The 72,089-nt window shown below is 31.0% G+C and overlaps 1 protein-coding gene across 1 annotated transcript; it reads left to right on the top strand.

Annotated features, from left to right (window-relative positions):
• The first annotated feature begins 34,405 nt into the window (after nucleotides 1-34,405).
• Slc45-1 (Solute carrier family 45 member 1) lies at nucleotides 34,406-70,588 on the top strand. Its single transcript, XM_065512478.1, has 6 exons — nucleotides 34,406-35,233; nucleotides 60,480-61,328; nucleotides 61,397-61,599; nucleotides 69,170-69,508; nucleotides 69,571-69,876; nucleotides 69,956-70,588. Exons 2-6 carry the CDS (start codon nucleotides 60,563-60,565, stop codon nucleotides 70,175-70,177), a joined length of 1,836 nt encoding a protein of 611 aa, XP_065368550.1. The 5' UTR covers nucleotides 34,406-35,233; nucleotides 60,480-60,562; the 3' UTR covers nucleotides 70,178-70,588.
• Nucleotides 70,589-72,089: the final 1,501 nt, after the last annotated feature.

Below are 72,089 nucleotides of genomic sequence, written 5' to 3'. Positions count from 1 at the left end.
CTGATGTGGCCTTTTGGGACAAATTAGAATTGTTCGTTAGTTTTGTTTTCAAGACCTCAGCGACAATTAAACTGATTTTTGATTTTATTTTCAGGTCTAGAAGATTTTATTTAAGCGAAAAATATTCGAAGAAATATATTCCGGTCAATATTTATAAAAATTATCTGAGATTTTGAAATAATAATCTGACTTTTGAAAGTTTGAATTAAAACACCGAAATCAAGGTATTTTTATAACCTTCATGTTGTTATCTATGCCCTTCACCTTCGTGAGAAGGGTATATATAAGTTTGTCATTCCGTTTGTAATTTCCACAATATAATTTTCGACCCTATAAAGTATATATATTCTGGATTCATATAGATAGCAGAGTCGATTAATCTATCTGTCTGTCGAAATCAACTTGCCGAAGTCCCCAAATAACATACATACACGATTCATACATCAATATCTCCGGAATTCTTTCGGCTCGGTTTCTATTTAAAATCGAGAAAATCGGTGTACAAATAACTGAGATATAAGGAACAAACGAGGACAACCTATATCTGCATTACTAAGTCATTAATATAGACAATATGGATATCTAGTGATAGATATTTCAAAGACCTTTGCAACGACGTATATAAGACCATAGTAAGTTGGACCTACAATGGGTCAAAATCGGAAAAAAATTTTAACCCGAATTTTTTTTCACCAAAAGTTTTTTTCGCTAAATATTAAAAAAAAACAATTCAAAAACATTTGTTTTCCAAATTAAATCTACTTTAAGTATGTAGTTTAATAATTTTTTATTAATATTTTTTCAAAAGCTTCAAGTTTTAATACATTCAATTCTGAACATCTCTGGAATAGTTTATGTCCAACAAAGTATGATGAGGGCATGAGTGAATTAAATTGAAAATATGAATCCATTAAACTGAACATCAACATTTTTTTAGAGATCTCACATAATGAGATCTAGGAATAAAGGACACAAGTTGCTGCCCATATAAACTAACCTAGCTTTTTATGTTCTAACGTAAAGTGCAAAACATTATGAGTAACATAATGAAGTCCTTTTTCAAAAATAATTATTATTTTTGAAGTTACAAGCTTTTCAAATAATTTTTATTTTTATGATTGATCCTTTTCTTTTAGAAATCATTATTGAAAACTTTTTTTAAGTTTTATTTTCTAGAGTATATGAATTATCAACCATTTACTTGGTATAATAAAATTTGTATTTGTGGGATGCTAATAAAGAGTTTAGAGATAATAAGTCTGCTTGTGTTTAAACTGCAAATAAGTCCAATGATACTTTTACTTTTTCTCTAGTTTATCGCTATTAAAAGATTAAACTTGTTAGAACCGGTCCCTATATTTTCTGAACTAGTCACGTGACAAGTTTTGGTTAGTTACCATACACACAGCCTCCAAAGTTAGTAAACACCAGTGAATTTTATTTTTATATTTTCAGAACCGAACGTAATATTCGGTCTAATCTGGACAGATTTTTTGATTTTCATTATCTTAAAAAATCAATTCATTCACTGGTGTTTACATACTTTTAAGGCTATGTGGATATGTCGTGATTGACCGATTCTATTTTATTACTGTTAAATAAACTGGGTCAATAAACTAAATTAACAGCATGCTTTTGTAAAACAAAAGATCACAAAAATATTAAATCTTTTGTTTGCAACTAACTAATTATACAAAAAGTTTGTTAAATTAATTAATGATTTTTCCTGAAAAGTTAAAAATTTGTAGCATACTGTTTGGCGCATATAATTAATGAAGCTTTTTTTCAAAAGCTTACTCTTCTTATTGATCGCACAATGAGATGAGTTTATAAAAAAAACTATTAAAATAATAATATATAAAACATTAAGCCGATCATAATTTTTTTTAAATTTTTTGAACGTATTGATTTTGTGTCTCAAAACAAAATATATAATATCGGGCAACTTTTGAAAGGGTTCTTCCAACCGCACACAACTCTATATTTGTCTTGTTCAAACTAACGCTTAATATAGAGATATACCATAATTTATATTGGGTGTATGACTTAAAAATGCGGGATTTACAATAGATGACGTAACTTTTGAACTCGGTTTTTATACGGAAGTCAAAGATCGCGCAGGACAGCCAAAAAAGTTTTAAGACCATGAATTGAAGGCATTACTCCATGAAGATTGTTGTAAAACTCAACAAGAGCTTGCAAAATCATCCAAAAGCTGTGAAATTGGGTACCATAAGAATTGAAGACGAGAGACCTTGAAAGACAATTTTGCATGTCCGATGTTTGAACGTTATAAAAGAAAATAATTTTGGCACCGAATTATTACTTGTGAGGGATCCATTACAATAACCCGAAGCTTAAGAGATCGTATTTGAAGCTTGGCCAACCAGCCGAATCGACACCCATGTAACCATACCCACGACAGCCGGTTCTACGCACCGAAATGACCCGAGTTCACTCGGTCAAGGGCCGTCAACTCAGCAACACCCATGTAATTTATTACCTATTGTTTTTATCAAAATGTGTCCCAAATAGATATTTTAGATATCTATCTCTTAAAAAAGGTTTTTGAAATATTTTTTCCAAAATCAAAAACTTTTTCGACTTTTTCGCCTAGTGGGATGCGAGTTGGATATCTATCAAAATAAATGTTTGGTAACTCAAGACATACAATTTTTGACTTTTGTTTTGCAAAATCTAAACCTTTTTTTCGAAATGAACCCGAAAAGGAAACTGTAATGGCTTAAAATCAAATGGCATTTCCGTAGTTATCATTGGAATACGTGCAGCAATACATCTGTCCCTTTATACTTCCCAGTTGCCTCTATTAGATTGTTCGTTAATTTTTTACTGTAAGTCGAGTGCCAAGTTGATTCGTATAAAGTTTGATGAGTGTCACATTTATAGTTCGAAAATAGGTTAGGTTACGTGAGTTGCTCGCAAATTAGCGACTTCTCTCGGAGGCCTTGTGGCACTTAAAAACACTACAGCTCTTATGCTGAGAACTCATACATGAAATAAGAATAGTTTCCCAACCGAATTTCGTTTGCTATGTGTTTCCTGTGGTCCCCGTGAGAACCAACCGGTACTTCTAATAAATCTGATCATATTTACTAGTGACACATCTCTGAGATAGTCCAGATCATGAAAAACAGATTTACCAAGATGTAGTTGTCCTCGCTCTTGTAAGGCCGGGCACTCACATAGAAGGTGCTGTACCGATTCTTCCTCCTCTTCATCTAAACAACTTCTACAATAGCTATAACGTGGGTAACCCATACGCTTCGACATGTGTTCAATCATACAGTGTCCAGTAATTATACCCGTAAGAAGCCTAATCGAATTCTTACTAAGATACAAAAGAGTGCTGGTCGTATCCTTTGTCAGAGTGAAGCAGAGCATTTTGGATATTTGAACACCTGAATTCCGTCTTTCTCAAAGCCCATTCATCTATCAGTTACGTCCAGGGACGACCCGTTGGTTGAACATTCATCAGATACTTCATTTTCCCGGATGCTCTCATGTCCTGGAATCCATATCAACTCAACGTGATGTTGTGTCAGTGGGTGGATACACTTGAGAAGACATTTCGACATAATAATTCCACGAAGATTTACGGGTTTCACAATTATAGCTCACCAGCTATTCCATAATAACCATTTACTTTGTATGGGAGGTGCCACGCCCACTTGAAATCATTGTTCCTTCCAGATACACAGTAAAAATTTCAAGAGGATCGGTTTAGTGATTTTCGCTCCTATAAGGAATTTATGGAATTTTTCTTTGAATTAGTTCTTAATCAATTATGCGTGAATCAATTAATCGAAAATACTGTAATTCATTTAGTTCGATATATGAATCCAATTAAAGAAAACTAACCTAATTCTATATGATATCTTACCACTGTGCTGCAATAATTATCTTGCCTATTTTGAGGCACTTGAAGATTAGTCAATGGAAAAGAACAAATGCACACACACGCGCTTTTTTATTTTCTACTCACGAGTACAATCATTTCTTTCTATTCATTTTCAAATAGACATCTATCAACGTCATATAAATAGTAAACACACAACTAAACAGCAATAAATTTAATCAAAACTTATTAACGCTTTAATTGTTTAACAATAAAACTGTTGAAAATTTGATTTGTTGTTTTATGGATTAATAAATACGAGTAGTTCGAGTAGTAGGAAGCCATGAAGTAGTCAATCAATAATTTAGTTCTTAAGAAATTCTTTAATCTAAAAAATTACCTTCGTTTATGATGCATGGAAAGTATTTGAAGATTCCATTCCATTCAAAATTTCAAAAATGTTTACAGAGATAAGAAAGATAATCACCCACTTTTTTGTTTGTTAAATAAATGATCCCTGGGATGATTAGAATAAAAAAACATTAATACATAGAATTGGTGCTTCTTATCAAGGGAGAGATTACATTTGTTTTAATTTATAAAAGTTTTTGTGTTTTTTTTTCTTATAAATAACAAGAAATTTAACACGTTTTATTATTATTTCAAGTATTCAAATTAATTCCAGACAGAAAACTAAAAACATTTTAGTAGTGTTAATTAGCTAATGTTTACTATTAGTAAAATTTGTGTGTTTTAATAATTTAAAGCAAATTAAGTATAAAATTGTAACACTTGGAGACATCATTCTGATGCAATGATGCCAAGTGATGTCTCTCGGTTTTAGAATAAACGCCAGTATAATGGGAAGTATACAGAATCTTCCAGATAATATGGATTATTGCAATCCCAGGCCCTTCCTATCGAGAAACTTTGATTTCTCAATACCACACAACATGGAATTAATGGATGGACCTCCACTTAACACAACGAGTCTCTCTGTCTATACGGAAGGCTCTAGAAAAGGAGATCGAGTTGGTGGAAGTGTCTACATTTAGGAATATGGAATTAGGTTATCTTTTAGAATTCCAAATGAATGTAGTATTATTCAAACTGAAATATCGGTTAGCTAACTGCCTCAGTTATAACAAGATATCAGGCAGGGATATTCATATATATACATATAGTCAAGCTGCAATAAAATCTCTGACAGGTGTGAACACAACATAGGATATAGTCCAGGAATGCCGGGCATCCTTAAATAGGATGGCGAGACAACAGTTGTATGTGGACATGGAGCTATTTTAGACAACTGTGTTGCAGATGATCTGGCAAAATGTGGGATTCCGTTATCCAAATGTAAACAGGGAATTAGTAATTTTTTCATCTATAAAATTTGTGTCCTCTATATGTCATCTTTTTTCATAATTTGCCATCTTTTGTCATCTTAATTTTTAAAATCAAAACAAATTTTGTAAATACTAGACTTTATGCAACAATTTTCTAAAGTTTCATTAAAATCGTCCTAAAAATATATAACGTTTCGCTATCTTTCAATTAGAAATTACAAATATTGAAATATATGACTTTCACGATTTAAGCGTTAACGTTTTCCGATTTTAGTAAAACTTTCAGAGTATGTTTAAAATTATGTGTACTATAATATTCTGAATGGGTTTATTTAAAATTCATAACAGTAAGGAAATTGGGCTCATTCGCCAAAATATGGCCAAATAATTAGTTTTTCCCGAAAATCGCAAAATTTAAATCGCAGGTTCTGATAAAATAGATGAGATATTGACATAACATTTTCATATTTTTATTCCCTATTATATTCTCTATAAACCCCATTAAGATGATCAAAAAATTCTGAAATTTGTTACACAATTTTTTTTTTTAAATTTGAAATGGAGTTTTGGAACTGCCGTTAATTAAATTAAATTTGTTTGATCATACCTGCGAATAGGTTACCGGTACTCTCTATTTCTGTATTTTCAGGTAACACAAAGGGACCTATTGAATGGACCCAAGTGAGCTGCCATTTCTTGCTTCGATTAGACGCCTGCCTGTTAACCAAACCCAGCATCATTATTTAGTGAATTCTTCTGATTAATAAATATGAATATAATAAAATAAATAAATAAATATGAAAAAATAAATAATACGCTACACTAAGTAGAAGAGCAAAATATTTTTTTGAGTGATTTTCGGAAGTGGGCCTTATATGGGAGCTATGACCAATTATGGACCGATCACCATGAAATTAGGTCGTGTGATTTATGTCTATATTAAAGTTAACTATGTTGAATTTTGTGTGTATGCCAACATTTTTAAGAAATTTATGGACGTTAAAATGATTTTCGGAATCGGGTCTATATGGAAGCTATGACTAATTATCGACCGATCGTAACAAAATTTGGTGACATGAATTTCTTATATATAAAACTTATTTGGAGCGGAATTTGTAGAGATACATATATAAATTAAACATTTATGACCGATAAAGTCCAATTTCGGGAGGATATTTGTATGGGGGCTAGGTGAAATAATGGACCGATTTCAGCCAGTTTCAATAGGCTTTGTCCTTGGATCAAAAAAATAATATGTACCAAATTTGATCGAAATATCTTCAAAATTCCGACCTGTACTTTGCGCACAAGATTTACATGGACAGACAACCAGCCAGCCAGCTAGACGGACGGACGGACATCGTTTAATAGACTTAGATTACAAGTCTATCGGTATACATTCTCATCACTTAGGTTTCTGACAACTGAGTTAGGTCTTTGACAGGAGTGTTTCCGCTCTATGTATGTTCTCTATGGCCATAACATTAAAGTGCACAGTGGGGCTGAATCAAAATATTTTGGAGATTAACTTTTAACTGACTGATCCAATTGACATGTGATGCCATTTAGTTACATTTGGTTTGTAACATGCCGAAACTTATTTTCATAACTGATCAGCCCTTCTGCTAAATATAGTACTATGTAAAGTACTTTAAATGCAGATCATGTCACGGATGTGTACTAGAAAATCATAGATTCTTTTTAGATAGACTCTAAATGCGAAAGATCGAAGTATGTAATGAGCTTAAACATCTGCATAACAAAATAAATAAGAAATTATAGTCGGTCAAGCCCATCCATATGATCCCTACCCCGAGTATAAAAAGTTTTCTTTTACAATTTATATGAAGGCTGTAACTAATCGAAGTAGTTATATTTTAGAAAATTGTAGCATTTGACAACATTTAGTAAAAGATATAAAATAATTCCATAAAGAATTCAAAAATGCTAAATTTCTATTAAATAAAAATTTAATATAAACCGGTTAACCGGTTTTTTTTAAGACAAGAAAAAACTATAATGGAATTTGATCTTGACCTACCTTCTTTATACTCAGCCTTTACATAACTTAAGATGATCTAAAATTTATATTTAGCAGTTTAATTACCACATTGATTGATTGATTAAGTTGTAAATATAATATAAAATTTGGGTACTTTACCGCATTATTTGTTATACAAAATAATTTAATATTTTAACATTAGCACTGTAATTAATAGTTGTCGTTAAAGTCCACTAAACACAATCTGCTAATAAATTCTGTAAATAATTATTAAAACCATTTGAGTTCTATTTGTTAAAATACTAAACAATTAAAAATTAATAAAAGTAATGAAAATCAATAGTTTATTTATGCATCTAAATCTATGGTTCACTGAATATAATTTAAAATGTTGTTAGAAAATTTGTTTAAATTACATTTTGTTTGTTTGACAAGCTGTTGATACATGGCGTTTTCTATTCAGCAAACAGAATATTAAAATTGTAATTTACATTTTATTGTAAAATGTAATAAATTTAAACAGAATTTAATATGTATAACCTGTAACTAAATAGATATTGCATCACCGACGCATTTTATATTACGGTAGAATAGAATGGTCATAGGATGACACGTCGCAAACTGACAATTAAACTTCAACTTGAGTTAAACCTGACAAACGGCGGCAGATTTGTTAGAATTGCCGATATTTAAATCAAAATTAGAATAGAACCGATAAAATGTATATTTTTGGTGTTTGGCTGTAAAGGAAGTAGGATTTGTATCTATTTCGCGAAGAGACCTTTTGAGAATTTCATAAAGCAACCCTCTTTTAAAAACCTTAGAAATGCAATCTAAACACAACTAAGTTGTTGCTTGAAAACCAAATATATAAAACCGTATATTATGGAACTGGAACATCCATGATTCATTCCCAATCACAACCTGAATATAGATTCTTAAAATTTGTAGTTTATTAAGAGGCGTTGTTTATATTTAACATTTATTAATTGCTTTCATTTGAATAGTCTGTAATTTAATAACATTAATTTATGATGATTACAAGTCATTAATTTATACCAAATGTTTTAACAAACGTGATGTAAATGCTTAAAATTTATTGATGAATATAGTATAATATCTGAGGAAGGAAGCATTATGTACACAAAAAAGTTAAAGATTTCGGGTGTGCCGATTCTTATATACCATAACACAAAACATATCACATGACTAGTTCCAAAGTCATAGTTCTTTAACATTACGATTTTCTAGGAAATAGTTTTTTTTTAGCGAAAACGCTTTTAAGTGAAAACCAGACAGTGTGCAGACGAGAAGATTCTATATATATGTAATTTTTTGAAATCGGAACACAAACGAAGAAATATTATTATTTTTAAAATTGAACATACCCGAGGTCTCCTAGCAAAAAAAATCTTGAGCTCCAAATCTTCTCGTAAAAAACCGGAAGCTCGATTTTGATTTTAGAACCATGGTTTCTTCTGGAAAAATTCTTAGAATTTTCCGTAGATTAGGAATTTGCTATACGCTTAGTAGTCAAAAAAATTGACCCACCCTACTGCGAAGTCTCTGTACATGTACGGAATTAAGAAGTGTGTTGTAAATAAAACAATCCGTATTTAGACTATTCCCAAACTAGAATTAATGGCCCAGCTCTTCGGCTTATCCAGTTCGCTATTTTGGTCTGTTCCTACGTCATTTATGACATTTAAATATATGCCATAGCACAACTTGACAGAATATAGTATGTTTGTTGGCAGAACATAGTATGGCAAAATCAAAATTTTTTGGAAATAAATCTGGCATTTCTAAACGGCTATTCCGATCGGCATAATATTTTTGAATAACGGAGTTTTAAAGTGGCATATTTTTGAATCTAATTGAGATATTGACTTGAAATATTTTGTAAGACCGAAAATTAACTTATCTAAACAAATAAAAACAAGTAAGAAAGTATGGTCGGTCAAGTCCGACCATATAATATCCTAAGTAAAAGAGCAAAAACATTTTTCTTTTAAAATTTCAATAATTTATATTTTTGAGTGATTTTCGGAAGTGGGCCTTATATGGGAGCTATGACCAATTATGGACCGATCACCATGAAATTCGGTCGTGTGATTTACGTCTATATTAAAGTTAACTATGTTGAATATTGTGTGTATACCAACATTTTTAAGCGACATATTCAAAAAATAGGACATGCTTTTTATACCAAAATCTTCTCCGTCAAGATAAACTATTATACGTTCTTAAAGAAAGTTTTTTTTTAATAAAAAAAGAGTTAAGTCAACTTTTCGCCCAAAAAGCAGCAAAAATCTTCTATTTTTTGAATTTTTAAATTGAAAATCGTTTATTTTTGGATCCATAATTGATATTGCTCTGAAATCTTTTGTATATTATTGGTAATTTAGTTGTCTAATTAAATAAAATTCGAGTCCATTCAGTCCCAAAGTACGCCCTATGTTTTCAAAAGAGCGGACCAAGGTATGGCAAAATTTTCAAATTTCAAGACCTAGCCGAGCGCTTTCCAAAAATATAAAAATCTTTGAAATCAGATAGATGGGAAACAAAAAAATGGCACGTCGAAAGTACCCTCCTTTGAGCCTCCATAGCGCAGCCCTTGGAGCATTTGTAGGGCCCATTTTAACAACTTAAACTCGAATACTTGGCTACGTCAAATTTTATCCCAATTGAACCAGCCAAAAAATTTTGATTCTGCCCCACTGTGCAACGTCATAAAAGGCTGTATTGTATCTTTAATTATCCATCAGTTCCATGAGACTCTCCCGAACTCTTGATTTTTCCTATGACTTAGGGTGACAACTAGTTACGTGACTAGTTATTATAATACGTGTATGTCCTAAGCAGGGGTTTAATTGACCCTTTTGAATTACAATGAGACTGTCTGATAGCTGGCATTTGATTCGCATACCGGTTGCATAGGGTAAGTTACCATACTACCTACCAAACGTGTTACTTCATCAGCTAATTAATTTCAAATAGTCCTTTAAAAAAAACATCATCTAGACAGTCCAATAACCGATTACTTATAATCAAACCACCGACAACTCTCCAATAGATAACTTCTGGTGGGACAAATAACTACATTCTAAAGTGCGGTACAAAATAAACCTTTAAAGTGACTACACTCTAGGTTACTTAGATACACTAAAGATAAAATTGACTTCACGCTAGTTTACCTGGGATGTATAAAGTAACTACAAATGGCACATAACAGTCAAATGACCCAAAATATAAAATTTTAAGTCCGAAAATTGATAAAACATTAGGGACAATTCTTGTCTATATGGATATATTGACTACTTGCTTAACTGCTGCGCATTGGGGCAGAATATAATTTTTTTGGAAATAAGTCTGGGCGTTTAGGATAGTCTGATTGGAAGAAAATGACGTGGGCATCGACAAGGAGTATTCGATTTTAAGTTATTAAAATGGACCCTACAAATGATCCAGGGGCGGCGCTATTTAGCTATCAAAGTAGGGTACTTTCAACAAATTTTGAAATACGTGCCATTTTTTGTGTCCCATCCGATTTCAGATTTTTATCTTTTTGAAAGCGCTCGGCGTGTGCTATTTATCTCTTATAATTTCCGAGTAATAGACATTTTTAAATTTTGCCATACCTTGGTCCGCTTTTTTAAAAATATGGGGCGTACTTTTGGACCGAATGGACTCGAATCTATTTTGTTAGTTAGACAACTAAATTATCAATAATATGCAAAATTTTTCAGAGTGATTATGGATCAAAAAATAAACGATTTTCAATTTAAAATTTCAAAAATTCAAAAGTAGATTTTTGCTGTTTTTTTAGACGAAATGGACTTAACTCTTTTTTTTATTAAAAAAAATTACTTTAAGAACAGCGCCGCCCCTGGAGGATTTGAAGGGCCCATTTTAATAACTTAAACTTGAATACTCAAATTTTATGCCGATCAGACCAGCGGTTTAGAAATGCCAGATTTATTTCCAAAAAATTTTGATTCTACGCCGCTGTGTGCTGGGAAGTTGCATGTAAAGAGGATATTCGTGATATTAACATGGACATATTTTGGTTTATCCATACCGCTTTTGGATTCCGTCAATTTTAATTAGTGCCCTCTAAAATGTCCTCGCTCTTTTGACTATTTATAATCCATAATATAGGAAACGCCATATAAAATTTGGAAAGGTGGTTCATATTCGTGTTCTGATACCACAAAACTAAAACATGTGTTTAAATATTTAGATCAAATTCATGAGGACCCCCAAAACAGGATTAGAAATTTTACAAAATTTTATTTAACATTTTACTACAGGAACCCCAAAAATAAATTGTTACTTATACACTGTGTTCCAATTATGCCCAAAATTATTTAAGAATACTTTCCCAGATTGCGTTAACGTAATTATGCAACTTTGCAAAACAATTAAATTGAATATACATACATATGTATGTAAAAGAATATATAATTATTTATTAAAATACCAAACTTACGAATTAGTTACTCCAAATATGTAATGTCAATATTTAAAACATTAAAGATTTACATTTATACTTACAAATATTTTCCATAACTATGTGTCTAATCATTTAGTTAATAACAATTTAAAATATTTCATTTAAATGGAAAATTTTGATAAAAACACTATTATTTTTTATGTAAATATTTATACTAAATGAGTGACGCTGAAGTTTACAGCACATATTATGTTTACGATTATAATAATGATCATAAAGTACATATTAACATCTTGATTACTGTGGATGGCAACTTAATTTTTATTTTTGAAAAAATAGAGACAAATTTGTTTAAACAATTAAAAAGTGGAGGCGTATATCTAAAATACTTAAAGTTGTGTTCTAAATAAATTAATATTCATAATGACAATTTTTATAGAGTTTAATCAATATGCACAATGTCAATAAAAAGTTTAAAATGAAAACGAAATTGTGGCAAGATGTGCAACCTAAGGTACCTAGTAGGGTATTCGAATTATTCGATTTTTCTCTTGTTCGAATAAAACGAATAATTCGAATAAGAAATTTTAACTTGTTCGAATAATTCGATCACACGTTTAAAATTAATCGAATTATTCGAATAATTTACTTTTTTTTTTAAAAAAAGTATGGAATGAAGCTTTGATGTCGGTTTTTTAATATTTTATTGTTAAAGAAAAACAAAAAATAACGGTCGAAAACAAAGTCCATCATTAAATTTTCATCAGAAATATTCTGATCAGATTAACTCCCGAACAATCTACAAAACAATTGACTAGCAAACTCTTCAGTTTCCGTTTTGGAGCTATGCTTCAAAAAAATTGAGCTAGTTGGACATTAATTCGGGTTTTAAATTGAGTAACTAATTCTTTAGTAAATTAGTTATTCACTATTTCTAAATTATTTATAACAAATTGTATTATACATCAAGCTCTATCAACGTTGCCGAATCTTTGCTTAATAAAGTGGTCTTGGGGAATTACACAATAAAGGGAATCTGTCCAAAGTTTGATATAATTGTCAGTGAACGAGGCTAATTGAAGTCAGGAAGTGCATGTTTATTACCATGTTAGACAAAGATGTTTAACGATGTTCAAAATCATGTATCTTGCAACAAAACGTTAGTTTGCAATATTTGTGTTTATCATTCGATTTATTAAATATTTTGCAACACTTACATACGCGGTTAATAACATCACTTATATACATATATTTTAAGATCATGACCTTCATCTATTTAACCCTTAAATGCATGATTTTTACATTTATTTTTCTATAAAGTATCAAATATTTAGTTGATTTTTATTTATTATATTTCCTTTAGCTTTAGTTTGATTTCGAATTTCTTTAGCTGAAACTTTTCGTACTCCATTTGATTTTTCGGAATTAGAATCTGAATTAGTATCAAGCTTATATTCGTCTAAAATTAAGTGGAACTGGAATGTAGACAATTGGCAACAATATGCATTAAAGGGTGAAATGTAAAATCACATTCTCCATTACATTCAACTCCACTTTAATCTAAGTTATTATTTTGATTATTAATTGCGATTCTTCTAATATTTCGCCAGTTCTTGCAGTAATATTTATATATTTATAGAAGGAGCTATCGGAACACTCATTTACAGTGATCGAAAGTCCCTTTGTCTTTAGTTATTTGTCGAATTTCAGAAACAATACAATTTTTGTGAGTCATTATTACTTATTTAAATTTGAAATTATGAAAAATTTTAAGCAATTTAATAAATTTAAATATATATAAACATTTATTCGTTTTATTCGATTATTCTACATAAAATTTTTCGAATTATTCGTTATTCGAAAATGGACATTTTTAAATTGTTCGAATAATTATTCGTAAGAAATTATTCGATTAAGATTAAGTTGGTATCTAGCATACAATACTATTTCTAAAAATAAATAAGCAGTACTACCATTCATTACACAAATATTTAACAAAATAATTATAAATCGAACAATCGAAATAATCTTATACGAAAGAACCAATCAGGTTTCCGGGTAGGAAACTCTCAGAACACTCAGTTTGATATAACGATAATCTTTGCTAACATTTGTTGTCTAAAGGTTTTGAAAAGAAACTTCATTTCGCAAGTACTTCTATCAAGCAATTTAACAATGTGGACGCTATCAACTGTCAAAGTTCGGAAGTCCCTATTTGAAGACTCTTTATAGTAATATTGAATGCAGTAATATTGGTAGCAGTTGAGACACTTACGGCTACTAATTTGTTCTGTAGGCCAAACATCCGCAAAAGTAGGATCATGAAATAGCATACGCCAGAAGGACGTGTCTTAAACTGTTCATATAAGTCCTCAGTGAATCATTTCAAGAACCTTCGCGAAAAGGAAAGCCTGGAGGGACTTTTGTAGCGACGTGAAAGGATCCTCTGAGACTAACCGATTACGTTAAATTATATCAATCTCTCCGGTTGTACCAAGCTATATTCAGAAAACAAGTGGTAGATGGATTCTGAATATAAACACTTGAAGTCCTAATAGACACTAATTAATAAATCCCAGGCTGCCTCCAAGTCCGCGATGAGTTTGTGAATAGGGCTGCTAATTCTGTTGCTCCGTGTGGAAACTCTGTTCCGGTGAACAGGGAAATAATCCAGTGTTCAATCAAAAGCTTCGACCTGTTTAAGGTTCATTAACATATACACAGCGTGTATCAGATGGACCTATATTCATACATGGTGGACGAGGTTTAGATAAGTCTTCATTCTTTAAGAAGGTAAGGCGACTCATACTAACCAAAGGATTATAGACCATCCTTTACTGAAAATCCTAAAAAAGAATTACTGACGTATACCTGAGAATGACCATTCCGACGGTACTCATCTCTAAATCCCAACATACCTACATCAAGAGCAGATCTGTGGAAACATCTCTACATTCGTTAGTTGGATCCATTGAAGAGCCGCTATCACATAAGGAGTATTCACTTGTTGCATCTCTCGATATTAAAGGAGCTTTTAACAATGTCAGGTCCGATGTCATTCTATCTGCAATGGATGAACTTGGTATGGATCTATGTGTTCGCCGGTTAGTCGGAAAGTGGCCAATCGTGGAACCCCGCATGCCACCACTTCTGTGGAATTTGGCTATGAATACCCTGTTGGTCAGAATGGACAACAGAAGGATCAAAACAGGTATTTCCACATTTTAATCCCGAATAGGGATTTATGGCAGCGCGAAGTCTTCCCCCCTGACGAAGTCATAATGATATATGTATACTGACGGCTCAAAAAGGGGTAGTAGGGTTGTGACGGTTGAATGCAAAACTTTTTGATTTGCAATGTAAACAGTGTAATATTATTTTGCCCTTTTTCTCCTCTTCACTTTTCCTCGCCTTATTATAAATTTCTTCTTATTCTGCATAACAGTTGATAATTTTTGTCAGTGAGAATTTTATTAATGAGAATACTTATGAATGAGTGTTTTTATGAATGAGCATTTGATGAATGAGAATACTTATGAGTGAGAGTTTCTTATTTAATGATTTATTTTTTTTGAGTGAATGTTACATTATTCAATTTCGAAGTAACGGGATTTACTCAAATTAAATGATTGAAATCAAGTTTGTGAGGTTAGCGACGATGAAATTGAAAAAGGGACAGATTATTGAAGATATTAAGTCGTTAATACGGGACATATAATTAAGTGTAATTTTTTTTTTCTAAGTGAATAAAAGTACAGGCAACAGGTCCTACAAATTTTTAAAAGGAAACTTTTCTGGCCTTATCCTGGATTTCCAGTGGACAAATTTCCACATTACTTGGGTTTTAAACATATACCATAGACGGTTAAAATCGAGGGCCCTAGAAATAAACCCCCACCCATGTGGATCGGATTTGTGGTGATTTGAACAAAAGTCTTCTCATACTCCAAGCAACATTTTAAATAACTTTATAATACCCATAAAAATTTATTTTATTAAAATGTGTATTCTTCTTTGCTAATTAAAAAAAAAAAAGAAAATGATTTTATTAACTTAATAGTTATTTCAAGAATATATGTATATGAAACCTAAATGCTTCATAATACATAACCTAAAAATAAAATATTAATTTTGTAAATCCTGCCCATTAATTTTTTTAAGTGTAAATTTAGTAAATCGTGCTTAAATACATAAAAAAAAACATAATTCTTAATTCCTTCTCTTAAATTGTTTAGTTGTTTTTTTTGACATTTATTATTCTCTTTAATTTGAATGATTTTGCTGTTAATTGTTACGTTATATTATTCGTTTGTTCCTGTTAATCGGCTTTAAAATTAATTTTTATCTCATTTATATTTTGTTTTGTAAATTTGCTTTAAGATCTTTTTCATTTGTAATTGATTTGAATTATTGAAATATTTTTTTTTGGAAGTTAGTATTAAGAGACTTTATACTCCTCGAAAGCAGAGAAGCAGGCCTGATTCAGCTGTACACGGAGAAAAATTGTAAGTTTGATTTGATGCTTAATTATAACTATTGGTATATATATATAATTAATAATTTATTCTTAATGACTTTATTATAATGAATTATACCTTAATATTTTATATTCTTTTGAAATAATTATCTGGAAAATGAATTCCATAATAAACTAATTTGTTATCCCTAATGTAACCAAACCATTTCATATTTTTATTGGGGCTACCGGAAACCTTGAAAGGAAATTTACTGTAGCATGGTAGGGCTAAGGGCAGAGGAATATGAACATCAATTCCCATAAACCCGACTAAATAGAAAACGTAAGAAAAACACATGTCCCCCTGTCTGTTTTTTTATTTCAATAGTTTATTGGTCTTAATTTCATATTATAATATTCCTTAAAGCACGTGATTTCTTTGGTAATGTGGATCGGCAGTGACTTAGCAAGACCCCCTCCCCATCCGACGAGCTAGACCTATTGCAAGCACGTGCTAAACGCTAAGTTCACTGTTAACCGAAACGACAATCTATAGTCAAAAGCCAGTCGACCATTACAAAGTGGCGCCCAACGTGGGGCATGATATGGATGAAATGTATTTACTATCAATGAATTATTGTAATTTACGTGATTTAACACCTCGGTAAAAGAATACCATATCTGTTCCACTATTAAATTTTCTTTTTTAAACGTATTATCTTGTCGCAATTTTCTGGAATTCTCATTAAATATGTTTAAATAACTATTTATATGTTGCCGAAATTGTAATTTGATTTTATGTTTCCATTTAAATTTCATATCGTTTCAATGAATTTGGATACGGTCTTTTGAATTTGTATATAACTTCGCCATTTATTTTAGGACTATAGGAAGTTGTGTATGGAAAACATATTCCTATCCGAAATAAATGTTACGAATGACAACTTAAGTTCAAAAAGGTCTACAATATATATTTTTTTAATTTCTGTGTTTTTTTTAAGTCGTGGTTATTATTTTATGATTTGGTTTGGTTACAGGGCTACATGAAAATACATATTTAAATATACATAAATATAAAAAGTAAAAATTCCATTAATTAAAAAAAAAAAAAAAAATTTATTTGTGGGTTCGAAAAATTTTTATATTTTGAATCGTACATAATTTAAAATTTGCGTAGAACTTTACTGAGTTTTTTTTTAACTTTTCAAACAGTTCAATAAAAGTATGCCACTACGTCATAGTATGGAAAATCTTCCTGATGCTCAGGAGACTGAGACTAATATTTGTTCAATTTGCCACGTAAATTATGATCACACAAGTATTTTAGTTTCTACGAGATGTAGACATATTTTTCACCGCGAATGTATTTCTCAATATATAGAATCATCACCTTTTTGTCCTCGATGTCGTAAGGCTGTTACAAGGAATAGTTTGATGGAATATGTTCACTCAAATCCCAATGCAAACGCATTGTTTGTTGAAACAGTAAATCCACCCGTTGAAAGAATATTGTCAGGACATAAAAAAGGAAGTAGACCATTAAATCAGAATAGTAGGTATATTTCAATGAGTCAAGGAATTCGAAATGAGAGAGATATTGTGAATAATAATTTAGAGTTAGGAGTTTTAGAAGATAGAATTAGGTCAGATATTGAAAACAGTTTTCAGGCTGAGATTACTAAGCTTCAGGAGGTGGTTAAGAGATTATCGGATCAGTTCACAAACTTCAATATAAATGAAAATAGGGAGCCAGCTTGGCCAAAGGAAAGTTTACCCAGCACCTTTAATCCTCCGAATTTTGAACTACCAGGTCCCACTTCACATAATTCAACTACTACTTCAGCACAGGACACTAGGATTCATTCCAGTTTTGGGCCACAGCGCAATAGTGCTCAAGGGGTTTCTTCTGTTCATGGTGTTCGTGACCGACCGTTATCATCTTCGTTCCTTGCTAATAATGGAAAAGTTGCAAGTCTGATTAGTAATTGGAATGTTACTTTTAGTGGATCTAGTACAAGTTTACCAGTCGAAAAATTTATCTATATGATAACTTCTCTGACAAAGGATTGTTTGGGGGGCGATTTCCAGTTAGTTTGCGATCATAGTCACCTTTTGTTTACATCGAAAGCGAAGGAATGGTACTGGAGATACCGAAGATCTGTTAATCATATAGAATGGGAAAATCTATGCAGGGCTATGAAAACTCATTTTAGTGATCATTTATCTGATCTGGATATAGTTGAATTAATGAGAGACAGAAAACAGGGTATTAACGAAAGTTTTGATGATTTTTACCACTCAATTTTGCAATTAAGCGACCGTTTAAAGTATCCCCTTAACGAACAAGATATGACGGAAATATTAAGACGGAATCTTAAACCGCAGATTCGTAAAGAATTGTTCTATTTACAAATTAATAACGTGTCTCTCTTGCGTCGTTTGGTATTAAGAAGAGAAGCCTTAAGTCTAGAGTTAGGTGAGAATCCGAAAAATTTTAGAAGGCAGATTAATAGCCTTGAATTTGATAAAAACTATTTGAGTGAGGAGGAATTCGTTGAGGACATTAGTGAACTAAGGAAGCCAAGGGACGAGATATTTAAGGATGGAAGGAAGATTTGTTGGAATTGTAGACAGGAAGGCCACCGATATGTAGATTGTATGAAAGAACGCTCTATATTCTGTTATGGTTGTGGGGAGATAGGTGTTTATAAGCCTCAATGTGGTAGATGCCAGGGAAACTTAAAACCGAGCGTCAGCGAGGACACCAGTCTGCGCTCGAGAGCGAAACAGCAATGAAAATATTTAATAATGATGGGAAAGACCACAAAATTAATATTAGCACACAGACAACTGAATTTCAGAATGAAAATGAATATAGACCACAATTATTTCCTATCAAACCATATCACGAACGCGTAAGATTATATAATTTAGCAAGAAACAGAATATTTTGCGATTCTTTTTCGGATAAATTCAATTTAAATTCTTTTAATAAACGTAGAAGGAGAAATTCTATGCGAATTAGAAACTATTACAATCTTTTGAGAAAATCTAAAAATAAAATTAAAGTTAGTATTGAATCCATTGAAAAATGTGATACTGATAAAAGGCCTTACGTACGAATTGCAGTATTTGGTATGTCTCTGTTTGGATTATTGGATTCTGGAGCATCATTATCTTGTTTGAGTGGTAATGCTGCAAAACAATTTCTCAGTAAGAATATTCCTTATAAAATTTTTCATAATTTTGTTCAAGCGGCAGGAGGTCAGCAGTATAGAATTTTGGGTTATAAGGAAACTAATATTAAGTACGGAAATATGGAGAAAAACATTAAATTATATATAATTCCAGATTTAAAACAGGATTTGTATTTAGGCATCGACTTTTGGCATTCTTTTGGACTTACGGATAAGATTCTTGGAAAGGAAATGTGTGAAATAGAGGAACTTGGGCAAATTTGTGAGGAAAATGTTTTGAGATGTTTTGAATAATGTAATTAAACTTTTTCCTGATTTTGAGAAGGATGGTCTGGGAAAAACATCTGTATTAGAGCATAGCATAGAAATTCAGCCTGGTACAAGACCAATAAAGCAAAGGTACTTTTCTGTGTCGCCGGCAATTGAGAGGAAAATTCACGAGGAAATTGACGTTATGCTGCAGTTAGGGGTTATTGAACCCGCTCCACCTACTTGCTCTTGGAGTAGCCCAGTAGCGTGCGTTAATAAGGAAGGAAAATTTCGGTTGTGTCTGGATTCGCGCAAACTTAACAGCGTTACAATTCGTGACGCATATCCACAACCGAAAATTAATGGGATATTGTCCAGACTACCCAAAGCTGAATTTATTTCTTCTCTAGATTTGAAACATGCATTTTGGCAAGTGGGTCTTGATGAAAAGTCTAGAGATATGACAGCTTTTACAGTACCCAATAGGCCTCTGTACAGATTCAAGGTTATGCCGTTTGGTTTGACGAACGCTCCACAGACGCTTTGTCGTCTTATGGATATAATAATTCCCTTCCACCTGAAAAATAAAGTCTTCGTCTACCTGGACGATCTTCTCTTAGTGAGTGATAGCTTTGATAACCACATTTCTTTGCTAATAGAAGTTGCACAATTAATTCGTAAATCAGGGTTTACTTTAAACATATCAAAATGCAAATGGTGTATGAAAGAGTTGCGATATCTGGGTTATACTATTGGTTCGGGGTGTATAAAACCAGATTATAATAAAGTGTCTGCCATCCAGAAACTTGCTGTCCCTCGGTCCGTAAAGGAAGTCCGCCAATTTTTAGGCCTCGTAGGGTGGTACCGCAGATTTGTGGAAAATTTCGCTTCATTAACAAGTCCCTTAACCGATCTCACCCGGAAATCGAAAATATTCCAATGGAATGAAGAGGCTCAAAGGGCGTTTGATCTTATAAAAGAAAAACTAACTACAGCTCCCGTACTCGTGACCCCTGACTTTGACCAACCTTTTATTATTTCGTGTGATGCATGCAAAACTGGTGTTGGTGGAGTTCTCTCACAGAAGGACGAAAACGGTGATGAGAGACCAATTGCATTTTTTTCTCACAAATTAAATAGAGCCCAACAAAATTATTCTATAACGGAGCTCGAATGTCTGGCTGCCGTATTGAGTATAGAAAAATTTAGGGAATATGTTGAGGGCCACGACTTTTGTGTTGTTACAGACCATGCTTCGCTTAAATGGTTAATGCGGCAGTCAGACTTAAATGGTAGACTCGCCCGTTGGTCGCTCAAACTACAAGGCTTCCAATTTTCCATAGTACACCGTAAGGGAAGCCAACACATTGTTCCGGACGCTCTATCCCGATTGCCGTCGGAAAACGAAAACTTAGAGTTACAACACATTGATAGTATTGACTCCATAGAGCCGGAGATTGACTTAAAATCTCCATACTTTACTTCGGCTACCTATTTAGCATTAATCCACCAAATTCAGGAAAATCAAAATAAGTTTCCGGATGTCAAGGTCGCAGACGGATACGTATATAAACGTACTGAGTTTATATACGTACGTATATAAACGTACTGAGCAAGTTCCACAGGAACTTGCCTCTTGTGTGATCGCAGGCGCTCACAATTCCCCCATGGCTGCTCACGGAGGTGTAGGTAAGACGTTGGAAAGACTAAGGCGTAATTTTTACTGGCCAAAAATGGCTCTACAAGTCAGGGAATTTATTTTAAATTGTGAAGTTTGCCGACAGTGTAAGGCCCCAAATTCCATACTTAAACCACCTATGGGAACACAAATAAAATCGTTTAGGCCGTTCCAGCGGTTGTATCTTGATTTTATTGGACCTTATCCCCGTTCGAAAACGGGCAATGTGGCTATTTTCTTAGTATTGGATCATTTTACTAAATATCCCTTATTTAAGGCATTGCGTAAAATGAATACTACTGCTGTTATAAAGTTTCTTGAGGAAAACGTATTTCATTTATTTGGTGTTCCAGAGGTCGTCGTGACCGACAATGGATCACAATTTAAATCCTCACTTTTTGAAAGTTTCTTGAGCAGGTATGGAGTCCAGCATATATTTACGGCCATCTACTCTCCACAATCCAACAGTTCGGAGAGAGTAAACCGATCAATTATAGCTGGAATCCGATCTTATCTAGGAACAGACCACCGCTTGTGGGACCAACACCTAAGTCAGATTGGCGTAGCTCTGAGATGCTCGTACCATACTTCTTTAGGTTTTTCGCCTTATTATGTCCTTTTCGGACAACAAATGGTCACCCATGGTAAATCCTACGACATTATGAAAAAGCTGGATTTGTTAGAAGAGGGATTAGATGTTATTGAAAACTCAGATAAACTATGCTTAATTCGCAATTTGGTTTCGGAAAATTTAGAGAAAGCTTACAAAGTGAACAAGAAAACATACGATTTAAGGACACGCCCTGTAAATTTTTCGGAAGGAGATATCGTTTATAGGCGAAATTTTTCACAGAGCAACAAGGCCATTGGGTACAATAGCAAGTTAGCGCCTAAGTTTTTAAAGTCCAAGATTTTAAAGAAAATAGGGTATTGTAATTACCGAATAGTTGACATGAAAGGAAAGGATGTGGGTGTGTTCCATGCAAAGGATCTGCGAGCATCATATAATCCGGAATCAAAATCTTGAAAGGACCGTTTCCAGCCAATTTTCCCTTTTTATTTTGAAAATTCAAAATTGCCTGTTTTGTGACGGTTGAATGCAAAACTTTTTGATTTGCAATGTAAACAGTGTAATATTATTTTGCCCTTTTTCTCCTCTTCACTTTTCCTCGCCTTATTATAAATTTCTTCTTATTCTGCATAACAGTTGATAATTTTTGTCAGTGAGAATTTTATTAATGAGAATACTTATGAATGAGTGTTTTTATGAATGAGCATTTGATGAATGAGAATACTTATGAGTGAGAGTTTCTTATTTAATGATTTATTTTTTTTGAGTGAATGTTACATTATTCAATTTCGAAGTAACGGGATTTACTCAAATTAAATGATTGAAATCAAGTTTGTGAGGTTAGCGACGATGAAATTGAAAAAGGGACAGATTATTGAAGATATTAAGTCGTTAATACGGGACATATAATTAAGTGTAATTTTTTTTTTCTAAGTGAATAAAAGTACAGGCAACAGGTCCTACAAATTTTTAAAAGGAAACTTTTCTGGCCTTATCCTGGATTTCCAGTGGACAAATTTCCACATTACTTGGGTTTTAAACATATACCATAGACGGTTAAAATCGAGGGCCCTAGAAATAAACCCCCACCCATGTGGATCGGATTTGTGGTGATTTGAACAAAAGTCTTCTCATACTCCAAGCAACATTTTAAATAACTTTATAATACCCATAAAAATTTATTTTATTAAAATGTGTATTCTTCTTTGCTAATTAAAAAAAAAAAAGAAAATGATTTTATTAACTTAATAGTTATTTCAAGAATATATGTATATGAAACCTAAATGCTTCATAATACATAACCTAAAAATAAAATATTAATTTTGTAAATCCTGCCCATTAATTTTTTTAAGTGTAAATTTAGTAAATCGTGCTTAAATACATAAAAAAAAACATAATTCTTAATTCCTTCTCTTAAATTGTTTAGTTGTTTTTTTTGACATTTATTATTCTCTTTAATTTGAATGATTTTGCTGTTAATTGTTACGTTATATTATTCGTTTGTTCCTGTTAATCGGCTTTAAAATTAATTTTTATCTCATTTATATTTTGTTTTGTAAATTTGCTTTAAGATCTTTTTCATTTGTAATTGATTTGAATTATTGAAATATTTTTTTTTGGAAGTTAGTATTAAGAGACTTTATACTCCTCGAAAGCAGAGAAGCAGGCCTGATTCAGCTGTACACGGAGAAAAATTGTAAGTTTGATTTGATGCTTAATTATAACTATTGGTATATATATATAATTAATAATTTATTCTTAATGACTTTATTATAATGAATTATACCTTAATATTTTATATTCTTTTGAAATAATTATCTGGAAAATGAATTCCATAATAAACTAATTTGTTATCCCTAATGTAACCAAACCATTTCATATTTTTATTGGGGCTACCGGAAACCTTGAAAGGAAATTTACTGTAGCATGGTAGGGCTAAGGGCAGAGGAATATGAACATCAATTCCCATAAACCCGACTAAATAGAAAACGTAAGAAAAACACATGTCCCCCTGTCTGTTTTTTTATTTCAATAGTTTATTGGTCTTAATTTCATATTATAATATTCCTTAAAGCACGTGATTTCTTTGGTAATGTGGATCGGCAGTGACTTAGCAAGACCCCCTCCCCATCCGACGAGCTAGACCTATTGCAAGCACGTGCTAAACGCTAAGTTCACTGTTAACCGAAACGACAATCTATAGTCAAAAGCCAGTCGACCATTACAGGGTCGGTGGAGGTTTCTTTATTGATAACTTTGGGATAAAATCCTTTTGCAGGCTACCTAACTTCTGTACGACTCTTCAGGCGGAATTTACTGCTATTAAACGTGCATCCAACTGACTGAGGTTTTATCGAATATCTGGTGATATACTATGTATATTTACTGATATCAAGGCTGCCGTTAACGTATTAGCGGGTGTCTTCACGACATCTAGGTTAACCGAGGAATGCCGGGTATCCCTTAATGAGATAGCGAGACATTATAGGATAACGCTTATATGAGCCCCTGGATACGATGCAAATAAGGGTAATTGTATAGGAGATGAATTGACCAAAAAGGGTACGATGATGAATGATGAGGCGATCGATCCCTTTTCTGGTATTTCCCTCTTTAGATGCTGTTCAGCAGAAACTGTATGAGACTGCACAAAAATGTTGGACCAACGAACCTTCCTGTGTTATAATAATGATGAAGAGGAGGAGACGGTGTCTCTCCTATTCTACCAATGCCCGGCTCTGATACACCTGAGGGAACGCATACTCGGAATTCCGTTCCTAGCATGACTGGATGAGCTATCAAAGATGAGTCTTAGATGAATCTATTCCTTCATCAGGGAAGCTGGTTGGTTTAACTTGGAGACAACGGACCTATAATAAATACCCTGCTGTTTACCCCTTGGGTATCACAATGGGATCAGTTTTGAATGGACCCAAGTGAGCTTCTTGAAGAATGGCTACCCATGGAACCTAACCTAATATTGAATGTATTATAAATGAGTAGGTGAGATTCAAAACTCTTTCGTTACAAAAATTAAAAAAAATGAGATAACTATTGATTCTGGCTTTTGCAGTTTATTTAATTTTTTCAACTGTAGAGTTTTAGTCAAGAATGGAGTTACATACATCTAAGAATCGACTAATTTGGTCAATTTAATCAGCAGCTACATGTTTTTCGCGTTTTTCCAAAATTCGGCTTATGTGCAACGAGCGATTTTTGCACTTCACCTACTCAAATATAATCGTTAGTGATTTAAGAAACGTGAGGACCCTAAGGTGGGACACATTAGTTTATCATATAAATGTGTGCTTTAATTAAACAAAAACCTTAAACATTTTTCAAATAACCACAACAAATATGTAAATGACATATAAATCTAAATATTACACTTATTTAATGAATACATAATACATATTTATCTTTGTTAAACTACACTCAACTACCTGCAGTTTAAATAAAATTTGATACTGACTCAATGTGAGACAATTATTGCATTATTAGGAATTAAATTTATAAACAAATAAAAAACCAATAAATTATGTTAACAATAACAAAATGTTAAACTTAAAAGACGTAATAGTGTAAATTTAAGCTAATTAGCAATTCATAATATTCTGTGTTATTTTGTCTGTTTATTGGTTTCATGACTGACAGTTTTCAAGAATGAAGGCGATTGGCGGTTTTAAATTTATTACACAGGTTAGTTAATTTAACATTTTTACATTTATATTGTATTATGTGTGTAAAAATACACATAAAATATGCAAATATATGAAATATTTTAATTGATTTTATATCTATGGATAAAAGTTTTTAGTTTTTGTTAAAGACATAAATATTTCCATTGCACTTGTTTGTTTGTTTTGAATTTTAATTGCAATAAAAGTTTAACTGCTGTTTGATAAGAATGATAAACATAAATAGAGATAATTACGTTGCCAGTTTATTTATTTTTAGATAATACATTACTAAATCCAGAAAGTTCCAAAATATCTTAAAGAAAATTATTTTTTAAAAATATATTTTAAATGTTTTTAGGAGATAAGAAGAAAATAAAATGTACTTAGTTTCAAAATTGTATTTTTTTTATTATTTTGCTATAATCTGACCAAGTCAATCCATAGATGCTGACGAAAACTCCTGATTGCATTCAGTAACTACTTGTGCTCTAGAGATATTGCAGATGATCTGGACCTTCAGTCAAAGAATTATATACAAATTTGTTAATATTTAATATTTCTTAATGAGAAAAATCCATATAAATAATTGGAATACATAAAGAGTGATTTTAAATTAGAAACAAATATACGATTTAGAAAAAATAAATCCGGCAATTCCGAAAAAAAATATTAATCCCAGTTTTGCTATTTATTGGAATTTTGTCCATTAAGTCCACATTCCGGGGTTGGTAAAATAATACACTTGAGTTGAAATATAAAACAGTATCTAAAACTGTTGCTCGTTTTGGAATCTCAGCTTTGCAATTTTAGAACACTTATTCAAAAGAACTAAATTCAAAATTTTTATAAAAAATAGGTTAAATTCTGAAGGAACTACAGAAATCCCTATTTTAAAGCTAACCTTATTGTGGTATCTCTTAAAAAATATAAAAACATTGTAGGTTACTTTTTTCTAGGAAGCAAATAGAAAAGCCTACGTGTTAATCAAGTCAGGCAGTTAGAAATGACAGATTTACTTCCAAAATATTTTGATTGAATGAAATTGTCCATTTTAAATTTTGATACAATAAATATAATAGTAATTCTTCAGCAACATTAATCAACTCTGGTCGAATTGGGTTTTGACCAATTGCAAATCCTGTACTCATATCAGATTCGATATATTTTTGGTAGTCTCATAATCGGCTTATGAGGTAGTATACTCTCTCCAATGCTATATGCTTTGCCTTGTGACTCCGGATTGAAAAACTTCTTGTCATAATGAGGAAATCATATGACTAAAACATATCTGCGCACAACTGCAAATGCCTTGCCAGACAAGAAACTTCTTGATGAATTTTGTTTTTTTTTTTATCAGGTAGCGGAATTCAAGAACTCCCGAATTCTTCTTGACTTCTTGTATTTTTAGCCGATTGTAAGAACCGCCGATTTTTTCATAAATTCGTATGTTAGTAGCCGTAATCAAATTTAAGAACTGCCGAATTCTTTTTGAATTATTTGTAGTTACAGCCGATTGTAAGAACTCCCCAATTTTTCTTACTTTCGTATTTTCGTAGCCGAATTCAAGAACTCCTGAATTCTTCTGTAAGAACTCCAGAATTCTTCTGTAAGAACTCCAGAATTCTTCTTATAATCGTATTTTTTTGCATTCGTAGCCGAATCTCCCGATTATGATGTAGTTTAACCGACTGTAATAACTTTCGAATTTTTCTTACATTCGTAGCCGAATTTATGAACTCCGGAATTCTTCCTGACTTCGCTGCATCTTTAGCCGATTGTAAGAACCTCCGAATTTTTCTTACATTCATATGTTAGTATTTGTAATCAAATTCAAGAACTCCCGAATTCTTCTTGACTTCGCTGTAGTTTAGCCGACTGTAAGAACTTCCGAATTTTTCTTAAATTCCTCCCAATAAATACCAAGGCCGCAAAAATTCAGGCACTTAAACATTTTGTTGGAATTTGACTTGAATGCAAACGTAATTATCTTTTAAACTTGGCCCTGCGACCAAAAGAATCAGAACATTTAACTTTACGAACTGCTTTTCTGATAAAAGTATTCTGTGCTCTTCGAAAGAGTTGTTTTTACTTCCGGATCCACGTTTTATTTCAATGTTCAAGTCTTTCTTATAATGTTTAATGGCTTTTGAAACAGGGTAACGATGAACCATCAGATCTTTTGCTATCCATATTGGATTTTTGAAAAGTTTTAAAATAAAAATTTTAAATATTTTTAGGTATACGAAATTTATTCTTTTTTCCAAAGTTGTTTTTTTAATTTTTTGGAAATTTTTTTTTCGAATTGTTTTTTTAAATTTAAATTTTTTTTTTTTGTTTTTTCAAATTTTTTTTAAGATTTTGCGAAAAAAAAACTGTTGGTGAAAAAAAAATTCGGGTTAAAAAATATTTTTTTCCGATTTTGACCCATTGTAGGTCCAACTTACTATGACCTTATATACGTCGTTGCAAAGGTCTTTGAAATATCAATCATTAGATATCCATATTGTCTATATTAATGACTTCGTTATCCAGATATAGGTCCATAATAGAGGTTTTCCTGGTTTTTTCCGTATATCTCAGCCATTTGTGGTCCAATTTTCTGGATTTTAAATAGCAACTGAACCGGGTCTATAACGGATATATTGATGTATGAATCAGCCAGACATGGCTTAATCGACTCCGATATCTATAAGGATCCAAAATATATATACTTTATAGGGTCGGAAAATTATATTGTGGAAATTACAAACGGGATGACAAACTTATATATACCCTTCTCACGAAGGTGAAGGGTATAATAATAATATGTTTAGATGCTTTACATGTATTTCTTACCAAAGTGCGGTCTGTTCCTTTTTAATAATTTTATTAGAGAAATATTTTTATTTAGTGAAATATCCAGAAAATTTAAAATCTAGAGAACCACATAATTAGGTGTCATAATACTAAAACTTTTTTATAATGAAAATTAAGAATAATCTATTGATTTATTATTAAACATTTATTATCCATAACAAGTTACTAATAAAACTAAACAAAGCCATTACAAATTTTAAAGCGAAATAATTAAGTACCATTTATAAAATTTAAACTGAAATTAATAAAATAAACTTTCAAAACTTTAACAAATCGTGTCTAGATCATTAAAGGCAGCTATTAAAACTTATAATTTTCAATTCAATATAATTTTCGTCCAATACTTATTATTATGTAGCTAAATTTATAAAACAAATATGTTCGCTTTGAAATTATTATATTGTTATTATAATGGGGGAGTCTTTTCTACGTATATCGAAGCTCGTGTGAGTTCGAGGCGCCAATTATACAAATATTTGTTTATTTAAACCTTTTTTTGATAGTTCGGTTGGTAATAATTTCTTATAGATTTAATGGAATTTACCATTAAATTGAAATTGGTGATATATTTCCTTTAAATTTATTCGTGTACTTTTAGCTAGAAAAAAACCTTAAATAGCTTAGTTAGATTTTGAATATTTTTAGCACTGAATAAATTAAAATTTTAACAAAAAAAATCAGTTATTGACATTTTTCATTAATGATGTTATTTAAAAAAATCAAATGAACCAGAGAAGACAGTGGGAGGCATAAATAATGGTGAACGTTTTTTTTTCTTACGAAAAAAATATAAATTTTTCCAGATTTACACCAATTTTCACAACAACTAAAAAATGGGCTTAATACGACATGGGCTTAATTGTTAGGAATTATTTTTATGGAAAATCCACCAAATGATTAGTTTCTTAAAACAACTAAATAATTGTTTCTTGAGACTTAACTGATTAATTGTTTACAAGTTTATCCCCACGTTTATAAACAATTTTTGAATTTATAAAAGGTTAGTAGTTGATTAATTTCTGAAAGTATTGCAAGATTAAAAGTGTTTAACAAACAATTTCATATTTTTCTGTGATTTCATAGATTAAATTTTAAACACAATAAACTGTGACGCTGTTGCCTACCCATTTTTAAGTATTTGTTTTTCATTATTTATTCTAAAACTCAGTGGTTTGTTCAAATCTTGTCTAACAATTGTTAAATGAACGATTAAATAATGAAAAGGGTGAAAAAAAACAATACAGTTATCTTAATTGTACCGATGTAAATCATTTTTAACGGGCAGACGTTCCAGATTAGATCGTATACCACCTATAAAGTGCATTTGATATAAAATGTAATTTTATACACACACTGCAGTGTTAGGTCTAGCAGATTAGAATGTCAATACAAAACATGTTTGATAATAAGTTAAATTTTAGAATTTTGTTAATAGCAAGAACTGATAATACCCTATTGGAAGAATTCGGAATAAAAATGGAAATGCAATTTATAAAGGGTTCTTAATAAAACTTCTTTTGGCTATAGAAGAAGTACAGTTTACTTTAAATTTTGGACTTAATAGTCCAAAGTGCTATCTTTTGATGGATACTTAATACTTGCTTTTACTAAGCCTCAATTATAAACCGGTTAGAGGTCTTCATTTAGGTTCATATAAAACTTGTTTATGTCCAATTTCATCACGATATTTATTATTAGGCAATTATGAATATTCAACTCATTTTCTGAGAGTGACCTTGTATGGGGACTAGCGACAAATGTTGCCGTTTTTCGCAGGATTTTATCAGTATTGCAGCATAATCAAAATACTTATAAGAACGTAATAAATTAAATTCTGAAAATAGAAAACAAATTTAAAAGTATTTATTATAAGGGTATTGAAAAAACCATGGCAACTACGGGTTCATTTTTACAAAAGTTGTCTGGCCCTTTTTGTATCACAGTATTTTGTTGGTAGTCCTTGTCCAATTACATATTCAATCGCAAAAGAATGGGCAAAAAATACTTCAGAAAAAATGGAGGCATTTGCCAGCCACTTGGATGATGTATTTACATCCTTATTAGGCCGGGTAATTTATCAAAAATTTAAACATAGTTAAGCTTAATCAATGTTTAAATATTTTGTTTTGTATGAACAAAAATATATTTAAACATTGATTATGGCTTAACTATGTTTAAAATTTTGATAAGTTACCCGGCCTTAGTGACAATGTTATAAATAATGTGAAGCAACCCCCTGGTGCTCTACCGTGAAGACGACAATCAAAGGTCTAAAGGCTGAAAAATCACTTGGGGGGTTACTCCCTAATTCGATTCGAAAGGAAATCGTTTCGAATTGCAATGTATTTAGCACACATTTTCGAACATTTCCGTTTTCGGATTGAGTTACGCAGTAACCCCCCTGGTATAAATAAAATTACTACCAGCACTGAGAATTATTTTATTCATCTTTAAACTCAATGGGATATTTCCCATCCTCATGGAAAATATCTGAGATAGTTATGATATCAAAACCGGGAAAAGATGTCACTTAACTTCCCATTAGCCTGTTGTCAGTATTCTCAAAACTGTTTTGAAAAGTTGCTACTTGAGAGCCTTATAGTCCGTACATCTTTACGAAAATTACATTATTCCTGATCATCAATTTGGTTTCTGAAGGAAACATAGTACTATCAAACAGGTGCATCGGATAACTATTTTTATTCGGAAAACCTTCGAGAGTAAGTAGTAATGCTCTGCATTATTTATTGACATATCTCAAGCCTTCGTCTGGGACCTGCGAATGTACATAAACTGCTTAAAAATTACATACAAGAAAGATCTTTCCAAATCAGATCAAAAGATGTGATCTCGTCACGTCGAAACATAAACTATATATTTTATATACTGCAGATATGCCTACACAGAGAAAACAGATTCGTGATAGCAACCGAATTTATTGCCAATCGAATGATTCTACCTTAGTGACCGAATTTTACAGTTGTGGCTACAAAATTTTGGAAAGGGTAACAATAGTTTGGTTGCTTCAACCGTAATTCTTCTTTATCAATGGTCTTTCTGATGATAGAACCGAAAAATTGTATGTGTGATTCGATTGGCAACAAATTCGGTAGTTATCACGAATCGGTTAACCCTGTATACGAGCGCACTGATTCAAACATCTACATTTGTAGACGATATCGCATTTAGCTTCTGAACAACTCCAGTTTTACATCGGCAATTTGGAAAAATGGCTGGAAAAATGGAAGATAAAAGTCAATTCAACAAAATGCACTCACTTTACATTTACTCTACGTTTAGAAAATTGACCTTCCATAAAGATAAATAATATCAAAATTCCAGAAGTGAGCCTTGTGAGATATCTTGGTAACCATCTTGATCGCCGTTTAACATGGACCCATCATATTGAAGCCAATATTACACAAATAAAATTAAAGTCAGTTTAATTGTACAGGTTAATTGGACCACGGTCTGCTCTAGACTTGTAATACAAAGTGCTTTTGTACAAAACAATTATAAAACCTGTATGGCTATATGGCATTCAGCTATGGGGAACAGCCTCCCCATCTAACGTTGAAAAATTGCAAAGAATGCAGTCAGCACTCTTAAGGACAATAATAGGTGACCCATGGTATATTCGCAATAGTAATATCCATAGGGATCTCAATATTCCCATAATATGCGAGGGGATCAAACTCTCCAGTTCAAACTACTTGTCATAACTATTGGATCACCCAAATCCCCTTGCCAGGGTGTTGCTGTCATTTGAGGGTCATAGACTACTGAGGCGATTGTAAGCACTGGATCTGGCCAGATAATTACTATAACGAGCACTTATGTTAGTTTTAGTTAAGTTTGCCATTCCCTTATAACCGCATCTGATAAAGCTTCCCTCGTGGTATAATTTTGAGTCCGTGTTTTCGAGCTACAATTTCCCATACGTTTTCTATTGCATTGAGATATGGGTCTTGCGCATGCAACTTAGAACACGCTTTTCAATAAATCAGCAACCGATTCCTGTCATTTTATGATATGAATTGGGCCCATACCTTTCCCTGATATTGCCACCGCCACACATGACTGTCTTATTTGTGTATTTTAGGTCCAGTCTCTTTTCCTTCAGGCGCCAAGGTTATATTTGCATTCATCCGAAAAGAGAAAAGTATGACATTTCTGTCTCGACCAATTGAAATGTTTTTTTTGCAAATTTTGTACTTTTTTTAACCCTCTACCCGCAAACTTTATATACATAAAAAAATGTTTCGAATAATTTCTTTTAAGGTAATTATAACCCAATAAACTTAGAACAGCCATCAGAAACTAATTTAAGTTTAGGAACAAGGCAGAGTGCTTCAGGAAATTGTTGCCGATTTAGGTTAAAAACCAATAATTATGATACGATTTTATTGAAAAACTAATTAAAAAGAACTAATAAAAAATATTTCGAATAGATCGGTCGACTAAAAGTTAGTTACACTTTGATTTAAAAAGGAAAAAATTCACACATAAAATGTCACGTGCTAAAATTAGGACATCATTCGCAAAACAGCTGACAGAACAAAAACTAAAAGTCTCGACCTTCGAGAGAAATGTTAAAGATGCTAAAGTCACAGTTAAATTTAAAAGAAAAATTATAATTATTTTTTTAATTATTCAAATTCAATAAATGTATTTATACCCTACAACACCATAGTCAAGAGGGTATAGCATTTGTGCTGATTTTTGTAGCATCCAAAAGTATTATCCAAAACCCACATTAAAGTATACCGATCGACTCAGGATCACTTTCGAAGTCAATTAAACGATATTCGTACATCTAACTGGCTGCTATCCATGTAAACTTTGTGCGCAATATTGAAGATATTTCGATTAAACGTTTACATTCCGTTCAGCCCAATGACGAAGACCATTGAAACTGGTTTAACTCGGTGCAATATTTCACCTAGACCCCATACAAATGCCCTTCCACAGTAGGATTTCTTTGTCATAAATGTCTGATTTCTATAGGTATTTACTCAAATTCCTCCACAAATAAGTTTAAAATTTTTTTTGGATTAAAGCATAAGTTTAATTTACCCTCCCCACCAATCTGGGATCCCAGGATCCGCGCATGTCCCATAGAATTTTCGGAAGTAATCACACAAGAAAAAAAAATGATTGAAATTTTTGTAGAATATATATACCCTTACACTCAGTGTAGGGTATTATATGGCTTATCCGACTATACTTTTTTAGTTGTTTTGTTATACTTTAATGCTTAAAGTTGCAATTTACTGTATTTTAATAGAAACCTTAGTAAATTTTAATTTATCTTAGAAATATACATATATACAGTACAGTAATGGTAAAGGGTAATGTTTTTGAAAACAGTCCATGTCAGTCCATGATATCTTTCCCTTACCTCTTATATAACCACGAAAAGTTTTGTTAAAATTTTAAAAATTACAAATTTATTTCCACTTTTTGTGAAATTCTCCCACTATGTAGTGGTTGGCATGAACATAACTTATGACTTTACTATATGTTGTAATGTTGCATTATAATACAATCTGCAATTTGTTTCTCATTTCATATTTCTATCGAGTTTCGCACACATTCGATTGTGTTTGGCCCCTGGTAGCTGTGAGTGCCGATCGCTGTTCTAAACACAAATCCTTCTAAATTTACTATTCTAATTTCAACATTAATATGTATTTAACATTACTATTCACCAACTGACTTTTAAATTCATATTCCCTCAAACAAATCAATCAATCCCACTATCTGGCCACACCTTTTACACAATTCTTTCCAAGTTGTGTGAATATGTGTAAGAAAAATGTATCTTAGAAATGTATTCTACAATAACACATACACTTACGTGAAGCAAAAACAACATACAATCAACGTACAAACAAGTGAAAATAAAAATCTGAATTCGCCGCAAAATAAAAAAAAGCACACATAGACAAAAACCCCAAGTAGAAGAGTACGTAAGTATGATAATAAAACAGTTATTTAAAAAAACGAAAATCTATAAAATCCATTGCAGCAACTGCTGGAAAATCAGTCAGTTGGACACATCACACATACGACAACTCAGTTGAGAGCGATCACAGCACACTGAAAGAAAATCAGTAACGATAATTGGCCGAACTTGCACAACAAATTCTAAATTCAAATAAAAAGCACCTGGAAAAAAAGAAAAAAATTAACTTCACCCTCAATTATATAATAAAATTGTTTCCCTCAAATCTTAATAAAGTGTTGTATATTGGGAAATATAAATGTATATTTTAAAATTTGCTAATACCGTTAGTTGCCGACGTGTAGGTCATGTCAGAAATTTAGCTTAATTCTTCAAAAAATTAAACACAAATAAACGGATAATAATAAAAAAACTTAAAACCAAAAACTCTTTAAAAAAAACTCTTGTTTAAAACAACATATTTAATTATTCTATTTAACATTTGCTATCCACCTGTATGGGAAAAGTTATGAGATTGAAATTTACCTCAACGCCTCCTCGAAAAACTGCCTTCGAAACGCAACAATTTTCAAATAATAGTTTACGTTTAAAATTGAAAAAATTGGAATTATTTTACATGTTTAATAATTTGTGCAAGAGAAAAACTTTATTAAATTTAAATAAACACTTGACTTTATTGCCGTTACAAACAAAGCTATCAATTCAAAAATATTACGATATATTCTAATACAAAAAAAGGAAACTGAAAAACAAAATAAACATAAATTTAAAGTGAAATTGTGAAGCGCGTTTAGTGAAATAAAAAAAAATCAGTATCAATTTACAGAAATAAAATTTGTTTTACTACAGTTCCATGATTAAAGCCTATATATTGAATTATCGGTACATATACAATAATTTGGAGTTGTTTAAGTAAAGGTAAGTGAAAATATAAAAACAATACAAAAATTTTATATTTTTTATATAGAAAATAATTTAGAATCGTTAAGAATTAACTTTTGTGTCTCATAAAATGTGATCCCCTGAAATTCAAATTTAAAAGTTGGAAATATATTTACCCCTAACCCGCAAACTTTAAAAAGCTAAAAAAAAAGTTGTCGAATAATTTATTTTTAGGATAACTATGACCCAATAAACTCAGAACAGCCATCAGAAACTAATTTGCAAATTAGTTTAGGAACCAGGTGCAAAAAAGTGAAGACTGCCTCAGGCAATAGCAAAATATTCAGCAAACATCTGTGGTATAAATTACAATTTTATTGACATTTTTGTAATTTACCTATCTTGAACAAAATTAATTTCTGAATGCAAAACCTTCTATATTTTTAAATAATTTATTTATATACCCACCATCAAAAAAGATGGAGTTATATAGTTTTTGTCATTCCGTTTTTAACATATCGAAATATTGGTCGTAGAACCAAAAAGTATATATGTATATCCTGGGTCTTCGTAAGATTCTAAGACAATCTAGCTATGTCCGTCTGTCTGAAAACACGATAGGGCCCAAACGAATGTATCTAGGTGGCTGAACTTCTTTAATAAAGTTTGTTTGTTATTCAAAATGGTCAATATCGGTTTATGATTTCACAATTTTAACCAAGAATAGTTCTGTTGGATAGTAATTCAGACACAATTTTTCAACAAGATCGGTGAAGAACTATATGAGTTAGGGGTGGTCAAAATTTGACATTTTGGCCAATCAGGTGTTTTATTTCATCCATGTAACTTATTAGATAGTTTAGATAGCTATTTCTTCAATCTTTAGAAAAAAATGGGCCCTTTTTTCTCTCAACAGAAAACATAGATATTTTCCTGAAGACCTTTTTGATCAAAATATTTTGTAACTCAAGACATATAATTTTTGACTTTTTTTTGCAAAATCTAACTATTTTTCCAAAAAAAAAAATAAAAAGAGGGTCCATTTTGATAAAAAAAAGTCGACAAAGTATTTAATTTTGCAAAAATAAAGAATCCATTTTGAAAAAAAGTCAAAAACTTTTTGATTTCTGAAAAAAAGTCAACATATTTTTATCTTTTAAAATTTTTTTTCGAAATATTGAAGAAATAGCAATCTAAACTATTTGGGCCACATTTTGCTAAGAACAATAGGTAATAAGTTACATGGATGAAAAAAAAAACTCTGTTTCTAATTCAGTGAGTTCTCCAAAAATCTTGTTGAAAAATTGTGTCTGAATTACTATCCAATAGAACTAACCTTTGTGAAATTTCATCCCGAGCGGAAGACATCGATTTCAAAAGCTGGTTCACTCGACATGAAATCCCCCATATATTTGAGTCAGAATAAATACCGTATATACATCATGTTAAGTACGATACTGAGGTATCTGAACCAAGCTCAAATCGAAATCTTCCAAATTGTAGCGTTAAGTATAAAACCATTCTGAACTTCCTTCTAATTAAACTATAAACAAGTAATATTGAACCGAAACCCTTATATACTGGTACATTTTCAATACTTCCAAATAAATTGATAAATTTACAATATTTGAAAATGATTTCTACGATAATTTGAACCACTAGGTTCGGCATTCAGGCAACCTTAAAAAATTCTGTTTCGTAAAATACCATAAAATAGACTTGTAATAAAAAATGTTATAAAAGTTACAAAACTAATTAATATATTAATAAAATTTAAACAAAAATCTATGAGTTGTTTTATCATTTGGCTGATGCTGACCCTACGGTACCAGAGCCCTTTCGGATCCTTGAAGGTCCCTTTCGGTTCCTTGCAGGTCCTCCACAAAGTTAAAATTTTGAAAATAACTTCCTGAAATCCTTATTTTCAATATTTCATAAAAAAATAAAACTTTTTCAACAATTTAAAGCCTTGGTCCACAAGGGGTTAAGCCACGTCCAGTAATTAATTTGTATTTATTTTTCTCTTACTATTAGACGTATTTATAAAAAAAACAAGTAAGTAAGTATGGTCGGTCAAGCCCGACCATATAATACCCTACACCAAGTAAATGAGTAAAAATATTTTTCTTTTAAAATATCAATAATTTATATTCATGAGTGATTTTCGGAAGTGGGCCTTATATGGGAGCTATGACTAATTATGGACCGATCGTAACAAAATTTGGTGACATGAGTTTTGTATATATAAAACTTATTTGGAGCGAAATTTGTGTAGATACATAGATAAATTAAAAATTTATGACCGATAAAGTCCAATTTCGAGGGGACTTTGTATGGGGGCTAGGTGAAATAATGGACCGATTTCAGCCAGTTTCAATAGGCTTCGTCCTTGGGCCGAAAAAGTAATATGTACCAAATTTGATCGAAATATCTTCAAAATTGCGACCTGTACTCTGCGCACAAGGTTTACATGGACAGCCAGCCAGCCAACCAGACGGACGGACGGACGGACATTGTTTAATCGACTCAGAAAGTGATTCTAAGTCGATCGGTATACTTTAAGGTGGGTGTTAGACCAATATTTTTGGGCGTTACAAACATCTGCACAAACGCATAATACCCTCCCCACTATGGTGGTGTAGGGTATAAATATTTAAGCCGACATTTAAAAATGCCACTAGAAAAAAAATGCCAAAAAACCGGATGATTATTTCAACACAGACAATTCAGAAAATATTTTTGACAGATTAGAGTTGAATCTAAAAGCTTCCCAAAGTTATTTTTTTAATATAAATTTTGGGTAAAAATCAAGGTATTATACAATATTATATCGCACTCAACAATGCTGTATTAACACAAAAACTTTTAAGTGTTCAGGAGAGACATAAAACAGTTTTCTTAATGCTTAAGAAAGTTTTCTTTAACGAAATCCCGCAATATTAAGAAAATTCATCAATTCTTGTATACTTTTGCATATCAATTTTATTTGTTAATTGTCTGCAGATAGTGTTCAGTATTGTTTTTTAAAATAAAAAAATTTGAGTTGATACTAATACTTGACAAATTTCATTTAAATCAACAGATATGACATTCTTAAGTGTTTTGTTAATCAATTAATTCTTGATACTTTTACCAAGAAAGAGATAATCTATTGTATAAAAAATTCCCTATATTTAATCACGAGCAAATAAAAACTTCAACTAAACTCTAGTACCGTATTAAATCAATTGTTTATTTTAATACCATACACTACTACAGTAGGGATGTTATTATGCATTTGTGATGATGTCTGTAACGGTAATGACAAATAGTCCATACACCCACCTTTAAGTACATTAATAGACTCTAAATAACACTTTCAAAGTCTGAATATCTATCTGCCCATATAAATCGATCTCATAACTCTGAAGCTAATTTAATCAAATTTGGCATATGTAATTATTTGGTAATGGTACGTGTCCGGAAATTAGTTCTGAACTGTCCACTGTTTATCTTAGTTCCCAAACAAATCTCCTCTTAGAATAGTGCTTTTTCAAAAACCATCACAAATAAATCAAATATATTAGGAATATGTTATGCTAAATTAGGGAATGATCGGACAAATACAACAAAATTCTGATAGGATAGTTCAATAATTGATCATAGCTCTCATATAAGACCCACTGCCGAAAAACAAATTTAGGAGCATTATTCTCCTATAAATGAAATTTGGACAAAATAAATTTCATATAAAATGGCATCATATCATAATAGTTTGTAAGGTTCCTTTTCCAAAAATTTCTTTAACGATCATGATTGATTTATTAATCTTGATATCAGGATAAATTTTGCATATTTATTTTATAGCAACAGAAATCATATTGCATTACAAATTCGTGTGATTACCAATTTACATCTGCCCGAAATCTTGTTTAAACTAGATTTTGATCACAATCTAATTTGGGATTTTTCCGAAATCAATAATACTTCTAATAACCAATCAACCAAGTTTTAGAACAAAGTGTTCCACTGAACTCTATAATTACATTGAAAATTAATTAATTTTATGAATTAATTAATTTGTATTACAATAGTTTTTACATTAATTCATTGAAATTTAGTATTATTTTTCAAAGTATTATTTATGTTAAAAACTAAAGGAAAATGTGCAATATCGATTATATATTTTTCTTTTGTTTTAATATCGACATTAATGTGAGTGACACTTATGCTTTTCATCCATATCCGTCACAGTTTTTAAACACATGTGTGCACTTATAAGGTAGCGCCTTAAATTATATATACTCAAGTACTATGGCTTAATAATGAATGGATTTATCAAATTGTCTTATCTTAAAGTACATAGTTGCAAAATACAATATATTAGTTAATACTTGTAAATATTTGTAAGCAATTGTGATTAATAATATCAAATATTTAAAACAATCCAGCAGTTTTACAAGTCGACAATGTATGCCTTTTAGAAATTAGTTATAACTAATGTCTAATTACTAGACCAACTCCAATTTAAATATTTTAGTCATTGGATATCTTTCACTTAATTGATTACATTATACATCCCAGGTATTCTAGGGCGAAGTCAATTGTCACTTTAGTGTCTCTAAATAATTTAGTGTGTAGTCACTTTACAATTGTTTTGCACTCTAGAAGGTAGTTATTTTATCCTCCACAATTTCCAATTGTACTTCAGAAGTTTCTAATTGTATTTCAGAAATTTCAAATTGAATTTCAGAAATTTATATTTCAGAAATTTTCAATTGAATTTTAGAAATTTCCAATTATATTTCATAACTTTCTAATTGTAATTCAGAATATTCCAATTATATTTCAGAATTTTCCAAATGTATTTCCGACTTCTTAATTTATACTTAAAAGGTTTCTAATTATATTTCAGAATTTTCCAATTTTTATATAGAAATTTTCTATTTTTATTTTCCATTTGTATTCGAAATTTCTGAAATACAAATGGAATTTTCTGAAACACAATTGGAAAATTCTGAAATACAATTGAAAATTTCTGAAATGCAAATGGAAGTTCCTGAAATGCAATTAGAAATTTCTGAAATAAAAATGGAAAATTCTGAAATATAATTGGAAATTTCTGAAATTTAATTGGAATTTTCTGAAATTCAATTAGAAAATTCTCAAATACATTTGGAAATTTCTGAAATACAATAGAAATTTCTGAAATAAAAATGGAAGATTCTGACATATAATTGGAAATTTCTGAAATTTAATTGGAATTTTCTGAAATACAATTGGAAATTTCTGAAATACAAATGGAAGTTTCTCAAATACAATTAGAAAATTGTGAAATAAAAATGGAAAATTCCGAAATATAATTGGAATATTGTGAAATTCAATTAGAAAATTCTGAAATATAATTGGATATTTCTGAAATTCAATTTTAATTTTCTGAAATACTATTAGAAAATTCTCAAATACATTTGGAAAATTCTGAAATACAAATGAAAGTTTCTGAAAAACAATTAGAAATTTCTGAAATAAAAATGGAAAATTCTGAAATATAATTGGATATTTCTGAAATTTTTTTTCAATTAGAAAATTCAGAAATATAATTGCAAATTTCTGAAATTCAATCCAAATGTTCGGAAATATAATTAGAATTTTCTGAAATACAATTAGAAACTTCTGAAATACAATTGGAATAGGTGTAGAACAGTCCCTCAGAACTGCAGGGCTATAGTTTTAATATGAATTATCTTAGTGTTGGAAATTAGTCTTTAACTAAAATTGTTATTGTATGTTTTGTTTATAGACAGATCAATATTTACATACATACATATGTGTAGCTTATTTAAATGAGTTATAGTTTCGTTCCGAGCAGATGAGTAGTGGAGAAGTTTCGTCTACACACGACTTGTTTTTTTATTTAAATAATAAAAGAACCATCATTGTATCTTCTTGTAAATTCTAACTTGCATACTATTGTACAAACTGATATACCAATTTGCATTGTACTAAATAAATATGTGTTTGTTTAAATAACAATGACATTTGTTATCAATACACTCGTTTTAAAATTTAAAAAAGCCATACTACGTACTACATGTTCATATAATATGCAAAATAGCTATAAATAATGTGATAATCGCTGTTACTGAATTGATTCATTATGTAGGTTAGAATAAAGAAATAACACAAAAAAAAAAAACAAACTTAAAAAAATTCAACAACAAAGATTAAGTACTAATTTATTGGTATGCAAGTCTGTTGTCTAGAGTAAATACCAACTACTGAGTACTCGCTAGCTCAGCACACACTTGACCATGATTAAGACCAACTTGTTAAATAATTTTTATTTGACAAATGACAATACAATGATTTGTCAATGCAGTGGCATTTTATTCATAAATACATATGATAGATAGATCTATTAAATAGATATATAAAACTTAAACTGATTTTTTCCGTATTACGACACACAGTGGTTTAGAAACATTATATTTCGGCCGACTTTTTTTTGTTTATTTTGATGTGTATTTATAAGGTCGGAGCTACGACTAATCGCCCGATCATCATGATTTGGGTATGTAATTTTGAAGGTATTTATACTCGTTAAAGCAGCTGCGGATCCAGAGGGGGTGAAATAGGAATCCCCCTAAACCGAAATGTTTTCATATAAAAAAATTTAATAAATGGAAAAGTCTAGAACAATTTCAATTTCACCCCCCAAATGGTTGACCTGGATCTGCGCCTGCGTTAAAGTGATTTTCGGAAATGGGAGCTACGACTAATTATGAAATAATCGCCATGAAATTTGGTGGCATGATTTATATATACATGAGACGTATTCGTGTTGAATTTTATTTGGATACCAACATTTTGAAGGGATTTATGTTTGTTAAAGTTATTTTCAGCTGTGGACCTTATATGGCAGCTATGACTAATTACATTGTCAAATTCTGAAAGGGGATGTTGAGTAGATAATTTTTGTAGAATAAAATTATAGTCCAGCTGGTCTGATTTTGTTTACAGTCGGTCAAAGTTTTTATTTTTTGATGGAAGGGAACATTATACTAAGTGAATAAAATGTTGTAAGTTAATGTCTGAGAGAATTTTTATTGAGTTATATTGTGGAATTTTATGCAGATCATTTTTGTGGAAGATCTTAACCCTCTATCTCATCTCTTTAGGGATCAATTTGACCCTTTTTTCGAAAAAATCAAAAAGTCCTTTCAAAAAGGACATTTAAGGATTAAAATATTCTACAAAAATGTTTGCCGAAAAATTTCAGTGGGGGTGACCAAAGATACCAATGTTGTAAATAAAGCATCCAAATTTGGAACACCTAAAAAGGCCGTATTTTTACGTTTTTTCCCAAAAAAGTGCCTATAATTTTTCTTTGTAAAAAAATTTTCTTCGAGACTATATAAAATTTGTATATGATCTGAAAAGAGAACTTAATGCAAAAGTGAGTAAAGTAAAACTTAGCTCCCTTAAGTGGTCCTATTCGCCTCCAGACTTAACCAAACTTTACCAATTAAAAAAACAATTTTAGATTTGAGTAAAAAATTCTAAAAAGGCAGAGTACCGATACTCGAAAAAGGTCCATATTCATATAACCCTATATCCTATTTAAATACATACGAAAGTAATTCTAATATCACACTGTAAATAACGTCACAGTAGGCACTTTTTGGAATTTCGGTATTTGAAAATAAAAAGTGTCCAAAATATGGATCTACATTATTTCCAAATTTTGTTATAATTTCTTTAACCGTTAAAATTGTACATATCTAAAATCTAATAAAAAAAGATCAAGCAATATTTTACAAAAATAAATAAATAAACCTAAATAACTCTTGCCCTAAAAGCGAGAACCTACATATGTATATATGTTTTTTGTAGATCTTCTCAAGGACTATTTATATTTTAAATGTCAGCTCATTAGGATAATAAATAGATTTTTGGGGATTTTTTAACAAATTGTGAGACCCAAGCTGGCGTGTAATTTTTCTAATTAACCCTAAAGACCTTACTTACAACTTTAGTGTCTTTGGTGACCTTCACTGAAATATTTCGACAAAAATTTTCGTAGAATATTTTAATCCTTAAATGTAATTTTTTGAAGATTTTTTTTTTTATTTTCTCGAAAAATGGACAAATTGTCCCCATAAAATTCCACAATATAACTCTGACAATAAGAATAATCTTAGACATTAACTTATATCATTTTTATACCCTTCACCTTCGTGAGAAGGGTATATATAAGTTTATCATTCCGTTTGTAATTTTCACAATATAATTTTCCGATCCTATAAAGACTCACTGCAAAAAAAAAAAATTCAGACCAGCTGGACAATAAGTTTATTCTACAAAAATGATTTACTCAACATGCCCTTTCAGAATAATAGGTTTGCTATTCTGTTGCAAAAATCCAGTGTTATTGAACGAATTTTTAAATGTCATTTCCTTTTATATAAAACTTATATGTGGGAAAATTTTTGTGGATACCTATATAAATCACACATTTATGACAGATAAAGTCCTATTTCGTGAGGACTTTTGTATGGGGGCTAGGCGAAATAATGCATCGATTCTATCCGATTTCTGTAGTGTTCGTTCTTGCGTCAATAAAGATGTATGTGCCGAATTTTATCGAATAATCTTCTAAGTTGCGACCTGCAGTTTGATTACAAGTTTTACATGAACGGACGGACACGGCTCAATCGATTCAGAAAGTTATCCTGATCAGATTAGTATACTTTGGCTGTTGGGACAATATTTTTTGCTCGTCTGCAGAAACCTAATACACCCTCGCCACTATGTTGGTATAGGGTAGAAACACCTCAGCTCTGACAGTTTTAAATTCCATTAATATATCTCAAATCGTTCACGATTTATCGAATTATTTCTAAAATAAAAAAGTTCTAAACCACTGTGCGACAGTATATAATTCATACTACTGGACGCCTTCTATAATTTATGTGATCTGTTTAATACAGTTTTTTTTGTTTCAAAAACCTTAAAATTTCTTTAAATTAAATTTTCTTAAATTTTTTGTTTTGTTATCATTTTCATAATTATATTGTTAAATCGCCAAAATCGACCACGTGAATTTTAGACTGGTTTGTCAGCAAATCAGCATGATAAAGTAGGTACTAAAACAAAACAACTATTAAAATTTAAAATATTATATGTAGCTTAACTTAAATAAAAAAAAGTATTTTGTTATGTCTGTGCATATCATTTTACATAATTAATGCAGAATTATCAATAAAAACAAATAAAAAATTTACGTAATTTTTTATTTATTGACCTAGTAAAATGGATTCACACCACAAAAGCAGCGAAAAAGAAACATCTAAAGGTTACTTTGCTATAAATTTTGCCATGTAAAAAGTGCGTGATTTTTTAATTGATTTATGCCGATCTGTGTTTTACCTTTAATATTCACTCCACCTTCTCTACTAACAAACTACTAAACGCCATAAATTTATCATCAAATTAAAATTGTCAGTATTTTTTTATTTTATTGTTTTAAAGATGTCAAATAAATATTAGGAGAATACATTTATTTTTTATTTTGCATACAAAATTTAAATTGATAATTTATGTTTGTCAAGGCGCTACAGTAGATCGTATTCAATAGATACTTATTATATGGTTTGTGGCTTTGCTATAAAGGTATTTGAATTTGCTGCAATTTGCCATAATGTGTCAACAAAAGGTTGGTAGTGACCGAATAACTAACTTTTTCAATGAAAACCTTGGTCTATAATTAAAATAAATTATACATTGCACAGTAGATCAGTATGAAAATATTATAAATCTGTCATTTCTAACTAGCGTAGCAGAGGAATAATTGGGTTTAAGTATTGACCATGGACCCCACAGATTGCTCATAAACGACACTGTAGAATCGCAAAATAGGGCATTTCAGATATGTAAAATTTATAAACTTCTTCCATTTTTTATTCATCCACATCCAAATACTTCAATATATAGCTGGTTATATGTTGATACCTCGTAATTAAAATGTTTTTTCCACGATAAGACAATGATGCCAAACGTTTGGGATCGTATCTCATCTTAGAACAAATTGTTAATTACGATTGTATTCGGTATCGTCGTAAAGATATTTAATTGTTCTTTATTTGAAAGAAATAAGATAGTGAATTTTATTGAACAAAAAGCATTAGGATGGTATAAAATTATTCCAAAAACAATATAAAATACTTATAATGTTTATTAGTTAAAGAGGGTCACACGGTATGTATTTCATATGTATTGGGACATGTATTCAATACATTTCATAATTTCCACGTTCACACGTACATATGTAATTACATGTGACATAACCTCTATTAGTTTATAAAGTTGTTGTTTTTTCCTATTTTAACCAATGATTTTGTATCAGTCATTCTGATTTGCAGGTATACCAAACTCAGACAAGGCTGTAAATACCTTTGTTCGAATCGGGTTGTCAAAAGCAGCTTTGTAGTCGACGAACAAGTGATAAGTGTGGATTCGTTTTCTTGGGTCTTCTAAAGAATCTGTCGTAATGTAAATATCTGGACGGTTTACCAGGTCTAAAGCCACATTGGTAGGGTCCTATTATTTCGCTGACATTTATTTTCAATCGTTCACATAGTTCGATCGTCAGAATTTTGTATGCATTAGGAAGGAGGCTTATACATCTATATTTGGCGCATACGATCTCCTCACACTCTCGCCTTTCCACTGCAGTACGCTGTAACGTACTCTTCGCGTTACAGCGTACTGCAGTATTGCCAGGTATGCAGCGTATTTCTCTGCAATTGGATTGCGTAACTCCTGATCGTTCCATGGAGTGTGCAATACGTAGCCATTCTGCGCAGATATCATCGGGATAAGAAGTACACTCTTGTAGCATTTGGATTAGTTGAGTGGAATAGTATGTAGCACTTTGTTGTGAGTGCAGTTTTTTGGCGTCCAACTTCCTCTGTTGGATCGTTCGTGTATTTCTCTCTAAATTTAGACGAGTGTGAACCTTAGCAGCAACAAGGTACTGATGCAAATCAAATGTTGGCACCTCGGCTCGAACGCACGTCTAGCACCTTCCTACCACAACAATGTGAGTTTGGTTCTTCGTTAATTGATCAGGGGATGCTGAAGTTTCCTTGTAAGTATCGAGATGTTTAAGCCTAGTGCTACTCACTACCATGTTTCGTGCCACGGCGAAGGATATTAGTATCAAGCCGTTATCACAGGTGTCTTCGTGAAGTCTGAATCTGCCGACTGTTGGATCGTGTATCTCCTCCCTTCAGATTTTCGCATAGTCATATGTTTCTTCTAGGCGCTCATAAAATTTATATTTGACCTCCTCGTCCTTATCCTCCGCCGCGGCATGGACACAAATAAGGCTTATATAAATAATCTTCGCCTTGATGCATATAGTAGCTATCCGTTCGTCCACTGGAGTGAACGTGGAGACAAGATATTTAATTATCTTGCTGACTACAAAACCACATCCATAATCGTGTCTAGTATCGTAGCAGCTCGATGGCAAATCGATGTCACCAAGGTTAGACCTATTGGATAGTAATTCAGACACAATTTTTCAACAAGATCGGTCAAGAACTCTCTGATTTAGTGGAATATATATATATATATACAAATAAATGCTTTAACTCAAAAATTGTATGTCTTGAAAAATTGTGTCCGAATTACTATCCAATAGGTCTAACCTTTGTGCAAATTTCATCCCGATCGGCAGACATCAATTTCAAAAGTTGGTTCACTTGATATGAAATCCCCCATATCTTAATAATGATCCTAAAATCATGAAATTAGGCATATATTATCTTCAACGAGTTACATTCAATAAAAAGTGACTAGTGGTATATTTATACCTCTTCGAAATTTACAGGGTTTACAGAAATATTTGTATTTATGGTAGCGTACCGAATCATTACAATATTGATGGAAAAAGCATATAGTGTTTTATCCTTAAAAATTACACCAAATTGTGATATTATACACTTCACCTTCTGGATCCTTATAGATAGCGGAGTCGATTAAGCAATATCCGTCTGTCTGTCTGTCTGTCCGTCTGTCTGTTAAAATAAATTTTCTGAAGACCCCACATATCTTCGAGATCCAAATCTTCAATAATTCTGTCAGACATGCTTTCGAGAAGTTTCTTAAAATCAGCAAAATCGGTCCACAAATGGCTGAGATATGAGGAAAAAACCAGGACAATCTCGATTTTTGACCTATATCTGGATTACTAAGTCATTAATATAGACAATATGGATATCTAATGATAGATATTTCAAAGACATTTGCAACGATCGTAAGTTGGACCTACAATTGGTCAAAATCGGAAAAAATAGTTTTTAACCCGAATTTTTTGTTCACAAAAAATTTTAAAAAAAAAATTTTAAAAATTAAAAAAAAATTTTAAATAACACCTCGAAAAAAAATTTTTACAAAAAATTAAAAAAACAAATTTGGAAAAAATAATAAATTTTGTTTACCTAAAAATGTTTAAAATTTGTATTTTGAAGTATAATTTGGTGGAGGGTATATAAGATTCGGCACAGCCGAATATAGCTCTCTTTCTTGTTTTTAATTTCAATTGGGGTGGAGATGGTTTAAAAATATTACAAGTCTAAAGTGCCCTCTGCTACATCCATAAGAAATTTCACGTCAATCGGAACAGCCAGTTCAAAATACCAGTTTTAATTCCCAAATATAATGATTCTAACCCACAGTGCATAGGGCAACACAAAAACGTTGCAAACTTCGATCGTTTAAAACCAAAACATTTCTGTCTGCATTGTCTACAGTCGATGACTTTAAGATACACAAAATTTGTATTATTTATTGCAGCAGCATTTAATTCGGTTTAATTTTGTAGTTTTCAATAGATTTCAGTTTAAATTTAAACGTTAAAGGTAGCGGATGGTTTTAGCTAAAACAAACGTGAAATTAAATACCTAATAATCACAACATATAAAAACCATAAATAAAACCACAAATAAATAAAATTTCAAAATTTATTAATTAATTAATTAATTAATTAACGAACAATAATAAAAGTTGTACAAATAAACGGAAAATGAAAATGCACGAATTATTAAAAATAACAAAAGTTTTAAAAATATCATATCAATAACCACCCCCTATTATAATAAAATTTTAATATATAATTAAATAAATACAAGTACAAAATACATCAAAATATTTATAATATTTATTTCAAAATAATTAAGTGCTCAATTTACTACTATCTTAATCGAATAGTTAGTTATTTATTAACTATTTATAATTTACAAAAAATTAAATTGTTTAACGTTTAAACGAGTATTAATTTAGTGTTATTTAATATTATTAACTACAAATTGTTTAAATTATTAATTTATTTAACTATTTAAACATTTTAATCTTAATTTACGTGCAGTTTTTGTGGTGTAAGTAATCTTTCATAATTATTAAGTGTTTAATCATATTAATGTCGTTGCTGCTCTTATCGTCACATTTTAATTACAAAATGCAATAATATTTATTTTTCAATTAATTGCTTTTTATTTTAAATAAATAAATATATTAATTATTTTCAATTATAATTTTATGTTTATTGTTTTTGAAAGAGCAGCAGCAGTGATGCTTTTTAGCTCACAGCTGTCAGTTCAATGATTTAGGTTGATCGCAAGCCGCAAATCTATGCAGCATCTGTTCAAGAATGCAGCATCAATAATACTCAAAATTATGATCTTTGACATTGCCAAATAAATTTTTCATTGTGCAATTTTCAATATATAATCATTATTTTTATATTGAATACTTTTATTTAAGAACTTCTAAAATAGAAAAAAGATGTAAAGTGATAAGTGCTTCCTATATTTAAATTTAAATAAAACAAAGTGTGTGTGACAAATCATCGAAATTGTTTATTAGTTTGAAAGGCCCATCAATGCCATCTTTCTCCTATTCTATTCCATATTTACGTAAAACTTCAAACTGTATCTATTATTTTGCAGATGGCAGCAACATTTGTTATTCATACTCATTCAGTAATAGACCAAGCATGAGCCTTGGGCAATGAGCCAAACATGAATGATCAGGACCTTGTAACAATATCTGAATGCGATCGTGCGAATATGGTCTTTTTCAACGCCCACAAGACTCAGTGTTACATGTTGACACAAAAACGAACTACAGATCACGTTGCTTGAACTTTATTTATGAGTGGTGTGAAAAATGTGGAAGCAGACGCTAAGCACATTTTTCAAGTGTTGAAAGAAGAATTCAAGTGTATCGATTTTCTGAAACAGTGTAGGAATTACTTCACTCCATCTGATCTCCTCACTATTTATACGACCTATATACGTCCGAAAATGGAATACAACTCCCATGTATGGCCCGGTATCTCAAAGTCTATTTCGACCTCGTAAAGTAGAGGGCTAATAATCCAACTCTATTGATTCGCTGAATCATCGACGCAATGTCGATTTTCCACAAACACTACTCCCTCTGTCCTCCCTTTCATATCCCATATTCCTGATCCAACTGTGGTTTATGACTTATTCGCATAGACCTGCGACTTAAGGAAATCCCACAAATAAAAAGTCTAATGGAGTCAAATCATACGATCTCGATGGCGAGTTCACTTCATGCCCCCAAATCGCTAGTGCAGACTATCCAATTTGGGATGAAAGGTGTGGCTCGTAGCGCCGTCCTTTTAATTCAATCCAAAAATGTTGGTAATCATTGACCTATAGTCGCTTTGTACTTGTATGCTCGCTTTGTAAGGTGATGGCCTGGCCAACGTCGGTCTGAATGAAATATGGACCGGCGTCATCGGTATTCGGCCAGTCCAAAATACACACCAAACAGTGATTTTTTTGGCCGAACAGATAAAAATAATTTTATCACTTGCAGATGTTGTAGAACGTTCTATCCGTCCATGGTGATTTGGCAGAACAAAATCAGAGCCAATTCGACAGCTGTAGCTTCAACAATATGGCCGTTATCAATTGTCAAAGTCCCTATTGAAAGACCATTTAGTATTGCTTCCAATGATTCACTATTTTTATAGCCTTCACCTTCGTGAGAAGTGTATATAAAGTTTGTCATTCCGTTTGTAATTTCCACAATATAATTTTCCGACCCTATAAAGTATATATATTCTGGATCCTTATAGATAGCGGAGTCGATTAAGCCATGTCCGTATGTCTGTCTGTAGAAAGCAATTTTCTGAACACTCCAGATATCTTCGGGATTCAAATCTTCAATAATTCTGTCAAACATGCTTTCGAGAAGTTTCCTATTTAAAATCAGCAAAATCGGTCCACAAATGGCTGAGATATGAGGAAAAAACCAGGACAACCTCAATTTTTTACCTATATCTGGATTACTAAGTCACTAGTATAGACAATATGGATATAGATATTTCAAATACCTTTACAACGACGTATATAAGACCATAGTAAGTTGGACCTACAATGGGTCAAAATCGGAAAAAATATTTTTTAACTCGAATATTTCTTTTCACAAAAAAAAATTAAAAAACCAAAAAAAAAATTTTAAATTAAAAAACCAAAAAATTTTTTAAAATTTTTAAAATAACAATTCGATAATTTTTTTTCCAAAAAATTAAAAAAAACTCTTTGGAAAAAAAAATAAATTTTGTTTACCTAAAAATATTTAAAATTTGTATTAATTAATATATAATTTGGTGAAGGGTATATAAGATTCGGCACAGTCGAATATAGGTCCTCTTACTTGTTTGTTCTATTATAGTAGAAATAAATGAATCTGTAAACTACTTACATTATCACAAAAATCTAAGAAATTTCAAGCAGATTTTTAACGACTTTATTAAGTTAAAGAAATTTTTAATACACATTGTTCTAAATATTTATTCCAATTTGTAAAAATATCTAATACAAAGGCTTAACCGATTATTAGAATTCGTGCTAAGTACATTACCTTATGTCTCCACGTAGCAATATTTATTGCAAAGCTCAAGCAAAAATGTCGGCACAACAACAGCACCAAGGCGTTAACAAGGTGACAGCAGTGGCGAATTGAAATAAATACAGGCGAATTCACTTATTTTTTATATATAGAGTTTGACATACGCGCGTACTGGCGGATATTTTTTATATATGTAGTTTGACATTTGTGCGTGCTATTTCTATAATCAGCTGTGCTGCCGATGGCACCTTATTAAATGCACCTTGAACAGCACAGTGATTGCAGTTGTATGAAAAACAGAGGTGTATTGACATTAATGACAACTGAACTGACAGTTTATTGCTTAGCAATAATTGCTCAAGCAATCAGTAGAACAATAATTGCGCAATGGATTGCTACATATGACAATTTGCAGTGTAAACAGTGATGTTAACATTTTAATTTCGATTACCGTACAGCCCTAAAAAAATTACCGTTTTTTAGGTAAAATTACCGTATCCAAAGTTTAGTACAAAAATACTAATATTTTCTTATTGAAACAGGTTTATTTTTATAATTCAATATATCGAGGGCCTATATTCAAAACTCTCTATCTTAAAAACAACTTTTCAGGAAAGCCAAAAACCTGTTTTTTGTCGCGTATTACTTGAGTTATTAAAATTCGGTATGCTAGAGGGTTTTTCTTCTCAAAATATTCAATGTGTATATAAAAATGAAGAGATAGAGGATTTTGCATTTTAATAGAATTAAATTATTTTGATTTCATTTATGCCATCTGTCAGTTTTTAACGTGATTTATTTAAGAGAACGGCTAATAATACAACATAAGATAAAAAAAAAACTTTAAAAGTAGACACTTTTTAAGCAAACTCCAACTTTAACCATTTATTTTTATGCCATGGAAATTATATTTTCCAAAAACAAAATGGTAAAATATTTTCATGATAATTCATTTTTTTAAATGATTGAAAAATGCAAAATTCATGTTCAGCATTCAAAAATTAGTAGGAAAACATGAATTGCAAGAAGAAATTATTCCAAAAAAATATTTGAAAATTATTTGAAAAGATAGAGGCTTTTGCATTCGGAAAAAAATAATTGTATAACATAGAGAAATAACAAAAATGCAAATAAATCTGCAAAAGACAATAGGTTGTAAGAAATTCATACCATAGATGAGGGCTGTTTTACTGAACATTTTACTATCAAAAAGTAATTTTCGTGAATATCAAAGATAGTGGGTTTTGAATATAGGACCATGTTTGTAAAACAGCAGAATGCCATTTTTATCAACATCATTTATTTGCCTTATAATATAAATTCCGTATCTATTTATTTAAATTCATCCATTTCAACAGCTTCTGGGAAATGCAAAACTAAAGGAATTATAGAAATATTGGTATCGAACAATTGGGGATTTATTACGATCAGTTTTTAATACTAATTTGTATGTTGAAATATCAATACTTGAAAGACTTGCGATTACTTTACCGCGTAGATATATTTTGTCTAGTGGTAGTTGGTTATCATCATCCTCAAAGTTTTATGATTATTTTAATGAGAAATATGTACATTATATGTAGACACATTATGGAAATATAACGTTTGGGATATAATTTTTAAAAATTTAAACTTTTTAAAATTACCGTACAAATGTAGAAATTACCTGCCTACCGTACGGAGGTCAAAATTACCGTACAATATGGTAATTACCGTACGGTTAACATCACTGAGTGTAAACATTGCAAATTTTATGGATCCAATCAAATTTGACAATTGCGGCAATAATTATTGCTTCGTGGAGACCTAGGGTTAGGTAAGGTCAGAAATATTTGTCGTCTGATCTGTAGAATAAAAATTTAGTTCGATTTTTAATTTAATTCAAATATACTAGTTAAATGTGTTAAAAGTATACAAATCTATAAATTAATTTGATAGAAAACATATCAATTCATTTTAATAAGTTTTTAGAACCAGTTTTATACTATCGGAGTTACAAACATCAGCTCAAACTAATATAGAATGGTATAGTGTGTTAAAAATTAAAAAAAAACTGCTGCTTATTACTCAATGTTGTGGTTAATTAATAAAATGAAATATTTTTACATAAAATAATATTTAGCAATTTTATAAACATATTTATAATTTACGCAACTTTAGAAATCATGTAATTTTGCATTTAATAATTCTGTTTTTAAACTGATTCATTATTTTTTCTAAGCAGCGAACGCATAGATTTTTTATTGTAATAAGAAAACAACTTAAAAGTTTTTCGTTTAGAATATGTTTACAATTTTGGATTCCACAGATGATTGATTTTTTTCGGCTTAAGCGTCGCACAGTGGTATGAGAAAAAAAAGAGGGAAATAAATCTGTAACTTCTAAACCCTTAGTCCGATTTGAATGAAATTTAAAACGCGCAAAGATGAAGTGTAGTCGAGTTTAAGTTTTCAATTTAGACCTCATGAGCCTATCAAGGCGGCACCATAGGAGCTTAGGAGATATTCGCATTTGAAAATTAAATTTTCAACATTTTTACCCACCCTACTCTAGTTTTTTGATGACCTCGGTTCCAAATATTTCCCGATTTTCTACATTTTTCTTTTGTAAAATTAACAACAGAAGTATATATAAAATAAAGAAAGAATTGTTTAAAAATCATGACTGAATACAAAGTTACACGCATTTGAATTTAAAAAATTTTAAAATGGCGATTTTTCGCTATTTTTGTCTAAAAAATACTTTTTTTCTTTTTAAGTTATCTAAAAAATTTCTAAGAGGAAGTATAATGAATTCTTACTGTTTGAAAAGCTAACTTTACATCAAATATTTTAAATGAAAAAAAAAATTATAATTTTTGATACCGAGAGGACCAGATCCATTAAAAAAAATCCTATTTTTTATGTAAAATTCAACTTTAGGGCAAAAATTCTCAAATCGCATACTCGATATCAAAATATAGTAACCCATTTATGGGATTTTTCAAGATTTTTCTGGGAATTGCGGAATACTTTATAACAGATTTTAAAATTTGTTTTTACTTTTCCATTTCAAATAGAAAAATCTACATAACTGTGTAATTTCATTAAAAAATATTCATAAATAATACATTTTTTAAAAGTAGACAAAATCCTCTATCCATTGATATATAACATGTCTACCTTATGTTTTATAAGTGGCAAATTAATTAGGGAAAACTTAACAACTCGCTGAGAATTAACCTAACATAGAAATTCATAAAAAAGTATGTTGCCCACATAACAACAACATAACAGTGCTAGGTTAATTCTCTGCGAGTTGTTAAGTTTATTAATTTGCCACTTATAAAACATAAGGTAGACATGTTACCACTGTGCGTCTTGATGTTTTTAAATCAGTCAGCTAGAACTATAAAACGTGTTAAATTCTTTTTATGAATAAATTTTGGCAGTAATGCTGATTAAATAATTGTAAAACATATATAGCTAAAAGTTTTATTTAATGTTTAATAATGAAATCAATTACGTACTATATGATTTACTCAATAATAGAGGCTAGTTTTATGATATAAAAATAAATACAACATTTTAAAATTTAACTTAATTTAAAGCCGCCACCAGTAAGTAGCACCGGTCTGATTTTTATTGCTGTGGAAAATTATTTCTGTTTTATGATTTTGTTTATTTCCTTTATGTCTTAAATATGAAATATTAATTATGTATATATTTATTTGTTTAGCGATATTCTAAAATGTAGACAAAACTGACATAATATCAATAAAATATTTTAGATAACTTGAAACAAGTTTGATATTTAAATTATTTAATATTTTTTTTTTATCAAACAGTGCAAAGTGCAGTCTGTCGCAAAATAAATTGTTATATATGCATAATTTTTAAAATACATCTAAGATTTTTTTAATTTCTGAAATTTCTAAACAGCAGCATATTGTTAATATTGTCGAAATATCGGACATTTTTTTCACATTTGAGGTGTCCAACTTTGGCCCACTGTAGAGCCGTGTATGAAAGTTGAACTCCTCCTCTATTAATATTGGACAGTGGGTCCATGCAATGCGTTGCACAAACATTTTATTAAAGTTATTGATTCATAATACTGTGAACTTACAAAATATTCGAATATTATGCTTTGAGAGTAATTAGGTTGATCCCAAAGAGTACTTAGGTTAAAATGGAGTTTTTGGCGAAACCTTAACCATATATTTGGTCAATTCACAAGGTCTCTTATCAGTCATATTGTCATAATGTCCTAATATATCACGACTCCGCGGCTCGGCTTAATCGACACTTAGCCATTTGGCGTAGGTCTCTACTGGTTGGTAACGATAAAATAATAAACATACCATATTAAGAAGTATTATTTAAGGAAATTTTTTGCTTGAAAAGCAATAAAAACCATTGTGAAATATTAGGACATTATGACATGATAAGAGACCTTGTGAATTGACCAATTATATATAATAACAAGGCATATTTAACCAGGTGGCAGCGTAACGCCAGCTTATTTTTTTTTGCTATACTCATGTTTTGTCTTGTGAAATGTCAAAAACATGTTTACAAAAATTTTTAAATATGTTATAAGCAGGGCTGTCAGATGTGGCGATTTCTCGCCAAACGTGGCGATTTTTCATTGCCTTTGGCGACCAAAATTTTCAATTGGCGACATGGCGATTTACAGACTAGTTGGCGATTTTTGACAAATTATTTGTTTTTCTTGAAATAATTTAATTTCTTTGATATTTATTAACCCAATAATTAATAATTAAAATTAATCACGTATTATCTGATCATATGGGTGCAGGTAGCATACACGATCAAATAGTTTGAACAATATTAATTTTTTCTTCTAAAATATTTAAGCCGTCTTAATAACTTAATATGCTCATTAAAATTGGCTATTGGTTCGCCGGATTCTTTTCTGCCATTGGAATCAATCGATTTTGGCACAGAATTTGGAACGGAATTACAAAATATAAAAATGGAGGAATATGATGTAGAAATTTTAAAAGAAAATGGTTTTTTGTACTTAAAAAACTTTTAAAAGAAATGCTTAAACAGTTACCAGAAAATATAACTCTTTTCAAAGTATATAATGAATTTTCAATATTAAAATGTGGACATTTTCGGTAGTTCAAAATTCATTCATTATGTTTAATAAAATCCAAAATTATCTGCAGAGGAATATGAATTGTAATGGTCAAAATTAGCATATATCAATTAAACTTAGATCTTTAAAGGTGAAATTTCAACAAATTTGTTAGATTGTTGGCCACAAGTTTACAATTATTGCGATGCAGCTGGAATTGTTAAAAGCAAACTGAAATCTGGGAGTGAATGAATGTTTTTGTGTATTTATTTCATTTAATACTCAAACTCAGACAATTTGGAAATTTTCGGTAGTTCAAAATTCATTAACTTTATTTAAATCCAAAAGTATCTGCAGGGGAATATGAATTGTAATGTTCAAAATTAGCATATATCAATTAAACTTAGATGCGATGCAGCTGGAATTGTTAAAGGCTTAGCATTGGCCGTTCTAAACATGTTAATTTTACCAACCAAATATGTATGTAGAATTCCAAAAAAAATATTTTGGCGACTTTTCGTTTAGCTTTTGGCGATGGAGGTAAAAAAATCTGACAACCCTGGTTATAAGATTAAAAAGATTATTTTTTATTTAAAAAAGTGTGTATTTGTCACCGCTTTATGTGCATAAAATATTTAAAAGTGTTAAAAAAACTATTTCATTTATAAAAGTGCGTTGTTGTGATTTTTTTGACAGTTCTTGTATTGATGTAATTGTTGTAGTTACGCTGCCACCTTGTCAATACATCTTGTATAATAGAATGTTTGTTATTTTACATATTGCAAAGACATTTTCTAATTATATATGTAGACTAATAATCCTAAATAGTTATTTCATAAAAATTTAAATTATTTGTCAAAAAATATACCATATTTACCAAAAAAATTACAGCCCAACTATAAATGCAATTTTAAAGTTAATTTTTGTTAAAGTCGAATTTATTTTAAAAAAGAACTTTTGATTTTTTCGTACCATACGAAAAATTAAAAAAAAGAAATTTCAAAAAATTAAAAAACAAAATGTACATAAATGTTCAAAACAAAAAAAAAGCTTATTTTAAAATAATAAAAAAAACATTTTAAATTAAATTTGAAATTTGTTTTAAGGTACGAAATTTAAAATAATAGCCAACTTTATGGACTTAAAATTGACTTTAAGGCTATAAAACAGTACAGTATTCCGTAATAGGTTCCCTGCTTTGAGATTTGAAGATCTGAAGTTTCGATATGAAATATCGCACACCCAGTTCAAAAGTGACACAACTCAAAATTAATTATTCGGGTATATAATCCTGAAAAATTAATTTTGAGCTTAAACTATGCACAATACACTTGTTTATCTATACAAAAAATATCTATTAATTTTAACTGTTGCTAAAAAAATACACTAATGTATTTCATTGTGTTTCAAAATTTTGAGTTGTGTCATTTTTGAACTGGGTGTGCGATATTTTTTTTTTAAAAAAAGTTTTTCCCAAATTTTTTTTTGTTAATTTTTAAAAAAAAAAATTTTTGGAAAAATAATTTATTACAAAAAAAAATTCGGGTTAAAAAATATTTTCCCGATTTTGACCCATTGTAGGTCCAACTTACTATAACCTTATATACATCGTTGCAATGAACTTTGAAATATCTATCATTAGATATCCATATTGTCTATTAATGACTTAGTAATCCAGATATAGATCAACAAGTAAGAGAGCTATATTCGGCTGTGCCGAATCTTATATACCCTTCTCGAAATTAATAGAAATTTTAAATATTTTTATTTTTTTTCCAAGGTTGTTTTTTTTAATTTAAAAATTTTTCGAATTGTTATTTTAATTTTTTTAAAATTTTTAAATTTAAAATTTTTTTTATGAAAAAAAAATTCGGGTTAAAAAATATATTTTCCGATTTTGACCCATTGTAGGTCCAACTTACTATGATCTTATATACGTAGTTGCAAAGGTCTTTGAAATATCTATTATTAGATATCCATATTGTCTATATTAATGACTTAGTAATCCAGATATAGGTCAGCCATTTGTGGACTGATTTTGCTGATTTTAAATAGAAAACTTCTGGAAAGCATGTCTGACAGAATTATTGAAGATTTGGATCCCGAAGATATCTGGGGTCTTCAGAACATTGATTTCAATAGACAGACAGACGGACATGGCTTAATTGACTCCGGTATCTATAAGGATACAGAATATATTGTGGAAATTACAAACGGAATGACAAACTTATATATACCCTTCTCACGAAGATGAAGAGTATAAAAATAGGGCTAAAATCGAGGTTGTTCCGTTTTTTTTTATATGGGCCGATTATGTCGATTTTAAACAGCAACCGATCCGGAAGAATTCCCGATATTTTGATGTATGAATTATGTATTTAAGTTATTTGGGGGCTACGGAAAGTTAATTTCAGATGCACAGGCGGACATGGCTATATCGACTTCGCTATATATAACAATCCAGAATATACAGTGAGCTTCAAATGTGAGTAAACACCAAAAATTATTCGATTTTTTTTTAAGATAATGAAAATCATAAAATCTATTCATCGATTAAAATTAAAAAGTTTCGGTTTGTTGGAAATTGGGTTGAATAATAGACTCGGTCCTGAAAAACAAAGATTTAAGTCGGATTTTCATGATCTTAAAAAAATTGAAAAATTCACTGGTGTTTACTCACTTTTGAGGCTGTGTGTATATACTTTGTGGGCTCGCAAATGAAAAATGTAGAAATTACAAACGGAATGACAGATTTATATATACCCTGCCACTCATGGCGAAGGGTATAAAAAAGCTAAACATTTTAAAAAATCCAACATTCCCCAATAGGTCGAGTGATTTCTTTCTATATTAAACTTTTTTTTGTGGAATTTTATGTAAATACCAATATTTTTAAGAGATTTATGCTCGTTAAAGTGGTTTTCGGAAGTGGGCCTTATATGGGCGCTATGGTCAATTGTAGATTGATATTTATAAGAGATAAATATCGCAAAAAACGCAAGTGTATATTATATAGACCTAATAGGGGAATGACTTTAAGAATATATTAAAATCTTTAAATTTGGATGAATTACAAAAAATTCGCAACCTATTACATGCCTGGTGAGGACCCCTGGCTTGTGGGACTATTGTCAAAATTGAAAATCGTATGCTCCTCTGCTATTCTATGTCACTTGGATCAATCACTTATTTTTTTGGCAGACTTATTTCCAAAATATTTTGATTCTGCCCCACTGTGCATTGCAATTTAAGAAAATATCCATAATTTGCTATAGTTCCCATAATAAACCCCATCCAGGAAATAAATATCTTAAACATGTTAACAAAAAACCCATAAATTAAAATACAAATTGTATATGAATCTGCCCATAATTACCATAGATTTCTACTCCCGAAAATAACATTACCATAAGTTAATACATTCTACTATTTGGTAATAAAACATGTAAACAATTGTTTATTTTTTTATTACCTAATTAATTAATTGGGCAAATAAAATAATAATTAAATGTGCATAAATTTAAAACAAAAGTATTGTTAATATTTCTATTTGGTAAATAAATTAAAACGTTTGAAATAATATGTTTAGTAGGAAAGTTTAATAATTTTAATTACTCTCAAAAAATATAATTAGTATAAAGTAACACAAAAAGTTTTAACTGAAAATTAGTTCTTCAATGAGATATAGGAAGTGAAATATTATAATTTCCAGCTAAAATATAAATAAAATTATTTTTAAAAAATGTTTCCATATTAATATAAGTCATGGTAAAAAATATTTTATTGAATGAAAACTTTTTAAACCAGGAACTTAATTGAGTAATTTAGATGCTACTTAACTAACATTATATTGTTGAGTGTAAAACTCAACACAATTATAAACCAAAGAAACAAAATTCGTAACAAATTACAGAGAAGCTGAAATAATCGACACAATTGATTATTTATTCCACAAAAAAGTTTCCATTTAATAAAATTACACCCAAACACGCAAATTAAAATAGGTTTTTTATTTGAATTTCCATGGGATAAACTGCACATGAGCACAGGTTTCAAAATAGAAAATTGTTATGAATGAAAACTTCTAATTGATTATTGTAAACTACACAAAACAAGTCATGGAATAAAATATTTGCTATACATGATCATTAAAATGATCATGATTCACCAAAAAAATTTCTAATTGTTTACACATTTTTATTTTTAAATAAAACTGCCTCTCATAATCTACAATTAATTTATTAAATCTTTATTATTTTAATTACAGATTTTGTTTGTTAAACGCGGCCTATACACTTTTTACTTTTTTGATTTCACCGCAAACGCCCGTCAACACTCAAAGCCGTCGAAATGGTTGGTGTTGCACCCAGTTCAGATGCCGGCGAGCTGTCAACGAAAAAAAATCCCATGATTAAATTCATGCTGAAGGAACGTGAAAATCATGCCAAAAATCAGGATCACGATTATTCGCATGTCTTTCGCAAGAGAACGCGTTTCGAAATGTTTCGTTTGTCGGCCATAGCCATGGCTATAGAGTTTGCTTATGCTGCGGAGACTTCATTTGTTTCACCGATTCTCCTGCAAATTGGTGTAGATCACAAAGTCATGACCATGGCATGGGGTCTTTCGCCTTTGCTGGGTTTCTTTATGGCGCCGCTATTGGGCTCCATCAGTGATCGTTGTTACTTGAAAATGGGTCGTCGTAGACCTATTATAACGGTTTTGTCCTTTGGTATTCTCTTGGGCCTGATATTGGTTCCATATGGCAAAGAATTTGGCATGATGCTTGGAGATGAAGGTTATACGTATAATGTTACCGCAGCAATTGCCTCAAACTTTAGCATTGCTGATGGCAGTGTAGCTGCCTTGCTGTCGCCAGAACAAGAAGGTCCTTCACCTTCCAATTATAAATATGCCACCATTCTTACCATAATCGGTTTGGTTTTATTGGATTTCGATGCTGATACCTGTCAAACTCCAGCCCGTACTTATTTGCTAGACATGTGCATTCCAGAGGATCAACCCAAGGCCTTGACCATGTTTACTTTATTCGCTGGAGTTGGTGGCACCATTGGTTATGGCATTGGTGGCATTGATTGGGAAAAAACAACTATTGGTATGTTTTCATTTACATTTGTTGTTTAAGTTTTTGTGGAAATTTATTTGTGATTTATTTAATTGTAGGTACATTTTTGGGTGGCAATATACCCACTGTATTTGGTTTGGTCACCATTATCTTTGTGATTTGTTATATCATCACTATAACCACCTTCCGTGAGATTCCTTTAAAACTGATTGAGAAGGATGAACTGTTGAGACCTTTATCGGATACTGCCATTAAAAAGGAACTGAAGAAGTGCAATTCTAATGTTTTTTACATTGATCAGGTAAGAGTTTAAGATTTTTAAATGAATTTTATTTTTTAAGGATTTGAAAATGTCATAGTACATTTTAAATACAGCTTCAAATTATTATAATGTGATTAGAGAAAGAGTGAGATTAATGAATTTTGTGTTATTCGTGTTTAAGGGGACTAATTTTTCATGTCACTTTATCGGATTAGTCTGAAACTGAAACTTATTTCCAAATAGCCTACTTTAAAACTATAAGATTCGAAAGGTATAATTTATATAAATTATTATTATAGATTCAAGTTCAAATAAATCGCTCTACACAGAAGCACTTTCTGTCCTCGTGCAGTCTAATATCAGAACAACCCGAGGCACGCTGATCGCCAGCAATTTTGAAGTAGAGCATTTTGCTTCAGCGGTGAATTCTGCTGAATAAATAATTACAGCATTATAGCGTTACTCCCACCAACCGGTCTCCATAAGGTACACTATAGCCGGTTTGCCCGTAACATTACTATTAGGAATGTTAGCATACTCCGGGTCCCAAATAATCTATCCATCTCATGAATAAATTTGGATTTCATGTACAAACCCAAGAGAAATATAAATGCAGACTGAACATATCCGGTTATTTTCGTCGAATATCAACGAGTTCATTGAGTCTTTTAATGGCCAATTTCTCAGAAAGTTCTGTAGACAGATAAATCCTCTATCGTATTGTTCTAAGGAGACATTTCCTCTAGTTATAGAAAATTACAGTATAGTTAACATTGTAACATATATCTAAGATTTCCTGGTTTTTAAAAACCAACAGTATTCAACTAGTTTGTCATAAGAAATAAAACCTTTATGATTTAGTCCGTAATGAACTCGTAATCATTAGAGCCGAATTCCTCTATATTCTTTCGAATATATCACAATATGTGTATATTTCAAATGTGACCATCTTCACTCTATATATAAAATTTTAAATATAACTTCCTAAAACAGTCCTACAGCACTCAATCAATCAAATACAGTCGATATGATTCCGTCAAGACCACACCACTCAATGAGATCGATGAACTAGATCAAGGCAAGATGCTAGTAAAATAAATACTAGATTCAACTTGTTACATTCAGATTCTCGTTACCTCAATTAGATTGTTCAGTATAAATATGTTCGTTAAAAAATCTGTTTATTGACATTTAAAGCGCTGGACATTCAGAGAAAAGATAAGAAACTGGTTTCTCCTTTTTGAGATTCCGGCAGCTGCGACAGTTACTGTTGTAGCATATTGCCACTTCAATTTTATCTTCGCTCCGGAATGACCCGAGAATAGGCCGCCTGGAAGGAATAAGAAGAAAGTCCGTTTGAGGCGTTATTTAGTCAGAGGTTAGATTTAAAAGCGTTGGAAGCATATACAAGATCATTGTGTGTACATACATTCTTGATCATTAGCATCCAGATAAATCCTTTAAGGAAATGATAAGATAGGATTTAGAAACAATATAATGTTCAATGACTCTGAAAGACTAGTACGATGTGAACCAGTGACTTTATGCAAGCTGATCTCTGAATTTTGTGCGTTTGATCAACTACACATTTCATTTATGTTGCAGTCCAAAAACTAGATATCCATAGGATAATATTGGCCACTTTATTGCGGTAGACATCCAGACCTCTTAAACCTGTGTTGTATGTTTAGCATGATAATTTCGAGTCCTAAATAAAATCTTGATTGTCATATCCATGCCAAAAAGAATAAGTTACCACAACCACATTTGTTTTGTTTGGGTTAACACCTAGTGCTTCCTCTATGGCCCAGTGGAAGAGCATTTACAAGGCATTAGTCATGCATCATCAACAAGCTCGAACCATTTGGGGTGTAAAATTTAATTTTTTTTCCTTTTTATATTCCTAACCAAGAGCGGCAAAGGTATATATAAGTTTGTAATTTCAACATTTTTCATTTACGACCCCACAAACTATATATATTCTGGATCGTTATAAATAGCGAAGTCGATATAGCCATGTCCATCTGTCCGTCAGTATGTTGAAATCAACTTTCCGTAGCCCCCAAAAAACTAACAAACGTGATTCATACATCAATTTATCGGGAATTCTTCCGGCTCAGTTGATATTTAAAATCTACAAAATTCGACCACAAATGGCTGAGATATAAGGAAAAAACAGGAACAACCCCGGTTTTTGGCCTATTTTTGATCTATATCTGGATTACTAAGTCATTAATATAGACAATATGGATATCTAATGATAGATATTTCAAAGTCCATTGAAAGCATGTATATAATGCTATAGTAAGTTGGACCTACAATGGTTCAAAATCGCGAACAATATTTTTTAACCCGAATTTTTTTTTCATAAAAAAAAATTTTGGTCAAAAAATTCTTTTCCAAAAAAAAAAAATTTTAAATATTGTAATATTTAAAAAATTTATTTTAAAGAATAATTTAGTAAAGGGTATATAAGATTCGGCACAGCCGAATATAGCTCTCTTACTTCTTTATATTAAAATTTTTCGGTTTTGGAGGGAGGGGAATTTCCTTTCCCTCCTGGATCCGCGCCAGATAATCAATAACAGATTGTCTGTATTAGTAATAGATTTAATTCCTGTACTGTGCAATTGCCCAATAAACGAGTTAACAACAATCAGCAAATATAATTCCACTTTTAGTTTATAAGATTTCAACATCCTGGATCATAGAGATAGTTGTCCTCAAGTAGTTTTTTTAACAAACACAAACTGCGAAGCGTTTTGCTTGTCTGCAGTTACACCCAAAGACTCTGGCGGGAATCGAACCCGCAACCCTCAGATTAATAGTTCAGCACACTATCGATCGGGGCACCTCTCTCTCAATTTTATTTACAATCACACGATCTTTTAGGTATGCACGACGACAATAGGAGAGTCGTGAGGAGTTCTTCATATGAGTTGGTGGCACTTTCCAAGTATTTAAACAGGAAGGATAATAGACTTATACTCCAAATACACGACACTAGCTTGCAATCCCAAATATTTTGGGATGAATTTCTCGATTTTTATGAGTCGTACCCAGAATAAAACAAACTTTCTGAAACCAAACTGAACATAGATGAGAGAGAAAGATAATTTATATATTATACGGAGTAATGGTAAATCCCTTTGCACTCTTCAGCATTCAAGGTGATTTTTAAGCAGAAAACCCGTCAATAGCTCTGCCAATTCTGTCATGGGAGATTATGATTTCATTGGTTTCAAAATATGACTCACTATTAGACCATCCATCCAACCATCCAGTTTTCGTCGGGAAAGACCAGTTTTAGAGTCAAATGTCCCATGTCCCGGCGATACTCTGAACGGGACGCCATTTGTCCCGTTTTGAAAAAAAAACATAATAAAGTTATGTTTAATAAAAATAAAAAAAATGGAAATACCGATATTTTCTAACAACTGAATATCACTATTTAATAATATATTTAGTGCATTTACTTCTATGAGTTCCAAAAAAACTCATTCAATAAACTCATCAGTAACATTTAACATTCATGAAAAATAAATGGCACGATACTCGCTTGGCACGGATGCTTGTACCTTTAGTTAAAGCTGAGTTGTTAGTCCGTTTCAATGGACTAAGTTTGTTGAATTTATAACTTCAAATAATAAAAAAGCTGATAAAAGCGATTAAAAATATAAATTTTAAATTAAGGACAGAAATAATTCAACTTTATTAAATAGTAGCTTAACCCGTTGCGCTTCGTTACCCCTATGTAGTAAAATAAAAAAATTTTAAAGATTTTATAAAATATTGGCCAATTCACAAGGTCTCTTATCAATCATATTGTCATAATTTCCTAATATATCACGACTCGTCAGCTCGGCTTAACCGACTCTTAGGCATTCGTAGCAGGTCTCTGCTGGTTGATTTCGATAACGCAATAAACATAGCATACAGAGTAGTATTATTTTAAGACATTTTTTGCTTGAAAAACAATAAAAACCTTGTAAATTGACCATATTTTTTTAATGAGGTCAAACAAATTAGGTAAAATTATAAAAATAAATTTTTGAGACAAAGTTTGAAGAATCTCTCAATTTTAGTTATCCAGATATTGACTATGTAGTTTGTATGGAAGTATAGAATAAAATTCAATATTTTTAATAGTTCCCGATCGTATGTGCTATACTTTTTTTCGGTTTCACTAAACTTTTTTGAAAAGAATGCCAGTGGTTGGTGTTGATTATTTATTATTTGATGGACTACTGCTCCCATGCCTGTGTTACTTGCATCTGTACATAAAATGATTCTAGCTTCAGGTACTGGGTGAGAAAGTGTTGTGGCATTTACCAAGTCCTGTTTACACATTTCAAAATGTTGTATTGTCTCTTCGGTCCACAAAATTACCGAGCGGTCATTTTTTTTATTACCATTGATAAGAGATATAAGTGGTTGTTGATGTTGAATTGCATGTGGAATGAATCTGCGATAAAAATTAACCATGGCCAAAAACCGTTTAAGTTCGCATGCCAATTTCGGAAGTGGAAAGTTCTTTATAACATCAATTTTATTGGACAAAGGTCGGATACCTTGAGATGATATAGAATGTCCAAGAAATTCTATATCATTTTTAGCAAATACACATTTGGAGGGATTAATTGTTAGCGAAAACTTTCGAAGTCTTTCAAAAACTTGGCGAATATGAATTTCATGTTCTTCGGAAGATGTTGAAGCAATACATATGTCATCAATATAACAAAATGCGAAGTCTAAACCACGAAGAACCTCATGCATGTATCGCTGAAATGTTTGTGCGGAATTTCGAAGTCCAAACGGCATACGAAGATATTCAAATAACCCAAATGGAGTAGTCACCGCAGTTTTTTCTATATCGCACTCTTCTATAGGTATCTGGTGGTATCCACGTTGAAGATCTAGCTTAGAAAATATAGTTTTGCCATGTAAATTGTGAGATAGATCTTGAATATGCGGTAGTGGATACCTATCTGGTATTGTCTGGGCATTCACCACACGATAATCACCACAAGGTCTCCAAGAGTTATTCGATTTACGAACTACATGTAATGGTGATGCATAGGGACTCTTAGAAGGTCGAATAACACCAATTTTCATGAGATATTCAAATTCTTCCCTTGCTGCACGGAATTTTTCTGGTGTTAGCCTTCTGGGTTTTGAAAAAACTGGTGGTCCGTGTGTTTCTATACAATGAGTAACATTAGGAGACTTACCGTTTTGTGGATTTTGAAAGTTGATTTGAGTTATATCTTGAAACTCTTCCAGAAGTTTATCTTGAAACTCTTCCAGAAGTTTAGCATATACGTTGTTTGGGTTATAAAGTTTAACTGAAGAATGATTACTTGAGTCAGATATAGCTGAAATCTGAGTACCAATCATTGTTGTTGAGTCAATAAGTTTGGAGTTATTGAGATCAACCAATAGTTTAAAATGTTTAATGAAATCAGCACCGATAATATTATGAGCAGTATCTGCAACAACGAATGTCCATTCAAATGGTATTTTTAATCCAAAATCTATCTTAAGACGCTTTTGACCAAATGTGCTAATGGAAGAATTGTTGGCTGCAAAAAGTTTTGTTGGTGATTTGTTGCGATGTTTGCGGTTAGTGTCAGTAATCTTCAATACTGAGATATCTGCACCTGTGTCGATTAGAAAATGTTGTTTTGTTTGTCGATCATGTATAAAAAGGCGACTAGCATTACAAGTGGTAACATCGATAATTGAAGGAGATCTTGTAATGTTTTCATTTGGGGTATCTGAATTAGTTTGAGGTGAAGATTCGGTGGAATTATGATATAATTCCACCGTTTGATTTAGTTTTTTGAAATATCAAAATTACATGGCGGGCTGCACTTACGAGCTCGATTTCCAAACCTTTTATGGTAATAACAAAATAATACATTTTGTGGTGAACTGTTTCTGCGTGATGATGACGATGAACGTTTAATATCCTTTTGCAAAGAGGATAACGTTTTCTCAATCTGCAAAAGTCGATCGGAAACATCATTTGAAACAGCATCAACTGCAATATTATTGTTTGTGGAAGATGTGATTGATTCCACTGAATTTGTTTGAGTAGAGTCAAAAATGTCATCTGCTATTGCACCAAGTTCGTCTAATGGGCAATTAGGGTTACTTTTAAGTACACAAGATACGACCGCGAGAACAGAGACTGGCAAACGCTGAATCCATAATTGTTTAATTAACTGCATGTCATTGGTAACATCTGTCCTTTGTAGTAGTGTTAAAATGTGGCTTGGTTTACTATCTCCCAACTGAATTCCTGTTATCAGTTGTTCCAAACGGGTCATTGGAGATGCGGAAAATTTTTTGATAAGAATTTGTTTTAATGTTTCATACCTATTGGATAGTGGCGGATTACGAACAATATCAAAAACTTGTTCATGTAGTTTTTCATCCATGTACATTATTGTGATATTGAACTTGGTCTGGTCCTGTTGATCTTGATTCATTCTTCCAAAGCTGTTGATTTGAAAAAATGCTTCCAAACGAGTGAACCATGCTTGAATGCTACCAACTGAATAGCCTTGTAGTTGAGGAATTTGAACTCGTGAAGCGAAACTGGAAATATCTGCTGAATTTGGTATGTTGTTAGACGAATTGGTATTTGCAGATGCCAAAGGAATTGAATTGCTTGCTTGATTTTCCATTTTTTTTGTTGGGGTCACCAATTATAGAATAAAATTCAATATTTTTATTTTTTATAAAAATTATGTTTATTGACAAAAAATACAAAAGAAATTAAAATTTATTTTCATAATATTTTTTAAAGCAAAAAAGTTTAAATGAATGTTTATATGATTATTTTGTAAAAGTAAAAATAAAGTAGTTAATGGAAGGGTGCCTACAGAAGGTTTCACACCCACTGTTTTGATCCAGACAATTTGATTCATACAAAGTTTAAATACATTACAATTATAGTACTCCAGATATTCGAAATTAACTATTTACTTTGTATGGGAGGTGCAGCGCCTAGTAATCCAATCCCGACAATTTTCAGCCAAACTATGTAAAATGATAAGAGAGCAAAGTTTAAGGAATCTCGCAAGTCTAACCATTTTTGGTTAGACTTCACAGGATGGTATAGAGTTCGAAGACTTTCATAGTGATAGTTCTCCAGATTTTACACAATTACAATTAATGTGTTATTGTTGATTTTAATATATAAAATAGGATAATAATTATAAACGAATTTGTTTGAATTTTTCTCTGATCATTTAGTGGTGTCCCGTTTTGGAAATTTCAAAAGGTGGCAAGTCTACTCACTATAGAGTAATACATTTGCATCCAGCCTGGGAATCGTTATTGAGCAGAATATACAAAGATTTCGCAGAAAATGAGACATCAGTCCTTTTGACATACATAGATTAGATTATTCCTTGTTCGGAATATCTCTAAGTCTTGTTTATCTAAGTCTTGCTTATTTAATCTTCTAAGACTAAAATCACTATAAAAAGGAGCACTATCTTTCAAGACTAGGGGCTCAATATGAATCTTACATACATACATATATTTTAACCCATTTCTTTTGGCATAAAAACTAACAAATTCTCTTTTTTTAATTTAGACCACAACCATTCAAAATCAAATGGATGAAGATAAGGCAAAATATACCCCCAATGGAAGTTATCAAAATGGCACTGCTGCTAATGGAGTCAATGGCGATTTAGCCACTGGTGATCAAATGCAGATGCAGCAATATTCTACCAAAGCCATACCCGAACTGGATGACATAGAGGACGATAAACCAGTATCATTGTCACAATATTTGAAGAGTATTTTTGTAATGCCACCCTCTATGAGAATTTTAGCATTGACTAATCTATTCTGTTGGATGGGACATGTAACCTATTGCTTGTATTTCACCGATTTCGTAGGAGAAGCTGTATTCAATGGCGATCCAACAGTATGTTTAACTTAAAGTTTTAATTTTTCTATAAAAGTATTTAATTCAATTGAAATTTTTAGGCTCCCCCCAATTCTGAGGCTGCCAATTTGTATGAGGCTGGTGTTCGTTTTGGCTGTTGGGGCATGTCCATTTATGCCTTTTCTTGTTCCATTTATTCGTTATCGGTTACCAAGCTCATGAAATGGTTTGGCACTAAAGCTGTTTATATTGCGGGTATTGTCTATTACGGCATTGGAATGTTGATCTTGGGCTTGTGGCCCACTAAATGGGGTGTCCTAGTCTTCAGTACTTCGGCTGGTATTTTATATGGTACTCTGTTTACCATGCCCTATATATTGGTAGCCAATTATCATGCCAAGAATTGTGTAAGTAGAAAAATAATTTACTTTTAAAGTTTTTTTTTAAATTTAAAGTGAATTTAACATTGATCTCTTTGCTTTTTAGTTCGGCATCCGCAATGGTGAAACTGTTCCCTTGAAGCAGACTCGTGGTCTTGGCACCGATGTTGCCATTATCAGCAGTGTTGTGTTCATTGCCCAACTTATTGTTTCTCTGTGCATGGGACCCTTGGTGGCCTGGATGGAGACCACATGTGCTATTTTGTATGCTTCGACATTTTTGTCTGCCCTTGCTGCCATTTCAGCCATGTTTGTTTTATATGTTTAAAAACATATTTTTTCAATTAAATATCTTTTAAACATAGATGAGAGTAAATACATACATACATATACATATATATTTAGCTATAAATACATATTCCAAACTATATAATGTAAAATCATACATAATGACTTACAGACATAGTTGAGTAATAATTAAGTTCTTAAATTTAAATTTTATTTTCTTTAAGTTTAATGTTGTATTCTTAAGTTTCAAAGTTATAAAATCTTAATTTTAAATTCCATTTTCTCAATAGCTGGTTACATTTTATCGCAATGATATAATGGAAGTGTTCATATGAAATCTATTTTAACAATGTGAATATCGTTGCGGAAAAACGATAACCAGACATTGAGATAAATGTTGTAATTGTATTATTTTAATTGTTATTATAAATAAATGTTATTTCGTTCCAAACTGTTGTTATTTTTCTTATTATTTCTAATGGATAATTTATAAATTCACACGATATTCGTGAAATTTTAAATGAATTAATATTCTGAGCCAAGCCTACCTATTTAAAAAGGTAACGGTAACGCTAATTCGGATTATTTCGGTAATGGTATTTGTTGTTATTTCAGTACTATTAGTTAATTAATAAAGTTACTAATTAAGACCCTAATTTCGTAAATCACGTCACCATAGTGATATTTATGTGGAAAGCAAAAACAAAATTTTAGAAAGTAAGAAAGTATAGTATAATACCCAACACTAATTTAATTCCGTATATTTGGAGCAAAATTTGTATAGATACCTATATAAATTAAACATTTATGACCGGGCGTTGCAAACTGCACAAATGCATAATACCCTCCCCACTTGATGGTGCATCTGAAAAAAAGTGGATATAAATCTGTAACTTCTAAACGGAGGAGGTGCTGATAAGTTTAAGTTTTGAATTTGAGCTTATAGCACCAAGGGGGGGCCGAGCCACAATGCCTCTTTTCAAAAATATGCAAAATTTTTAAGAATTAAAAAAAATATAGAAGAGTTTTTTTAAAAAATATGGGAATAAAATATTATAGCTGATTTTTTTGGAAAATTTTTTGTTTATGAATCGTTTTTAATGAAATTTTACACTTATATAGAAACTTTCGATCCAAAAGTGAAAAAGATATTTGTGAATTATTAATGACAATCCCACAAAAAAAAATTTCAAAAATCCCAAAATTGGGATTTTTTGATTTATTGAAGGCACTAAGCTCGGGGCTATGAAATCCGTTTGCACAATATTGAAGAACATATTGGGACATACAAAACAGGTCTTAATTTTTTGAAAGCAGCTATGCGATTTGAGAAAATGTTGTCTAAAGTTTAAATTTATATAAAAAATAGGTCTACTTCGGAAGGCTCTGGACCACGTAATAATACGAATTTTGATATTATTTTGCTTTTATAATATTTCCCGAAATGTTGTCTTTCAGAAAAATATAAATACATTATTTATCTTTTTCTTATTTTCTGTAGAATTTAAAATTAATGTAAGTACTTTTTTCGAAAAAAAAAAAAAAATGGCGAAAGAACGACTTTTTTATTATTTTTAAGTTTGAATGCACATAACTTTTGACTCAGTAGATGTTTTTAAACAATTCTTTCAAACTATTATTAATACATGTCCTGTTAATAATAATTAAAAAAATTATATTTCAAGAAAATCGGGAAAGAATTGGATCCGCTATTAGCAAAAAACCAGACCAAGGTAGGTAAATAAAATAAAATTTTACTTTTCAAATGCGAATAACTCGTAAACTATAAGAGATAATATATGGCTAAAGCAATGTAGATCTCGTCTAGATTCCATATATATAAAAATCTTTCAAATCGGATCGCAAACAAAAATTTGGCATCATTTTTAATTTTTGATATACCCGAGGTGCACTTTTGGGGCATTGTGGCTCGGCCCCCCTTGGTGTTATAA

Source organism: Calliphora vicina, chromosome 5 (assembly GCF_958450345.1).
Source record: "Calliphora vicina chromosome 5, idCalVici1.1, whole genome shotgun sequence".
NCBI lineage: Eukaryota > Metazoa > Arthropoda > Insecta > Diptera > Calliphoridae > Calliphora > Calliphora vicina.
The sequence above is the reverse complement of the archived record's forward strand: the minus strand, read 5'-3'. Positions and strand labels throughout refer to the sequence as shown.

Bases quoted from the DNA above. Each gene is read 5' to 3' on its own strand.
- Slc45-1 (XM_065512478.1), top strand. From the start codon at position 60,563: ATGGTTGGTGTTGCACCCAGTTCAGATGCCGGCGAGCTGTCAACGAAA. The intron at 61,329-61,396 runs GTATGTTTTCAT...ATTTAATTGTAG, and splicing joins TTGGGAAAAAACAACTATTG to GTACATTTTTGGGTGGCAAT. The intron at 61,600-69,169 runs GTAAGAGTTTAA...TTTTTAATTTAG, and splicing joins ATGTTTTTTACATTGATCAG to ACCACAACCATTCAAAATCA.